Genomic DNA, 71,534 nt, shown 5'->3' with positions numbered 1-71,534 from the left:
AGTAGGGAAGACAGACATTAAAACAAACTACAGGAAGAAACAGAGAGTGCTAATAGCGGGGACTGGGGAGGTCGATGGGGGTGAGTACCTAAGTGCTTGAGGGATGCAGAAGCGCTGAATTGGCAGTTGGTGGGAGGGGATGTGGAGGGGAGAGAGATGAAGCAGGAGGAGGAGGAGGAGGAGGAGGAGGAGGTGTGATTTCAGAAGGACTTTGAAGATGCTGAGACCAAAGGTCTGCTGGATGTGAGGAAGGCAGTCTTTGCTTCAGAAATGCAGCCGTTTCCGGGGAGGAGGACAACAAGGGTGGTTAAATGTTTCCTGGAATAGTGTGCAGCGGTTTCAAGTGGTGGGGAGGAAGGATTGGTGAAAGGAGGAGGATGTAAGGAGCCCGTTTCCTGGGTAGACCCACTGGCCCCTGCAGCCCTCAGGAGTTCTACAGCTCTCAGCAAGTACAACTCATGGATATTTAGATTGAGAATCTGCATTTGGTTTTCATTCCACCCTCAGCCATGCAGTACTTCATTTATGGTATTTGTTAAGCTCTTACTATGTGCCAGGAACTGTACTAAGCACTGGGGTTCATACAAGCCAATCGTTTGGGATATAGTCTCCATTTAATAGATGAGGGAACTGAGGCACAGGGAAGTCAAACGACTAGCCCAAGGTCACTCAGCAGACAACTGGAAGAGCTGAGATTAGAATTCCGGTCCCTCTGACTCCCAACAGGCCTGTGTTCTATCCACTAGGCCACTTACGAACATATCCATTATTTATTTATACTAAAGTCTGTCTCCCCTTCTAGACTGTAAGCTCATTGTGAGTAGGGAATGTGCCTACCAACTCTGTTGTATTGTATTATTATTGTTATTATGGTATTTGTTAAACACTTACTATGTGTCAAGCTCTGTCCTGAATTCTGGGGTAGATACAAGTTAATCAGACTGGACAGAGTCCCTGTCCCACCTGGGACTCACAGTCTAAGTAGGAGAGAGTAGGATTTAATCCCCTTTTTGCACTTGAGGAAACTGAGGCTCAGAGAAGTTAAAAGACTTGCCCAAGGTCACACAACGAGAAGCAGCGTGGCTCAGTGGACAGAGCATGGGCTTTAGAGTCAGAGGTCATGGGTTCGAATGCAGACTCCACCGCTTGTCAGCTGTGTGACTGTGGGCAAGTCACTTAACTTCTCTGGGCCTCAGTTCCCTCATCTGTAAAATGGGGATGAAGACTGTGAGCCTCACGTGGGACAATCTGATTACTCTGTATCTACCCAGCGCTTAGAACAGTGCTCTGCACATAGTAAGTGCTTAACAATCAGCAGAGCTGGAATTAGAAACCAGGTCCTCTGACTCTAAGGCCCGTGCTCTTTCCACTAGGCCATGCTACTTCTCCGTACTCTCCGTACTCTGCCCTTAGTCCAATGCTCTGCACATAGTAATCACTCTGTGATTGATCAATTGATTGATTGATCTGTCACATCAACTAGCTATTTTGTGGCCTCCTACCGCCAATTCATAAAACCTGACAGGGACCCGCATGGGCATGGAGCCGTATCCTGACGAGCATCTAAGCAATCAGCATGGCTATTGGATAGAGCACAGATCTGGAAGCCAGAAGGACCTGGGTTCTAATCCCAGCTCCTCCGCTTGTCTGCTCTGTGACCTTGGGCAAGTCACTTCACTTCTTTGGGCCTCAGTCACCTCATTGGTAAAGTGGGGATTAAGATCGTGAACCCCATGTGGGACAGGGGATGTGTCCAATGTGATTATCTACGCCAGCGCTTAGAACAGTGCTTGACACATAGTGAGCACAACCAAAACCATCAAAAAACCCCCCACATAAGCAGGCTCACAGTACTCCCACGATTCAGCCTACTTTACATCCCAGGGCAATGCCCTAGAAGAACAGACTGCAGGAGTAAAGGGAGAAAGAAATTCTTACAGCTGCATTTGGGCTTGGTATATTTCTCCCCAGCCTTGGTAATTTCAGTGTCCTGCAGGCTCATTCTCCATTGTTGCACTGCCTCCTCACTGCAGAGAGGCCAATTCTCCGTCCTCTAAGCCACTGGGAGGAATTTCCCACGTTTGACATGTCGCTTTTACCTTTTACCTCACAACAACGATTACTACACTGATCCCAGCAGTTATCTTATCCTGCCTTGACTGCTGCATCAGCCTCTTCTCTAACCTCCCTGCCTCCTGTCTCTCCTCGCCCCATCCGTACTGTTTCTCTGCTTCTCAGATCTGTTTTCTAAAAAAAGCTCAGTTCACATCTCCCCACTCTTCAAGAACCTTCAGTGGTGGCCCATCCACCTCCCCATCAAGCACAAATTCCTTATCATTGACTTGAAATCATTCAATTAGCTTGCCCCTTCCTCTCTTATCTCACTGATTTCCTATTATAACCCAGTCCTCATGCTTTGGTCCTCTAGTGCCAACCTTAATCTCATCTTAATAATGTTGGTATTTGTTAAGCGCTATGTGCAGAGCACTATTCTAAGCACTGGGGTAGACACAGGGGAATCAGGTTGTCCCACGTGGGGCTCACAGTCTTAATCCCCATTTTACAGATGACGGAACTGAGGCACCGAGAAGTTAAGTGACTTGCCCACAGTCACGCAGCTGATAAGTGGCAGAGCCGGCATTCGAATCCATGATCTCTGACTCCAAAGCCCGTGCTCTTTCCACTGAGCCACGCTGCTTCTCATCTGTCTTGCCTCCGACCCCTCAACCATGATCTACCTCTGGTCTGAAACTTCCTCTCCCTTCAAATATGACGGACAACTATTCTCCCCCCTTTCAAAGTCTTATTAAAATCACATCTCCTCCAAGAAGCCTTCGGTGGGGATTCAGTACCAGCTCTCCCTCCTACACAGACTTTGAGCCCCACGTGGGTCAGAGACTGTGTCTGACCAGATTACCGTGTACCTTCCCCTTAGAACAGTGTTTGACAAGAATGTTTGTTAGTGTAGTCTGTCCCTCATTGGGTCAGCACTTATGAACATTTTGTAATTTATTTATACTGATGTTTGTCTCCCCCTCTAGACCGCAAGCTCTTTGGGAGCAGGAACGTTTCTGTTTACTGTTACAATGTTTTTTTTCCAAGATCTCGGTACAGTGCGCTGCACACAGTAAGGGCTCAGTAAATGCAATTGACTGGCTGACATAGGAAGCGCTTAACAAATACCACTATTTTTGTGGAATTCCCTCTAGACTAGTGTGACCCTGTCCCTTGCCTTCTCTTGCAAAGCAAAAAAAGACTGGAAAGGAATAATCTGGACATCGCCAACCCAGAAGGTGCGACTGGGCCTCGTTCTCGCCTGGCCCACGCCCTACCTCTGGCCTGGAACGCCTTCCCTCCTCACATTTGCCAAATTAGCTCACTTCCCCCTTCGAAGCCCTCCTGAAAGCTCACCTCCTCCAGGAGGCCTTCCCAGACTAAGCCCCTCTTTTCCTCTGCTCCTCCTCCCCTCCCCATCGCCCAAACTCCCTCCCTCTGCTCTACCCCCTTCTCCACCCCCCAGCACTTGTGTATGTATATGTACATATTTATTATTCTATTAATTTTGTAAATGAGGTGTATATATCCGTAACTCTATTTATTTATAGTGATGCTACTGATGCCCGTTTACTTGTTTTATGTCTGTCTCCCCCCTACTAGACTCTGAGCCCGTTGTGGGGTAGGGATTGTCTCTTTCTGTTGCTGAATTGTACTTTAGTACAGTGCTCTGCACACAGTAAGCGCTCAGTAAGTAAGATTGAATGAATTGGGTTCAGATTAGCTCAGTTATGCCATCTCAACAGTAACCTTGACGGAGCGAGGCAGGATAAGGGCCTGGAGCCCCGGTGGGCCGAGAGCTTATCTCGGAGCACCCCCTAGTGCCCTTCCATCAGCTGGCCTGGTGGTAATCCTCTTTCCATTTTCCTTTTAATCGTATTTATTGAGCGCTTACAGTGTGCAGAGCACTATACTAAGCGCTTGGGAGAGTACAATACAGCATTAGACACACTCCCTGCCCCCCACGAGTTTACAGTCTAGAGGGGGAGGCAGACGGTAATATAAGAAAATACGGACACCACATCAGCCACCCCTTTTCCATTCAATCGTATTTATCGAGCGCTCACCGAATGCAGAGACTGTCCTGAGGGCTTGGGAAAGTACAACACAACAGTAAACAATACCATTCCCTGCCCACAATGAGCTTTCAGTCTAGAAGGGGAGGCAGATGGTAATATAAGTAAATATGGGCGCCTCATCAGCCACCCCTTTTCATTCAATCGTGTTTATTGAGCGCTTACTGTGTGAAAAGCACTGTACTAAGCGCTTGGGAAAGTACGATAGAAAAATGAACAGTGCCATTCCCTGCCCACAATGAGTTTACAGTCTAGAGGCGGGGAGACGGACATCAATACAAATAAATACACCCCTCGGACATGAGTCTGAATTTAGGGACCGAAATAAAGTTGGATGTGCCAGTCAATCGATCATATTTATGGAATGCTGACTGTGTGCAGAGTAATGTACTAAGCGCCTGGGAGAGTACTACATAATAGGGTGGGAAGGCACGAGATCCCTGCCCATATCGAGCCTACAGTCCAGAGAAGAATTTAGCGTCAGATTCGGGAGCTGTTCTCAGTGTCATTTTTTCATCCTTCTACCTTTCGGGGATTGACGCTGAGAGAATATGTCTTCCCCCATTTCCTGTTGCTCCACCAGCACCAATAATCAATAATAATGATAATTGTGGGATCTATTAAACGTTTACTGGGTGTCTGGAACGTACTGAGCACACAGGTAAATACAAAACGATTAGGTCGCTTATGACTCACAATTTAAGTAAGAGGGAGAACAGGCATTGATTCCCCATTTTGCAGATGAGGGTACTGAGACACAGAGCTCAGTGAAGTGACTTGCTTAAGGTCACACAGCAGACCAGTGAAGGAGTTGGGATTAGAACCCAGGTCCTCTGAACCCCAGGTCCATGCTCTTTCCACTAGACCACACTAGAGGGAAGCAGCGTGGCTCAGTGGAAAGAGCCTGGGCTTCGGAGTCAGGGGTCATGAGTTCGACTCCCGGCTCTGCCACTTGTCAGCTGTGTGACTGTGGGCAAGTCACTTCACTTCTCTGGGCCTCAGTTACCTCATCTGTAAAATGGGGATTAACTGTGAGCCTCACGTGGGGCAACCTGATGACCCTGTATCTACCCCAGCGCTTACAACAGTGCTCTGCACATAGTAAGCGCTTAACAAATACCAACATTATTATTTCACCAGTAAACCTGGAAAGCTTCCAGTTAGGATGTGGGGAAAGTCTCTAGGGAGGGAGATTCGACCTTTCTCTACTGGTTGCAGCATGCTGTATTTAGGGTGGCCATTTGTCCAGTTTTATTTTAGGTAGCCCTCTTCTCATCTGTTTGGTGGGTCCCCTGTTCACTAATGATGCTGCACTTACTGTCTGGGATTTTTATTTTCAGCATCCAGCCTCCTTCTGCCACTGCTCATCTTGACGAGTCCCATATCTTGGAAGCGGCACCCTGGCTTTTCTTTTATGGTATTTGTTCAGCGCTTACTATGAGCCGGGCACTGTATTAAGCACCGGAGTAGATACAAGTTAATCAGGTTGGACAGAGTAGAGAAGCAGTATGACTTAGTGGAAAGCGCACAGGCTTGGGAGTCAGAGGTCATGGGTCCTAATCCAGGCTCCTCTTCTTGTCAGCTGTGTGACTTTGGGCAAATCACTTAACTTCTCTGTGCCTCAGTCACCTCATCTTTTAAAATGGGGATTAAAACTGTGAGCCCCGTGTGGGACAACCTGATAATCTTGTATCTATCCCAGTTCTTAGAAAAGTGCTTGGCACATAGGAAGTGCTTAACAAATACCACTATTATTATTATTATTATTATGTCCCACATGGAGCTCCCAGTCTAAATCCCCATTTTACAGATGAGGTAACTGAGGCCCGGGGCAGTTAAGTGACTTGCCCAAGGTCCTACAGTAGACACGTGGTAGAGCTAGGATCAGAACCCAGGTCCTCTGACTCCCAGGCCCTTGCTCTCTCCGCTAGGCAATTCTTCTTCTTGGTGACCGGGAGAGGACCACAATTCTGGAGCAGAGGGAGATGGTCAGAATCACAGTCAGTTCGATTGGATGTTCACTATGTGCAGAGCACTGTACTACGACCTTGGGAGAGTACACTAGAGTTAGTATACAGGATCCCTGCCCTTGAGGAGTAGAGACACACTCTAGATTCTACAAGTTTCCACAACGAACAGAAATGTGAGTCTTTACGATCCTCTCCTCTGATAATACGCAATCTTCACATCATTCATCATGTAATGTATGACTTTTCCTTCTGGGTTGGCAAAGGCACGCTGGCTATCTGCAAGACTGTAAACTCCTTGTGGGCAGGGAATGTATGCGTTATTATACTGTAGTCTCCCAAGCGCTTAATACAGGGCTTCGCACCCAGTAAGTGTTCGATAAATACGACTGAATGAATGAATGAATGAATAAATGAATAGTGTTGGTATTTGTCAAGCGCTTACTATGTGCAGAGCACTGTTCTAAGCGCTGGGGTAGACACAGGGGAATCAAGTTGTCCCACGTGGGGCTCACAGTCTTAATCCCCATTTTACAGATGAGGTCACTGAGGCCCAGAGAAGTGAAGTGACTTGCCCACAGTCACACAGCTGACAAGTGGCCGAGCCGGGATTCGAACCCATGACCTCTGACTCCAAAGCCCGTGCTCTTTCCACTGATCCACGCTGTGAAAGAGGTGCCGCTGGGGACCATGCCATCTTCCCTCTATTCCGCTTTCACCTTTGGGAGGGAAATGGAGAGTTGTCAAGTTAGGAATGGTGAGGCAAAGATCGGGTTTACAATCCTTGGTAGTCCCGCCAGAGGGATCTGGATCCTTTATTTGGGTTCATTCATTCATTCAATCAATCATATTTATTGAGCACCTACTGTGGGCAGATCACTGTACTAAATGCTTGGGAGAATACGATATAACAATAAACGGACACATTTCCGGCCCATCAAGAGCTTTCAGTCTAGAGTCTAATGGAATGGGTAGCCAAAGCGTCCTGGGGGCACAGGTCAGCGGGGAAACCCCTCCCCACATTTCCCTTGCAGCCTCTCGTGTGGACCCGCCCAGTAGAGTGGTGGTGAAGCCCCATGGCTTAGTGGAAAGAGCCCGGGCTTGACGACGTGGCTTCTAATTCCTGTTCTGCCACTTGTCTGCTGTGTGACCTTGGGCAAGCCACTTCACTTCTCTGTGCTTCACTAAGCAGCGTGGCTCGATGGAAAGAACCCGGGCTTGGGAGTCAGAGGTCCTGGGAGTCAAATCCCAGCTCTGCCGCTTGTCAGATGTGTGACTTTGAGCAAGTCACTTAACTTCTCTGTGCCTCAGTTTCCTCATCTGTAAAATGGGGATTAAGACTGTGAGCCCCACGTGGCACAGCCTGATCACCTTGTATCCTCCCCGGCGCTTAGAACAGTGCTTTCCACATAGTAAGCGCTTAACAAATGCCATCATTATTACTATTATTATTATTAAAATGAGGATTAAGACTGTGAGCCTCACGTGGGACAACCTGATCATCTTGTCTCTACCCTAGTGCTTAGAACTGTGCTTGGCACTTAGTAAGCGCTTAGCAAATATCATTATTATTATTATTTTTATTATTAACATGCCTGCCTCCATCCCACTCCTCCTCCCACTGAGATCACCACCAGTTCAGAGCACGGGGGTTGTCAGAGTAAGGCCAACTGGACTTGAGAAAAGTGCAGAGATGGGCACGTCCTCCCTCCAATCAGAACTCTGGGTCACTGTCTGTCAATCATATTTATCGAGCGCTTACTGTGTGCAGAGCACTGGACTAAGAACTTGGGAGAATACAATCTAATAATAATAATACCGTTGGTATTTGTTAAGCACTTACTATGTGCAGAGCACTGTTCTAAGCGCTGGGGTAGATAGAGGGTGATCGGGTTGCCCCACGTGAGCCTCACGGAGAATCCCCGTTTTACAGATGAAGTCACTGAGGCACAGAGACTTTAAGTGACTTTCCCACAGTCACACAGCTGACAAGAGGCAGAGCAGGGATTCGAACCTATGACCTCGGACTCCCAAGCCCGGGTTCTTTCCACCGAGCCGCGCTGCTTCTCCAATATATAACAGTGTAACAGACACGTTCCCTGCCCACAGTGAGCTTACCGTCTAGAGGGGGAGCAGGACATCAGTATAAATAAATCAGGATTCCAGCATGGATGTCTTGCTCCTTTCCAGCCTACTGCTCCCAAACGAACCGCGGGCCCAAGAGCAACGGCGGTGGAGGCAGGATCCTGACAAAATCAGGAGCCTCTGGCCCTCTGACACCTCACCCAGAGCAGCGTGGCCTCGTGGATAGACCACGGACCTGGAAGTCGGACGGTCGTGGGCTTCTAATCCCAGCTCTACCACTTGTCTGCTGCGTGGCCTTGGGGAAGTCGCTTCACTTTTCTCTGCCTCAATTACCTCATCTGTAAAATGGGGATTGAGACTGTGAGCACCCTGTGGGACAGGGACTGTGTCCAAACCTAATTTGCCTGAATCCACCTCGGCGCTTAATACATGCCTGGCACACAGTAAGCGCTTAACAGATACCACAATTATTATGAGGACCCCTGCTCCCCTGCTTTACAGCGGCTGAGATTTGTACGCACGGGGTGTGTGTGTGGCCCCTTGGGGTCACCCCTCAGCAGAGCCTCGTCCACCTTCGAGCCCCTGCGCATCGTCCTCCCGGCTAGGATCCGGCCTGCCGAAATCACCGGAGGTTTTGCCAGGCATGCTCGGAAACCTGAGCTGGTCACTGGGGACTTGCCTCCTCTTCCTCCTCCTACTCTTCCTCTGCCCTTTTCCCTCCCTCTGCTCCAAGCGTATGCAGCCATTTTGATTGGCCAAGGTGCAGTATTTAAGGAACTGCCCTTCCTGTCCCTCCCCCTGGCTCCCTGCTGCCTGGGATAAGCAGAGGCTGGGTCCCTGGGGCCTTGAGCTGTGGGGGGGGGAGGGGGGGCCGCCAGGGCTTTGGTCTCTGTGGTCCCCCTGGCCCTCCTAGTCCTCTTGGCAGCAGCCCCGAGAGCCCCCTCCTCTCCCTTTCCCAGGCCCCGGTAAGTTGCCGGACGAAAATAACCATTCTCAGACGTTTATTTTTAGGGTCTTCTGCCCAGCAGGGTGACTTACTTCTGAGAGAGGGAACAGAAGCCTAAAGCGGGGACCATCTGTGGAACACCCCCAACCCCCCTCCCACCAGGTCCCTGGGAGGGCAGGAGGCGGGGGCCGGAAAGCTCGGGGTCCCGTCTGACCCCGGCTCTGACCGAACCGGCTGCACCCATAGGGTGGACCCCATCATTCCTCTGGTCCAGCCCCCCATTCTGGGCCCTCTTCCCTAAAAGAGGGAGCCCGCTCCTTCCTAGACCAGGACTGGCTCAGCCTTCTCCTGAGTATAAGGCTGACAGTTAGAGGAAGGCTATGAGAAGCGGCGTGGCCTAGTAGAAAAAGCATGAGCCTGAGAATCAGAGGCCCTGGCTTTTTACTGGCTCTGCCACTTGTCCGCTGGGAGACCTTGGGCAATTCACTTAACTGCGCCTCAGTTTCTTCACCGTAAAAAGGGCGGTTGATGCCTCTTCCCCCATCTACTTAGATTGGGACCCCCATGTAGGGCAGGAACTGTATCTGGCCCGATTATCATGTATCTACCCCAGTGCTTAGTACTGCGTTTGGCATTTAGTAAACGCTCAACCATTCGCTCTTCTTCTTACAGGTATAACTTCTTCAGATGCTGGCGAGTCAATTCCGATCCAGAGAGACTCCACGGACGTACCCTCTCCAGAAAGTCCCATCTCCAGCCATAATGTCATTCTGGTATGTGTATCGATTGAGTTTTCTTGGTAAAGATACGGAAGTGGTTTCCACTGCCTTCTTCCAAGCAGTAAAACATTTGAATCTCAAGTATGGCAGATGATGGGAAAGGGTCTGAGCTGTAATCCTAGCCCTGGACACTAGATGGGAGCCCGGGCTAGCGCTTCAAAGCATCCCAAAAGGAAGGAATCCTGAACCTCAATTCCTGCTCTACCTTTTCTTCTCCTGCTTAAGAGTCTGTACTGGACTCCCAGCGTCTGGCCCTTTACCGGCCTTCAAGTCGCTGAAGAGACCAACCTGTCGCACTTTTTCCTAACAGGGAAGCGTGGCCGTGGGAGTCAGGAGACGCAGGTTCTAATCCCAGTCGGCCGTGGCCTGCTGGGTGACCTCAGGCTAAGCATTTAACCTCTCTGTGTCTGCTTCCCGTCTGAAAAATGAGGATTCAATGCCTGTTCCCCCTCCTACTTAGACCGTGAGCCCCATGTGGGACAGAGACTGTGTCTGTCTTGATTAACTTGTCTCTATCCCAGTAGTTAGACCAGGGCTCGACACATAGCAGCTGCTTAACAAATACAGTGATGTTGATGATGATGATGATGATGATGATGATGATGTGGAAGTGCTCTAGAAAGATTAAAGGTTTAGGTAAATTCAAGATACTATTTTCAAGGGATACGCGGGGGAGGGGAGAGCTCCTGGTTTTGACTCTGAGGTAATAAAACCCCCTTCCAGTCCTTCTGGGAATCTCGGTGGAGCCTCGTGCTTCTAACTACAGCTGGCCGCTCATAAAAGCAGTGTGGTCCAGTGCAGAGAGCACCGGATTGGCAGCCAGGAGAACCTGGTTATGGTTCTGGGTGACCTTGGACAAGTCAGTTAACCTCTCAGTGTCCCATTTTCCTCATCTATGAAGTGAGAATAAGAAGCTGCTATCCCTACTTTCTAGAATTACTGGTTCCCCCCGAGGAGAGGTCCAGACCAGCCCTGGCTCAATCAATCAATTAATCGATGCTATTTATTGAGCACTTACCATGTCCTGAGCACTGTACTAAGTGCTTGGGAGAGTACAATACAACAGAATCAGCAGATACATTCCCTGCCCATAACGAGCTGACAGTCTTGAGAGTCATCGCTGACCCAAGCATGAGGCAAATATAGGAGAACGAGACACTCCCAGAGGTTCAACCTGGTGTTCTGTGGCTAGTGGTGGTACTTATAATAATGATAACAATAATGAAGGTATTCTTACGTGCTTACTACGTGCCAAGCACTGTTCTAAGCACTGGGGTAGACACAAGGTAATCAGGTTGTCCCACGTGGGGCTCAAGGTCTTAATCCGCATTTTACAGGTGAGGTAACTGAGGCACAGAGAAGTTGAGTGACTTGCCCAGTCATGCAACTGACAAGTGGGGAAGCAGGGATTAGAATCCACGACCTCTGACTCCCAAGCCCGTGCTCTTTCCACTAAGCCATGCTCAACCCATCTAATTAAGGTATTTGTTATGCACTTACTAAGTGCCAAGCACTGTGCTAGGCATCGGGGTTGATGCCAGGTAATCGGATTGGTCCCGGTCCCTGTCCTCTATGGCGGCTCACGGTCCGAAGCCTGGTGGCGTTTGACCCAAGCTCCTAGGTAAAACCACCGAAGGACTGGTTTTATGTGGGTGGATGAGCTTCCTCTGTTCACCGATTTAAACGTCGGATCTCTTTTTAGTTAGTGTTTCCCTGCCCCCGATCAATGCTATTTTAGTTCTCCAATCTGGATCCATATCTGCTTGGCTTTTGACAAACCACCACTCTTCCCATCTTCAAAACCCTAACTAAAATCTGATCTCCTCCGAGGAGCCTTCCCTGACTAACCCCCTCACTTGCCCACCCTCTTCACCCTCCCTTCCTCATCACCTAAGCACGTAGGTCTACCCTTTAAGCATCCCATCACATTCACACAACTCTTATTTACATATGCTCCTTTTCCCCTATTTATAATTTATTTTAATGTCTGTCTCCCTCTGTAAACTGTAAGCTCTTTGAGCAGAGAGCAGGTCTATCAACTCTATTGTGTTGTATTCTCCCTAACATTTGAATAACATGGATTAATTAAGCACTCCCTATGCTACATGCTGGAGTAGATACAAGATAAGCAAGTAAGGAGCAGTCCCTGTCTCACACAGGATTTACCATCTACGAGGTAAGGAGAACAGGTATCTTATCTCCGTTCTGTAGATAAGGAATCAAAGTCAGTCAGTCAACTGTATTTATTGAGCCCTTACTTTGTGCAGAGCACTGTACTGTGCCCTTGGGAGAGTACGATATAACATTAGACACATTCCCTGCCCGCAGTGAGTTACGGTCTAGAGGGAGAAACAGATATTAATATAAGTAAAGGCCCAGAGAGGCTGAGCGACTTGCCCAAAGTCACACAGCCGCCCAGTGGCAAAGCCGGGACTAATAAGAATAATAATGATAATGGTATTTGTTAATCACTTACTATATTCCAGACACTGTTCTAAGCGCTGAGGTAAATATAAGATGATGCTGGGGGGCAGGGCAGTAGGCACTGGCCACGGAGCGGCAGTGTGGCCTAATGGAAAGACCGTAGGTCTGGGAGTCAGAGGACTTAGGTTTTAGTCCTGGCTCTGCCATTTTTTCTTTTTAATGGTATTTGTAAGTGCTTACTTTGTGCCAGACACTGTACTCAGCACTGGGGTAGATACAAGCTAATCAGGTTGGACACAGTCCCTGTCCCACAAAGGGCTCACAGTCTTAAATCCCCATTTTACAGACAGGGAACTGAGGCACAGAGAAGTTAAGTGACTCGTCCAAGCTCACACACAGCAGACAAGTAGGGGAGGCAGGATGAGAACCCATGACTTTCTGACACTCAGGCCTGTGCTCTAGCCACTAGACCGTGCTGCTTCTGGTCTCCTGACTCCATGTACTTCAGACCATGCTGTCTCCCTGGAGGCTTTCCTTCTGTTGGGCTTGCAATGAATTAGGACTGGTCAAGTTCTTCTCCATGTTATCCGTACACAGTGAGAAGGGAGAGACCGGAATCAGCCTCAGATCTGAATCTCAGGAATCAGCACAAGACAAAGCATCAGAGAAAGCCATCGGTGTGGGGGGCTCCCAGACCACCCCCACCGTTCTCCCGCCTCTGTGGTTGTCTGCGGACGCCTCTCTTGCCCGGTCTCTTCCTCACGGATCTCCGTGAGCCGGGATGGACAGCCCGTTCTCAGGAAGATGTCTCTCCTCTCTGCTCACATGGACCTGGGGCTATTTCTAAAGCCTCCTTTGAAAGCAGCCATCCCTCCTCCGGGCCTGGAAGAACGGCTGGCATTTGGGCTCAGCTCATTTGAGCAGCCCGAGTCACAGAGGCTTCTCTGAACCTGTAGGAAGCCACAAAGCGGAGCCTGGCAGTTCTGAAGGGCTGGAGGCCCCCGCAGCCCAATCAGGACGGGTCAGGGGCAGCTGGCTGGACTGTAGCCATCTTGGCCCAGTTAGTGGAGCTGGAGAACCGCATCCCCAATAATAATAATAATAACTGTGGTATTTGTTAAGCTCTTACTATGGGCCAGGCACTATACTAAGCGCTGGGGTGAATACAAACAAACCGGGTTGGACGGTCCCTGTCTCACATGGGACTCACAGTCTTAATCCCTGTTTTACAAATGAGGTGACTGAGATACAGAGAAGTTAAGTGACTTGCCCAAGGTCTCACAACAAACAAGTGGCGGAGCGGGGATTGGAACCCAGGTCCTTCTGACTCTCTGGGCTCTATCCATTAGGCCATGCCGATTCTTCCTGGTCTCCCCTTTTGGTTCAAAGCATATGTGCTCATTGGTGGGCCGCCCTTTGTATAAGGTATGGATCCCTTCTCCCACTTCCAGGAATCACTCTTCTCTTCTAGTGCCTAGAAGATGGGCAACTGAGGTGAAGTTGTGCATTCTAATGAAGGGAGGGTTGGGGCAGGACTCCTCAGGGTTGCTGGAGCCCTTTTTGATGCTTCCTGCGGGCAGGTTTTGGCCAGGGCGAAGGAGGAATCAGCAGCCAGTGGCTAACTCTGGTTCACTCTCTCTGGGTAGGCCACTATCAAATGTCCAAGTGCCCCGTGATAGTCCAATCCTCTCTTAATATCTCAAGTGTCCCTTCTGCTATGTAACGCCAGGCAAGTCATTTGACCTCTCTGGGCTTCAGTTTCCTCATGTAAATTGAGGATAATTATCACTGCTTCTCCCTATCTCACAAGGAGGGGGTGAGACCATCGATGGGAAAACCTTTTGGAAAATAAAAGCACTCTACAAATATTATCATGCATATCATTATTAGCATTAATGTTACTATTAACATTATTCCTGGGAATCCTTGCAAAGAAGTAAGGAGAGGCTCTGGAGTCGGGAGGTGGAGGGGGTAGGGAGAGGAGTCTGGTTCTAGGTAAGAAGCCTTTTTGTTGCCCAGTCTTTTTTGAGAGAAAGCTCAGGCAAGAAGCATGCTTGAAGCCGCTGTTCCAGGTCACTGGTTTTCCCTCCTGCTCCTGAAATCCAGAGGGTCCCTCAAGGAAAATAGCCGACGGGACCATCGCTGTCTCCTCTGGGAACCGTGAGGATGGGGAAGACAGGCGTCACTTTCCTGGGCTGTACTCATCTCCGGCCAGGCTTACAGACTAGAGTAAGGTAACCACGAGTCCCAGTTAGGAGAGATGGTCTTGAAATTGTGGGGCCTGACCCACCTTCTACTTTAGGTTCTTTGGGACACATTCAGGACCTTAAAGGGGAAAAAAAAAAGGGATCTTAGCCTCAGGCTAAAAACCCACAAACTGTGATCACAAAAGAATTCAATGAGGAGGTGCTCTGTTGTCTTCTTGACATCCTTTGAGATCATGATCTTTCCAGTACCTTTGAGAGGTCATCTTGGCCACCCCCTGCTTTCAAGCATAGCCCAGACATTATGAGTAAAGGGAGAAGGATGATGCCCCCAACACCACTCTATGTACTGTAGGCCTGGAAGTCAGAAGGTCATGGGTTCTAATCGCAGCTCTGTCGCTTGTCTGCTTGGTGACCTTAGGCAAGTCACTTCACTTCTCTCTGCCGCAGTTTCCTCATCTGTAAAATGGGGATTGAGACTGTGAGCTCCATGTGGGGCAGGGACCGTACCCACTGCGATTTGCTTTTATCCACCCCAGTGCATTGTAGGGTGCCTGGCACACAGTAAGTGCTTAATAAATTCCACAGTAATTATTATTATTATTAATAATTACTACCTCCATCTGGAAGACTTCCTTGATCCCATCTACTTTCCCTCCCCAAGTGCCCTCTGTGACCTTCCTCTTCCCCTCAACTCTTTCAGGTCTTTTCTAAGTTGTCTAGGTGTAGCCTATCGCTCTACCACTCATCTACTGTGTGACCTTGGGTAGGTCACTGGCCTAGTGGATTGAGCATGGGCCTGGGAGTCAGAGGATGTGTGTTCTAATCCCGACTCTGCCACGTGTCTGCTGTGTGACCTTGGGCAAGTCACTTCACTGGCCTCAATTTACAGCCTCTTCTGTAAAATGGGGATTTAGACTGTGAGCCCTATGTGGAACAGGAACTGTGTCCAACCTGATTACCTTGCACCCACCCCAGTGCTTAGAACAGTCCTTGGTATAGAATAAGTGCTTAACAAATACCACTAGTATTATTATTATTATTCACTTCTCTGTGCCTCTGTTCCTTCATCTGTAAAATGGGGATTAAGTCTGTGAGCCCCGTGTGGAACGGGGATTGTGTCCCACTTGATTTGCTTGTATCCACCCCAGTGAATAGTGCAGTGCCTGGCATGTAGCAAATGCTTAATGAATACCATAATTATTATCAGACTGGGAGCTCCTAGAGGTCAGGGGAAGGCATATCCTCTAAATCAGACTCCAGGTGCCTCGTTCAGTGTTGGGGATCAAGAAATCCTTGTAGGCTAACTGACATCCTGAGCCAAAGACGGACCACCCTCTCCGGGCCAAGATTCTGCTGCCCTAGTAAAGTGGAAGGTGGTGGGAGAGTCAAGATAGCCAGTGAGGATCATCCAGGGGGTTCACTGGCTTCTGACCCCCAATTGGGCCCACAGTCACCCCAGTCTCTGCCTTGCTTTGCCACTGAAGCTCTGACTCAAGAACTTTAAGTACTTGGAATGGTTCAGAAGCTTTGCAGTGTGTTTTCCTTTGTGCGTTCTGACATTTCAAAAGAATTGGCCATGACATTTTGACAGCCCTGTCTTCTTTTACCACGTGCTCCAAGCCTTTGTTATTAGAGAAAGCCATTAGCAGTGACAAGGAGATTTGGAATTTGGCTCAAGCCCACAAAATGGGATTTTTCTGCCACTAAAATGCAAGCTGCAGTTTTCGTCCTCAAAGAAAACCTGGGTCCACAGGGCTAGACTCAAACTGATGAATGAGGCCAGGTCACCAACAGATGCCCAGGTCCCTGAGGGTGACGGCAGTCTATGTGTCCCCCTTGTATACTCCACAGGGAGATCCTAGTCCGGTCTGACCCGGGAAGCAGAAGCCGGGAGAATCAGTGTGGCCTATAATAATAATAATGATGGCGATATTTGTTAAGCGCTTACTACACGCCAAGCACTGTTCTAAGCGCTGGGGTAGATACAAAGCAATCAGGTTGTCCCAAGTGGGGCTCGCAGTCTTAATCCCCATTTGCCAGATGAGGAACCTGAGGCACAGAGAAGTTAAGTGACTTGCCCGAAGTCACACGGCTGATAAGTAGCAGAGCCGGGATTAGAACCCACGACCTCTGACTACCAAGCCTGTGCTCTCTCCATTAAACCATGCTGCTTCTCAAGTGAAACGACAGGAAACCCAAGAGTCAGAGAGCCTGAGTTCTAATCCTGGCCCCACCACTTGTCTAATGTGTGACCTTGACAAGCCACTTAAATCTCTGTGCCTCAGTTACCTCATCTGTAAACTGGGGATTGAAACCCTGAACCTTATGTGGTTCAGAGGCAGTGTCCAACTCGATTCTCTTATATCTATCGTAGTACTTAGGACGATGCCTGCCACATAGTAAGCACTTAACGAATGCTATATTTAAAAAAAAAAATCAGGAGCCCATCTGGCTGTAGAGGTAGACTTGAGGAGAGGGTAAATTGGGCAGTAGAAATTGAATTTCAATTGTCCAGTGAATGTGTTTGCCCTCTGCTGAATTTGCCTAGCAACGCTGTGTATTGTACTCTCCCAAATGTTTAGTGCAGTGCCTAGAACAGAGTAAACACTCAATAAATACAATGAACCAATTGATTGATTAGAATCTAACTTTGTACCTTCTTACTTTGCTTTTGGGGGCTTTCTTGTCACAGATTTCCTTGAAACTACACAAGCAAGAACCCTGGGAGGAAGATGAAGGAAGACAGGTAGAATGGTCAATGATGGCTCTCTAAATGCCAGACAAAGAGATGTGTCATGACCCACAAGGCAAGCAGCCAACACAGTGATGCCCCTGGTGTCATTTATGGAAGAACATGGGTTTTGTGTGATCCTAGAAAGCTTCTCTGGGGGAGACCCCTGAACCCCTATTGCCCCAGAGCCTTTGCATCCCTTTCCCGGGTCAATGTGAAGTCTGGCGCCTGTCCAGCCACGGCTCTGATGGCTAGAGCAGTGGGGAGTTCAGCCCTGGAAATGCAAGAATGGGCAAGAAAGCGTGTGGTTCGATATTGGAATCGGATAGGAGATGGCCTGCTGGAAACCAGACTCCAGCATGAACCTGGATGACTGGCCACTCTAGCAACAATGAAACCCAAACCCTCCCTGTTGACCTTCCTCTTGCTGACCAAGACATGGGGCCAACCCTGGGATGCCCCAAGAGCATCTCAAACCCAGCCTCTGGGGATTGAAGTCTTCCGGTGAATTGGTGCAGGATCCGAAGGTCACAAAAAGCTCTCGAGAAGCCCTCACCCCTGGGCCCTCTTTCCCGGGAACATGCGTCTGAGGAATCTGCCCCGTCAGTTGGGCAGGCCTAGTTTGCCCAGCATTGATTCAGCATCCTGCACTCAGACTGGCTCGGGCCTCAGTTCATGTGGACTTCAGAGCAGCAGAGGGCTAAATGTCTAGCCTGGGGTTGAGAATGTTTAACCTCTGTTAACCCAGCATTGGGAAATCCCAGATGCAATGTTGGGCAGTTCCCCAGTCTGGATGCTTGGTTTGCCTTGGCCTGAGGAATCCCGATATTTGCGGGGCTGGGGGGACCCAGCTAAATGACTGCAAGCAAGAAGCCCCTGGGATCAAGAGGAGCACCTTCATTTCAACGGCTGCCGGGAAGAGAAAACAGCAGCTCCCTTAACCAACATGAGAGCGAGGAGAAGGCAGAGGCTCTAAGGCGGTCACCTTCACTGGGAAGGCCCCGGGTCTGCCAGAACAACCCCGCCCATCCTCCTCCAGCAAACCAGCCTCCGAACATTATGGAAGCTGAGTCACGGGTCCATATTCAGTTGTTCTCCATCCCACTTCTTTTGTCCCTTCTACTACTACTACTAGTAGTTCCCTCCGTAGAACAAAACACCCCAGCTGGAGTCCATTAGGTCCACAGGTCTTCCCCCTGCACCCACCTCCCCGCTCCACACGGTGTGATCGAAGACCATCTCGGCCTTGGTGGAGCTGGAGAAGTCAGTTGGAACCCAGGAAAGAAAAATGTGTTTAATGGAACAGTTGCAAGATATCATAGATGCCCAATCTGGAACTATAGATGGAGAGTCCTGAGAGAGAGAGAGAGAGAGAGAGAGAGAGAGAGAGAGAAACATGGGTCAGGGGTTGAATCCAAAATCCCCCCACCCCTCCATACCACAAAGCCTGGAAATTCCACGCTTTTCATTCCCTGGACTTCTCCCCAGAACAACCCCCATTGGTTTGATTCAGAGAATCTGTGCTGTCCACCCCCAAGACCACACTTGTCAGGATCCTGTCCATTTCCCCCTGCTGACTCTGTTTCTCCTCATTCTCTGTCTCCCGGTGGTAGAAGTAGTTAAAGTTGGAGACGATGACAGGCACGGGCAAGGCGATGGTCAGGACTCCGGCGATGGCGCACAGGGTCCCTACGATCTTCCCCCCCGGCGTGATGGGGCACATGTCCCCGTAGCCCACCGTGGTCATGGTGACCACGGCCCACCAGAAGCCGTCGGGGATGCTGGAGAAGTGGGACTCGGGCTCGTCCACCTCGGCGAAGTAGACGGCGCTGGAGAAGAGGATGACCCCGATGAAGAGGAAGAAGATGAGCAGGCCCAGCTCGCGCATGGAGGCCTTGAGCGTCTGGCCCAGGATCTGCAGGCCCTTGGAGTGGCGGGACAGTTTGAAGATGCGGAAGACCCGCACCAGGCGGATGACCCGCAGGATGGCCAGCGACATGGCCTGCTGGGAGCTGGGCTCGGACTCCCGGACCAGCTCCGTGACGAGGGTCACGAAGTACGGGACCACGGAGATGACGTCGATGACGTTCATGATGTTCCTGAAGAAGTCGGCCTTGCTGGGGCAGACGGCGAAGCGGAGGGTCAGCTCGAAGGTGAACCAGACGATGCAGGCGGATTCCACCATGAAGAAGGGGTCCGTGAACATCGAGGAGGGAGGGGCGCTCCCGCTCAGGTTGAGGCTGGGGTCCCTCGCCTCCCTCAGTTCCCTCTCTTCCCTGAACTCGGGCAGCGTCTCCAGACAGAAGATGGTGATGGAGATCACCACCACTAAGACGGAGACCACCGCCACCCCCCGAGCGGCCCCGGAGCTCTCCGGGTACTCAAAGAGCAGCCAGAATTGCCGGTGGAAGTCATTCTTGGGCAGCGGGGTCTCCGGGTCCTTGATGAACCCCTCGTCGTCCCTAAACTGGGTCAGGGCCTCCTGGCCCAGCTCGTAGAAGGAGATCTCATCGGCGAAGACGTCGAGGGGGACGTTGGCCGGCCGCCTGATCTTCCCGCCCGACTGGTAGTAATACAGGATCCCGTCGAAGCTGGGGCGGTTGCGGTCGAAGAAGTACTCGTTCCTCATGGAGTCGAAAAACCGCGTCCTCTTCTCGCGGTCCCCCAGGAGGGTCTCGGGGAACTGGCTGAGCGTCCTCAGTTGGGTCTCAAACCTCAACCCGGCGACGTTGATGATGACCCTCTGGTCCCCCTCTCTCAGGGCGGCCTGCTCCGGCCCAGGGGGGTCGCCGTAGTCGCCCGAGAGCTTGGAGGAGACCGTCTCGTGATGGGCGCTGTCGTTGATGACGATCCTCCAGTTGGAGAGCAGGTTCCCGCCACCAGTCGCCTCCTTCTGGCCGGTGACGTCGAAGTCGGCCGAGAAGCCGGGCTCCTCCCCGGCCTCCTCGGGATTGTCGAAGCTGACCAGGGCCACCTCCATCTCCTGCCAGCGGGACACGTCCATCCTAGGGGGATCAGGGCCGTGGCATGGAGAGTCCCGGCCGGCTCCGCGTCCGGCCGCTCTGCGGAGAAAGGGCAGCTTTAGCCAGACCCTCCGGCAAGAACACGGGGATCCCCGTCCCAGGGATTCTGTCCGTCTGTCCTCTAGACCGAAAGCTCAGTGTGGGCTGGGAACATATCCAACTCTGTTATACTGTGCTCGCCCGAGTGCTTTGTACAGGGCTCTGGATACACAGTGACTGTTCGGTAAATACGAATGATTGATTGATTCGTCCTCAAGGCAGGAAACGGAGCTGAGGCCACCACAGCTATAGCATAAACTATTTAGTTATAATGACTCCAGTGCCAACTTACTCAATGTACTTTACTGTCCCCTCTCTTGCCTCCAACTGCTTGCCCATGTCCTGCTTCTGACCTGGAATTCTCTGCCTCTCCTTATACACCAAACCACTGCTCTCCCCACCTTCAAGGTTTTATTAAAGTCACATCTCCCCCAAGAGGCCTTCCCAGATCGAGGTCTCTTTTCACCGACTCCCTCTCCCTCCTGGGGCATCTCTGCACTTGGGTCCGCGCCCTTTAAGCGCTTGCTATTCATCCCATCTTCAGGCCCACAGCACTGATGTACATATCCGTAATTCATTTATTTCTACTGATGTCTGTCTCCCCCTCTAGACGGTAAGCTTGTTGTGGGCCAGGAGTGTGTCTACTGACTGTGGTGTATGGTATTTTCCCAAGCGCTCGGTACAGTGTTCTGCACACAGTAAGTGCTCAATAAATACTATTGATCGACTGATTGATTGATCAGTGGTTAGCCGACACTGACGTGGCCCGTGGGGCCTCCGGAGGCCCAGGCCTGTCACTAGGTCCAGTTGAACTCCAACTGTCAGAGCCACCCTGGACAACTTCTGAGTTTTCCAGGCCACAGGTGTATTTATTTATTTATATCAATGCCTGTCTCCCCATCCAGACAGTAAGTTCACCGTGGGCAGTTTATATTGTTATGTTGTAATAGTAGGAATAATAATGGTACTTGTTAAGCGCTTACTATGTGTCAAGCACTATTCCAAGCCTGGGATAGATACAAATTAATCAGGTTGGACACCGTCCCTGTCCCACATGGGGCTCACGGTCTTAATCCTCCTTTTATAGATGAGATAACTGAGGCCCAGAGAAGTGAAGTGACTTCCCCAAGGTCACACAGCAGACATACACCAGAGCCAGGATTAGAACCCAAGTCCTTCTGAATCCCAGGTCTGGGCTCTCTCAATTAAGCCATGCTGCTTCTCTGAACTCTCCCAAGTGCTCTGAATAAAGTAAGTGCTGAATAAATACAACTGTCTGAGTATTCCAGGCTTCTCTTCTCTCCACCCTAGGAGGTAGCAGGAGCAGCTAGGGGAAGAAACCTGAATCCTGGAGGGACAAGTGAGTTCCCATTAGATTGTAAGTTCCCTGAGGGAGGAATTATGTCCCCTTACTCTCCTGAACTCTTCTAAGCATCTAGTGCTCCACATTCAGAAAGTGCCTGATAGATTGTGGGTGTCAGGGCTTTCTGACCTTTGTCTTGAGACAAATGGAATCCACGGGGTTCCCTGGAATGGTGATATGGAACAAGGGGATTTTGGTAGCTCCAGCTCTGCCTGCAGTTGGGTGTTTGCTTTCCTGTCTTCCCGGCGGACACGTAGTTGAGCTGGGTGGAGGTTCGAGGTCTCAGCCCTCCCAGTTTGTCGCTCCTTCCTCTAAATTATAAGGGTTTGAGGTCTTCAGGCTGGGAAGTAGCGGGCAAAGAGGGAATCATGAAGCGGGTGGGCTGGCTGGGAATTGCTGTTCCCCGGAAGCAGCGTGGCTTATTGGAAAGAGCATGGGCTTGGGAGACAGAGGTCATGGTTTCTAATCCACTTGTCAGCTATGGGACTTCAAGCAAGTCACTTAACTTCTCTGTGCCTCAGTTACCTCATCTGTAAAATGGGGATTAAGACTGTGAGCCCCATGTGGGACAACCTGATTACCTTGTATCTAACCCAGCGCTTAGAACAGTGCTTGGCACATAGTCAGCACTCAACAAATACCATCATTATTATCTCTCGGCACTAGAAAGAGGAGGCACTCTTTGTAGCCTGAGTGTGATATTGCTAAGATAGCTACTGAACACTTCCTCGATGCCAATCACTGGGCTGCCATAGGTACAAGATAATCAGATGTCACCTTAGAAACAGTGTGGTCCAGGGGATGAAACACAGGCCTGGGAGTCAGAGGACCTGGATTCTAGCTCCGGCCCTGCCGATCGCCTGCTGCGTGACCTTGGGCAAAACACTTAATTTTGCAGTGTCTCAGTTTCCTCGTCTGTGAAATGGAGTTTCAAAACTCCTTCCTACTTAGGCCGTGATCGCCATGTGGAAGAGAGACTGGGTCTGATTCGACTATCTTGTATCTACCACACTGCTTGGCACATGATAAGCATGTAACAAATACCCTATTAATTATTATTTGGATCTTAGAGAGGGATGGCTGCTCTCCCCTCAAGACCGAGGTGACCTCCCTCGACCGCGCCTCAGGAGTGTCTCCAGAGTGGGGCAGGTGCATATCAGGATCCCTGCCCAGTATCCTTCGGGGTTAATCGGCAATCTTCAGTCATAAATATTTAAATGTCTCTGGTTGGGATAAAATGTAACATTAAGCTTTGTTTTGCTTAGTGTCGCTGGAATTTCAGCCTCCTTTTAGAAGTCCTTTCTCCACTTCGTCAACAGGCCAACTTCAGGTTGCTTAGCAACCGACATAATATTGCCACTCGTAAGGATACAATAATATTGCGGCTCCTACACAGCATTAGAATTCCCAGAACCGCGTGTTTTTTTTTTATATATAATTGTTATGAAAGTCAAAGATGTATGTGTCCAGTCTCAGGATCTCAATAGTTCCCAGAGATACATGCCTCCGAACAAGGAGGAGCGGGAGTCCAGCTTGGATGAATGCTAGGCAGGAAGGTGATGGGGAGGATGTAAGGAAATGGGTGGGAACGGGAGGGGATTTTGTGTGCCATAAGGAGCGTACACAGTAGAGGGAGCTAGCAGTGTGAATTGAGGGGAACTAGCTGCCTTAAAGAAATAATAATAATAATAATAATAATTAATAGTAACGTTGGTATTTATTAAGCACTTACTCTGTGCAGAGCACTGTTCTAAGTGCTGGGGTAGATACAGGGTCATCAGGTTGTCCCACGGGAGGCTCACAGTTAATCCCCATTTTGCAGATGAGGTCACTGAGGCACAGAGAAGTTAAGTGACTTGCCCACAGTCAACACAGCTGACAAGTGGCAGAGCCGAGAGCCGAACACATGTCCTCTGACTCCGAAGCCCAGGCTCTTTTCCACTGAGCCACGCTGCTTCCCACTTGGTATTTGTTAAGCACTTACTATATGCAGAGCACTGTTCTAAGCACTGGGGTAGATACAGGGTAATCAGGTTGTCCCACATGAGGCTCCCAGTCTTAATCCCCATTTTACAGATGAGGGAACTGAGGCACAGAGAAGTGAAGCGACTTGCCCACAATCACGCAGCTGACAAGGGGCAGAACGGGAATTCAACCCATGACCTCTGACTCCCAAGCCCAGGCTCTTTCCACTGAGCCACGCTGCTTCTATTCATTAGCACTTACTATGGGCTAAGCAATGTATTAAGTGCTGGGGTCGATGCAAGATAATCAGGTCACATTTGGCTTCGCTGCCTAAGTAAGAGGGAGAACGGGTACCAAATCCCCATGTTACAGTTGAGGGAACTGAAGCCCAGAGGAGTAATAATAATGTTGGTATTTGTTAAGCGCTTACTATGTGCAGAGCACTGTTCTAAGCGCTGGGGTGGATACAGGGTAATTCGGTTGTCCCACGTGAGGCTCACAGTCTTCACCCCCATTTTACAGATGGGGTAACTGAGGCACAGAGAAGCGAAGTGACTTGCCCAAAGTAGCCGGGAGTCGAACCCGTGACCTCCGACTCCGAAGCCCGGGCTCTTTCCACTGAGCCACGCTGCTTCCCAAGAAGTGAAGTGACTCTCCCAAGCTCACACCGCGGGCAAGTGGTGGAGCCGGGACTAGAAGCCAAGTCTTCTGACTCCCGGGTCTGTGTCCGGTTATTATTGTCAGTTCTTGTTATGATTAGTATTTGACCTCACTGCACATGCTGGCATCCCAACCCGGCCTGAGCTGAGCAAGGTGGGATCCCGGGTTCAAGTTCTGGGCAGACAGGCCGGGATCAGAAGCAGGGGATTCACACTGGGAACCTCTCCCCGGGAGCAGAGCTGTGAAAGGGAGCTAGAAGAGCTCAGAGGACAGAGGAGGGAGAAGATACGCTTCCTGCCCTCGAGGGGCTGATCAGTCATAAATACACACAGCATGTATAGATCCAAGAAGCAGCAGGGCCTAGGGAAAAGAACACAGGCCTGAGTCTGAAGTCCGAGGACCTAGGTTCTAATCCCCACTCTGCAATTTGCCTCCGGCGTGACCTTGGATGAGTAATGTCGCTTCTCATTTCCTCATCTTAAAATGGGGATTCAATACCTGTTCTATCTCCTTCTGTGACTGTGAGCCCCACGTGGAACAAGGAATGGTACTGAGCTGGTTATCTTGCATCTACCCCCTGCTTAATACAATGCTTGGCACATAGTAAGCACTTAGCAAATACCACAGCTATTATTATTATCATCATCCAACATCTGAAAAACTGGCTAGCTCAAACCTACCCTGTGCTTAATACGGTGCCCGGCACATAGAAAGCACTCAGCCGATATCACGGTTACTGTTGTCATCATTACTAGCCGATATCTAAAAAGAATGCAGCCCTCTATACTGTAAGCTAGTCGTGGGCAGGGAATGTGTCTGTTGTATTATTATATGGTACTCCCAAGTGCTTAGTACGGTGCTCTGCACAGAGTAAGCACTCTATAAATAGAGAAGCAGCGCGGCTCAGTGGAAAGAGCGTGGGCTTGGGAGTCAGAGGTCACCGGTTCTAATCTGTCTCTATCTGTTACCGATTTGTACATTCCAAGCGCTTAGTACAGTGCTCTGCACATAGTAAGCGCTCAATAAATACTATTGAATGAACGAATAATCCCGGCTCCGCCGCCAGTCAGCTGCGTGACCTCGGGCAAGTCACTTAACTTCTCTGTGCCTCAGTTACCTCATCTGTCAAATGTGGATTAAAAAAAAAAATCACGAGCCCCCCCCATGAGACAACCTTGTATCCCCCAGCGCTCAGAACAGTGCTTTGCACATAGTAAGCGCTTGACAAATACCACAGTTTATAAATACGAATGACACAGAATGAAGGGGATTCCTGTTGCACCCAGAGCCAGGAAGGTTGGGTCACCTGAAGGAGAAGTTGTGGGTTGTATGTTGGAGGGCTGATGGGGGTGGTGCCCGGAGGGAGACCGGTCGAGGACTCTGCATTCCTCGAGAACTCTCCTTCATTCATTCGGTCACGTTTATTGAGCACCTCCCGTGTGCTGATGGTGACGGGACACCCTCGGCTCCTTGGAAGAGAGGCCGACGGCACGGGGTGGGGGGTTGGGGGAAGCAGCCGACCCCTACGCGGAGGGAGGTTAGCCGCTCCTGGCTCCTGATGGGGCTGCAGCTCCGGCGGGGAGAGAGATGGAATGGGAGAAAGGCCGGGGGCATCGGGCCAAGAAACACACTCCGATTGGGCGAGCCGGCCGGGAGGTCAGGCTGGGGCGGACCGGCTGGACGGCAGCTCGGAAATTCCAACGGGGGCCACGCTCGCTCCTCGGGGGAAGGCTGGCCTCGGCCCGGCTGCCGGCCCCTGGTGGCTGCCCAGCTGGGCCACCGTGCCGCTGGGAGTGTGACCGTGCGGGTATGCGTCGACTGGCACCAGAAGGCCAGTGTATACGAGCTTGTTCTTGTGTGTGTGTGTGAATGTGTGCGAATGTGTGTAGGAGCGTCAATTTGTGTGCGAGTGTCAGCGTGCGTGAGCGTGTGTTATTGCGGTGCGTATCTGTGTCAGGGTGAATGTAGGTGTCAATGTTCATTCATTCATTCTTCCGTTCAATTCGATCGTATTTATCGAGCACTTACTGTGTGCGGAGCACTGTACTACGCACTTGGGAGAGTACGGTACAACAAGAAACATGTGTATGTTTGTGTGTGTGCGTGTGCTCGTTGTGGGCAGGGAATATGGCTGTTGTTCATTCATTCATTCGATCGTGTTTATTGAGTGCTTACTGTGTGCAGATCACCGTAGTAAGGGCTTGGGAGAGTACAATACGACGGTAAGCAGGCTAATTCCCTGCCCACAATGAGCTTACAGTCTAGGGTGGGGAGATTGTATGGGGAGACTGAGGTATTATACTGTACTCTCCCAAGCTCTTCATATAGACCTTTGCACACAGTGAGTGCTCAGTGAATACCATTGAATTAAATTCAATATTAGTCTGCTGACCTGATGGGTCAGTACTTTCACCCTTTACCCCAGAGTCAGAAGTAAAGAAGCATTTTAAGGACAAGAGGAAAAGAGGAAGGACAAAAATCCCCTGCCCCCAAGTGATGTGGGGGACATGGCAGACCAGCCAGGCTCACCGCTGGTCCGGCCCCGTGGCACTCCTTTGACCAGAGCAGAGATTTACGCCCACGGATCCCTCTGCCGAGAACAGAACAGGCTAACCGGGGCAGAGGTGACGATCTGACTTGTGATGCTATTTGTTAAGTGACAGACCAGCAGCTAGATGGATAGAGACCATAACAGCGATAACGGAAGAACCATCAGAAAGGTTGTGGATTATGGCAGAGGACAGGAAGTCCTGGGGAAAGTATATCCATGGAGTCGCTACGAGTCGGAAACGGCTCGATGGCACTTCATAGTAATAATAATTTGTTAAGTGCTTAGTAGGTGCCAGACACTGTACTGAGCACTGGGGTAATGATATTAATAATAACGATGGACTGTGTTAAGCGCTTACTATGTGGCAAGCACCGTTTTAAGCACCGAGGAGGTAAAAGCTAATCAGGTTGGACAGAGTCTATGTCCCACAGCATTAATCCCTATTTTGGAGATCGGGTATATGACGCCCAGAGAGGTTAAGTGACTTGCCCAGGGTCACACACCCGACAAGTGGCGGAGCCGGAACTATAACCCAGGTCCTTCTGCCTCCCAGCCATGTGCACTATCCACTAGGCCGAGCTGCTTCTCTGCAGATACCAGCTAATCAGGTTAGACACAGTTATGTCCCACGTGGGGCTCATAGCCTTAATTCCCATTTTACAGGTGAGGTAACGGAGGCACAGAAAAGTCAGGTGACTTGCCCAAGGTCACACAGTAGGTAAACGTTGGAGTCAGGATTAGAATCCAGGTCCTTTGAATTCCAGGCCCTTGCTCAACCCTTGAGGCCTCGTTGCTCCTCCTGGTCCTCCTCCTGCCATCCTCCCCAGGCCCAGGAAGAAGCCCTGGGGTAGGAGGTGGGGAGGTGGGCTCGGACCTCTCGGGGCAGCAGAGTCAGGTGGCCCCAGCAGTTTTATGTGACTGGGAAGCCGACAGAGAGGCCGACCCCGGCTCCCACACACTTGCCTTGATTCTCTGCGTTGCTGAGTTTGAAACCCAGTGTCGGTCATTGACAGTCAATCAGATTTATTGATGTTGTGAGCAGAGCACTGTTCTAAGTGCTTGGGAGAGAGCAATATAACAGTATCACAGACACATTGCCTCCCCACAACTAACTTACAGTCTACAGTTTATAGTGTCCTTTCTTGGGGGTCAGGCAGAGGACTAAGACCCAGGACCCCGGGTTTTAATCTGCGTTTTACCACTGGATAACCCCAGGTAGATCTCTTTTCCTATCTGGGTCTCCATTTCCTGTAAAATGGGCAAAATTCTCACCACTCTTTGCCTATATTGTAAAGGTACCTGAGTTCTCATTACTCACCCGGGCTTATTACTTAAAGTCTAACTCACAAGGGAAAACCTCTTCCTTCTTTTTCCTATAGGTAATTTATTTTAGTGTCTGCCTCCCCTGTTAGACTGTAAACTCCTCAAGGGCAGAGATCGTGTCCATTAATTCTATGGTACTTTCCCAGTAGTTAGCACGGTACTCTGCCCTCGGTAAGCACTCGGTGAAAACTACTAACTGATTGGCACAGGGGTAACATGTCGATCTCAAATAGTAGAGGAAGACACAAGGGAGGCTAAGGAGAGATTGATGTGCTTGGAGTCTACCTAGTCCCCCTGGCTCTGTGAGGCTTGGTCTTTTCTTATGCCGTCGAGTCGTTTCCGACCCATAGCGACACCACGGACACGTCTGTCCCAGAGTGCCCCGCTCTCCATCTGCAACTGTTCTGGTAGTGGATCCATAGAGTTCGCTTGGTAAAAATCCCGAGGTGGTTTAACCGTGGCCTCCTTCCGCGCAGTAAACTCGAGTCTCCGCCCTCGACTCTCTCCCGTGCCGCTGCTGCCCAGCATGGGTGAGTTTTGACTTGCAGCAGATTGCTACACTCGCTAGCCACTGCCCAAGCTAGGAATGGAATGGATTGACTCTTGACTCTCCCTCCCGTAGCTGAGATCGGTAGAGCACTGGAAACTCTTTAGGTGCGACCCTGAGGTGGGGGGGAGGTTCGGTAGTCTGAAATGATTTAGGCACCAGAAAGGAGAGGGACAAGTGAGCTTCTATGAAGCAATATGACCTAAGGGGAAGAGCATAGGCCTGGGAATCAGGAGACCCGGGTTCTAATCCTACCTCCTCCTCTTACCTACTGTGTGACCTTGGGCAAGTGTTTAACTTCTCTGGGTTTCAGTTTCCTAATCATTCAAGTGATAGCATTTTTTGAGTGCTTCCTCGGTGCACAGCACTGTACTATTTCACAGAGTAAAATACAACAGAGTTCGTTGACATTCATTCATTCAATCGTATTTATTGAGCACTTACTGTGTGGAGAGCACTTTACTAAGCGTTTGGAATGTACAATTTGGCAACAGATAGAGACAATCCCTGCCTCGCTTACCGTCTTTGGAAGGTACATGAAAATAAATTATGGAAATGTACATGAGTGCTGTGGAGATGAGGATGGGGTGAATATTAAATGCTTAAAGAGCATAGATCCAAGTGCGTAGGCGACAGCAGAAAGGAGAGGGAGTAGAGAAAATGAGGGATAAGTTGGGGAAGGCCTCTTGAAGGAGATTTGACATCAATAAGAGTTGGAAGGTGGGAAAGTGGTGCTCTCTAGTATATGAAGGGAGAGGGAGTTCTAGGTCAAAAGGAAGATGTGAGCAAAGGGTCAACAGCGAGATCAAGGTAAAGTTAGTAAGTTGGCACTGGAGGAGATTTTAGTGTGAGGCCTGGGCTGTAGGAGGAAATCAGTGAGGTAAGATAGCAGAGGGCAAGCTGAATGAGTGCTTTAAAAGTTGATGGTAAAGAGCTTCTGTTTGATGTGGAGGTGGATGGACAACCCCTGGAGGAATTGAGGAGTGGGGAGATGTGAACCAACAGCTTTTTAAAAAACTGATCTGGGCAGCGGAGTGAAGTAAGGACTGGAGTGGGAAGAGACAGGAGGCAGGGAGGCCGATGCACTAGTCAAGGGGGGATAGGATGATTGCTTGGATCGGAGTAGGAGAAGTTTGGATCTCATTTGTAAAATGGGGATTAAATACCTGTTCTTCCTCCCTTTTAGACCGTGAGCCTCCTGCAGCATAGGGACCGTGTCTGATCTGATCATCCTGTAGCTGACCCAGAGCTTAGTAAAGTGCTTGGCATTTAACACATATCACAAGTATTCTAATTATCATTATTCCGTTACAATGCATATTGGGTCAGCCAATCGTATTTACGGAGCATTTACCGTATGAAGGGCACTGTACTAACCACTTAGGAGAGTAGAATGTAACAATATAACAGACACATTCCCAGCCCACAGTGAGCTTACGGTCTAGAGGGAGAGGCAGACATTAATATAAATAAGTAAATGGCGGATATATACCCAAGTGCTGTGAGGCTGGGCTGGGGGATGAATAAAGGGAGCAAGTCAGGGTGACGCAGAAGGGAGGGTCAGGTGCATCTTTACCACAGGTAATGATAATAATAATAATGATATTTGGATTTTTTTTGTTTTTTGTTTTTTAATGGTATTTGTTAAGCGCTTACTATGTGCCAAGCACTGTTCTAAGGGCTGGAGTAGATACGAAGTAATCAAGTTGCCCCACATGGGGCTCACAGTCCTAATCCCCATTTTACAGATGAGGTAACTGAGGCACAGGGAAGTTAAGTGACTTGCCCGAAGTCACACAGCTGATAAGTGGCGGAGCTGGAATGCGAACCCACAACCTCTGACTCCCAAGCCGGCTCTTTCCACTAAGGCAACTAGCAATAGTATTTTTTAAGCACTTACTGTGTGCAGAGAACTCTACTAAGTGGTGGAAGAAAGATCTGGGGGGCTTCTTCTGCAAAGGATGATAGAAAAGGAGGGTAGACTTTGGGCTTTAGCGTCAGCCATTTGAACCCTGCAAATAACCAACCATTGTACAGTCCATGCCCCGTTTCTTTCTCTGAGCTCTCTCGGTGGTCTTCACGGCATCTGTGAATCCCCAAGGGCATCTATCTCATCCTATTGGGTGGGCAGCTCTCTCCCGGAGGGCAGTTAAGCCAGTCCTCTAGGTGGACCCCAGGGCCCAGGATGGGGTCCCTGACTGGCAATTGATTGACAGCCAGACATCAATTTTGCTTCCCATCAGTCCCTGCTCCCCCTGCCTTCTCAAACTCCTTCCTCTCTGGGGGGCCCCAAGGTTTGATGTGGGGTACAAGAAGAGCTGAGAGGTTCCAGGTGCCTGGGTTTCATGCCACTGCCCTCGGTGGAGGAGACCAGGCCCAGAAGACCCTCCTTCAGTCCTGCCCCCGCCTCTGGGGGGCGGGGGCCCAGGGAGATGATCGGCCCACTTGGAGGCTTTGCCCCACCCCATTATTGAGACCGGAGTTGAGTGCTTAGAAGGTGCCTGGCATATAGTAGCCTCTTAACAAATACCATTATTATTATTATTTTCATTATTATCACAATAAAGCAGACCCAATTCCGGTTGAGTCTGAGCTCTCCCCAGTACTCACCCTGGCTGTACCAGTTGTCTGCTGTATGACCTTAGGCAAGTCACTTCACTTCTCTGTGCCTCAGGTACCTCATCTGTAAAATGGGGATTAAGTCTGTGAGCCCAGTGTGGGACGTGAACTTTGTCCAACCTGATTAGCTTGTATCTACCCCAGTACTTAGAACAGTTCCTGGCACATAGCAAGCACTTAACAAATACCACAAACGAACAAACAGACATGAGTGGCCAGTCCCCAGGCACCCGGAGAGGGAAAATGAGTCATCACAACTCTCCAGAAAGAAGAGGGGCCCAGAGGCATTTACCTTTGACTTCTTGCTTCCACCTGGAAGGGTTCTCTTCAGACGTCCTTCCGTCCCTCTTCTCCAACACAGAAGGCTGGAGGCCCAGACCACCTTCTCGTCTCGGAAGAGTGTGGGAGAACCAGGAAGGGTTCGTCCTGGATAAGGCTAGGATTCAGAAACCTTATCCTCCTGTGAAATGGGATCCTTCATCGTGAACACCGGCTTTGGAGGAACCACCAGGTATGGGAAGCAGCCTGGTACCCGAGTGGCTGAGGGCCCGGGGTCGTCTCCTCAGGACCGAAGAGGTAAATTAGGAGAAACAGGCATCAGTAGTAGTCATCGCAGCAGCAGGGGTTATGGCAGTTTTAGCAGCAGCATTTATTGAATTCCCGCTCACTATTGTTATTATTATTATTATAATGATGATGATATTTGTTAAGTGCTCACTCCTTGTCAAGAATTGTTCTAAGCATTGGGGAAGGTAAAAGTTTATCAGGACACAGTTCTTGTTCCACCTGGGGTTCACAGCCTAAGAAGGAGGAAGAACAAATATCGAATCCCCATTTTTTACAGTTGAGGAAACCGAGACACTGAGAAATGAAGGGACTTGCCCAAAGTCACTCAGCCGGTAAGTGGTGGAGCCGGGATTGGAACCCATGTCCTCTGACTCCCAGGCCTGTGCGTTTCCCATTAGGCCACGCTGCTTACCACTTAACTGTTTAATCTAACAATAAATGGTATTTCTTGAGAGAGGAAAGGGAGGGAGGAGCCGCCCTGTAGAATGTAAGTTTGTTGTGGGTAGGGAATGTGTCTGCCATCTCTGTTGTATTGTACTCTCTCCCAAGCACTTAGTAGAGTGCTCTGCACATAAGTACTCAGTAAAATCCACTGAATGATTGATTGATTGATTAGAAAATAAGCCCCCAATCCATCCCCTCCTCCATCCTCCTAGCCACATCTAAAAGCATAACTCCTCCAAGAAGCCTTCCCTGACTAATTTGTCATCTCCCTGTCCTTTTCTCCCTTCCTTCTGTCACTTGCGCATTTTATTCCTCACCCTCTAAACACTGCAGTACTCACATATGACCACCCTTCCTTTTCCTCCTCCCCTGCCCCGCCACAGCACTTAATCACTCAGTGATATTTATTGAGCATTTCCTGTGTGTAGAACACTGTACTAAGCATACTAAGCACTGGGGTAGATACAAGACATTCAGGTTGCACACAGTCGCTGCCCCACACGGGGCTCAGAGTCTTAATCCTCATTTTATAGATGAGGTAACAGGCACAGAGAAGTTAACTGATTTGCCCAAGGTCATGAAGAAGTCAAATGGCAGAACTGAGATTAGAACCCAGGTCCTTCTGACTTCAAGGCCCAGCTCTCTCCACTAGGCCTCCTTAGTAGAGCGTTCTGCAAAAAATAAGTGCTCAATAATTCCTGTTGATGATGGCCTGGGTACCATCCTCCCCATCGCATCCCCACGGGCTGGATGGTTCCTCTCTTTAATGAGGGGGCAGTAAGGAGCAGCAGGTCTGGTCCAATCTCCCTGTTCTATACAGAAAAAAATTGTGGAATTTGTTTAGCGCTTACTATGTGCCAGGCACCGTGTTAAGCGCTGGGGTGGATACAAGCCAATTGGGTTGGACAGAGTCCCTGTCCCACATGGGGCTGACAGTCTCAATCACCATTTTACAGATGAGGTAACTGAGGCGTAGAGGAAGAGAAATGACATTTTGAGGTCACACAGCAGACAAGTGGCAGAGCTGGGGACCAGAACCTAAGACCTTCTGACTCCCAAGCCCATGCTCTATACCCTCTGCCATACTGCTTCTCTGGTTCTCCGCAAGCCAGGCCAAGCCATTTCAGATCGCCATCTGCTCCATCCCAGCCCCAGGAGAATGGCCTGGGACGAGCTGCTTGCAATAACTGACGGGGGCCACCGGGCTGGGATCGGGTCGCACTGAGGATAACTAGGCCGGTCTCTCACTGACATCCGAGACAATTCAGTTCCACGGTGTCTGCCGGGATCCAGGCACAAAGGGTCTCTCATCAATAGCTAAAGAGCCCATTAATAAAAGATATGCCGGGCTCCTCCTTGCCTCCCACCGTGCTCCGCCTTCTCTTCCCCTCAGCACCTGCTCCTCATCCCTCTCCCCTCTGTGGGCTCTCCTTCCTCTCTGGGGCTTTGGGGTGGGGGAACAAGGGTCAATTGTAGGGCACAGGAAGTGCTAGGGGTCCTAGATGCCTGGGGTGGTCAGTCTCAGAGAGTAACATTCTAGCCACTCCCAATCAATCAATCGATTGATCAATTGTATTCATTGAGTGCTTAGTGCGTGCAGAACACTATACTAAGCACTTGGAACAGTATCATTCAAAAGAGTTGGAAGGCATGTCTCCTGCCCACAATGAGCTTACAGTCTAGATGGGGAAACAGCCATTAATATAAATTAATACATTACAGAGGTGGACATTAGTGCTGTGGGGGTGAAGGAGGACTGAATAGTGCAACCCAAGTGCAAGGGAGATGCAGAAGGAAGAAGAAAAGGCCTCCTGAGAAACCAAGATTGCTCCAGGGAAATCCCAGTGATCCAGATCCAGATCTTAACCTCTGTACTGACCCCTAAACTGACCCAACCCCTGGGAGCAGGGCTGGGAGGATGAAGGGAAGCCTGTCTTGCTCCTAGTTACATCCCTCCCATCATCCTTGGTCTTGACTTTATGGACAACTCCAAGATCATCACGAGAGCCACATTCCTAGAATGTGAGTCCTGTGTGGGACCCGGACCCTGCCCGACCTGATTATCTTATAACTATCCCAGTGCTTAGTGCAGTGCTTAACAAAACTATGACTATTATTATTACTTTCATTATTGGTCATTATTGGTAGTATTCCTGGGACTGGCTAATGTTTGGTCCCTGTCTTCTGTCCACTGGGTCTCCTCCCTCCTTAACTGAGAGGGAAATGGGATCTGGAAGAAAGATTAGTTCATGAAGGATGGAGTGCAGAAGGATGGATGCCCCAGGTCGAGGCAGCTGCTCCAAGTTGATGGGCTCAGTCATGTGAGCTCCAGTGGTCTGAGCTGACTGGCTTGGAGTTCCTCCCCTCAGCACCTCGACACTTGTCTAATGTACAGATATCGGGGATTCAGAGGACCTGGGTTCTAATCCTGGCTCTGCCACATGTCTGCCGTGTGACCTTGGGCATGTCACTTCACTTTTCTGGGCCTGACTTACCTCATCTGGAAAGTGGGGATCAAGACCGTGAGCCCCATGTGGGGCAGAGACTGTGTCCAACCTGATTTCTATCCCAGCATTTAAAGCAGTGCTTGGCACATAATAAGTGCTTAACCAATACCACGATTTATTTTTATTTAGGGACCAAGGAGGAGAGGTCCCACAGAAACCTGATCAGAGGGTTGTCCTGATCCTCCATCCCGACTGGCCCATCTGTCCCAAATGCACAGGTTTTCACCTGCCTGGAGGCAGGGCGCTCGACCAGGTGACCTTTTGAGGTCCCATTCCTTTTGAGGACTCTGGGAGTTGAATACTCCCAAGGGCTGGAATCTGGCAGGCCTTGTGTCCAGATCCTGCCTCTGCCTCACTTCTAACCTTGGGCCGAGGAGGCCCTGTCTGAGCCCTGGCCCTGCCTGAGCCCAGGCCCCGGAGTAAGTAATTCCTTGACCAAGCTATCGGATCTGCCTGATCTCCTCTCCTCCTCTCCCCTAATCTTCTCTCCGTTCAGTGACCCCGGCAGTGGACCGAGAAGGGGCAGAAGGGGCCTCTGATCTTCCCTGCTTGACACTGAGGCATTAAAAATGCATCCTCACCTAACTGAGAGAGGCAGAGTTCAGAGAGATTCAGAAAACTAAAGCAGCAGAGAGAGGTGACGGATGGGGGAGAGGGGTGTCACTCCCTCAGCCATCCTGGCCATCACATGTATTCCTCTCTAGTTCTTATTTACTTCACTGTTTCTCTAATTCCTTATTTTTCCTTTTATCACTTGCATCTACGCTATTAATGTTTGGTCCAATATTTGTTTGGCGATTTCTGTCTGTTTGGTTTTTTTAAAATATGATATTTGTTAATCATTTACTCTGTGCCAGGGACTGTACTAAACGCTAGCATAGATTACAAACTAATCAGATTGGACATAGTCCGTGTCCCACGTGGAGCTCACAGTCTTAATGCCATTTTACCAACGAGGTAACTGAGGCACAGAAAAGTCAAGTGACTTGCCCAAGGTCACACAACAGACAAGTGTCGGAGCTGGAATTAAAAACCAGGCTCTCTGACTCCCAGGGCTAGGATCTCTCTACTAGGCCACACTGATTCTCATTTTCCTCCTCCATTTGATTGTAAGCTCTTCGAGGGCAGGACCATGTCTTTTCTGCTGTTTGCTCCGAAGCATCTAACTCAGTGCTCTGTCTCAGCTAAGTGCTCAATAAATCCCTGACGATATTGATGTTCAGAGAATCAGAGGAAAAAGCACACACTCAGAGGTAGAGTCCTAGAATCAGAGAGACAGTATCTGCCGGCCTACTGTGTGACCTTGGGCAAGTCACTTAACATCTCTTGGCCTCAGTTTCTTCTTTTTTTATGAAATCGGTTAAGCTACTACACGCCAGGCACTGTATTAAGCTCCAGGATAGATACAAGTTAATCATGTTGGACACGGTGCATCCCACAAGAGGCTCACAGTCTTAATCTCCATTTACAGATGAGGTGACTGAGGCCCAGGGAAATCAAGTGACTCACCCAAGGTCACACAACAGATAAATGGCAGAGCTGGGATTAGAACCCAGATCCTTCTGACTCCCACGCCCAAGCTCTATCCTCTAGGCCATACTGCTTTCCCATCTGCTTTCATTGTGTGTAAAATGAGGATTCAAAACCTGTTCTCCTTCCAAGTGGGCCTGGGATTGTGTCTAAACTGTCCATCGTGTATCTATCTCAATACTTAGTACAGTGTTTGACACAGAAGTAAGCCCTAAACAAATACCACTATTATCATTATTTTTATTTTTGAGGTTTGGGCAGAGTTGGGTACCACGGTAAGGCCAGGAAATGTTCTCTGGCTCTCCAGGCAGGATGTCCAGGGGCAAGTGCCATCCTGTTCAGAAATATTCAACTAGTCCCGAGGCTGAGGTCTCTTCAGTGTCCATCCAGACCCGCTCACGCCGGCTTCGGAAAACCACAGACTGGGGGGTTGGAGCTGGGGGACTGTGAGGAGAGGTCCGAACAGGGTGGGTGAGGGTGGTTGCTGCGCTTCCAACGCCGAGGAGAGATGGTAGCCTCAGCCTTAAGGGCCGGCAGGAAGTTCGTGAGGCAGAAGCCTAGGCGCCTGGTGGGGCAGAGCTGGGAAAGAGCCACGGCGGAGTCTTCTCTTGATCACGACTCTCCTGCCTGCTCCGCTCTGAGTCTCTGGGTTGTGATCTGGATACCTCCTCCAGAGCAGTGGGAACTGTGGCCTCCCTCCCCTGGTCTTCTGGAAGCACTGGGCCCCAGGCAACTGGGATGGCTGGACAATGAGCTGCTGCCCCAAGTCCCCTCCCTCTTGCTTGGCCCCAGTGCCCCTAGGCAAGGAGGCCGTTGCTGTTTCTGGCAGGAAAAGGGAATTCCAGCAGGGTGACAGAGGAAGGTGGTTGTGCTTAGGTCCATCTGGCAGCCAGGAGAGATTTGCATAAAAACAAAGGCAGAAACGCCAACATGAAATATTTGATTGGGAGCCGCTTTCCAAAGTGGCTTCTCCACCCTCCCCTCACCCACCTCCACCTCATCCCCACCGCAGCCTCCCTTCCCCCTTTGTTCATTAGGGTTTCTGATTTAAGAGGTTAGTTCTGGCATCGCTATATTCACAGAGAGGTGAGCTTAGCTTGAGGCACTCGGATCCATTGCAAGAATTGCATTAGCTTGTTAATTTCAGGGAATTATCGACGCTAATCAAAGTCAGTTTGGAGGAGCCAAATTGAAACGGTCAGACCTGGGCAGGAGCAAACCTGTCTTCTGGACTTTCTCCTCTTGTGGATGGAGCTGATGTCAGGGTGGGCTGGACGGGGGAGTGGGTGGGAGAGAGACTGAGCGGGGAAGATGGAGAGGGGAGGGAGGCCCAAGGGAGAGGATCAAAGGCATTCAAGAGAGGAAGGTCCTCTCCTAGCTTCTTCTATGCTCCTTCTTTCATGGCACCTGAGGCTGAGATGAACCGGAACCAGTCGTCCTCGGAGGTCTCAGACTGGGTACGTCTCACACTTTGGGTCAGGACCCTGCTAGGTCATTGGGCAGGTTCAAGTTTAAATATTGTCACTGTTTTCCTCTTGCATGCAAACCAAATTGCTCTGGAGGAAGGGGCCGGAGGATCGGGGGGGGGGGGGGTGAATAGAGAAACAGAAAAACTGGGAAAACATCAAAAAAAGACAGAGACAGAGACAAAAAAGACCCAAGAGATCCAGAAAGGCAGAGTGAGAGAGATTGTGTGTGTGTGTGTGTGTGTGTGTGTGTGTGAGAAAGAGAGAGAGAGAGAGGAGGAAAAGAAAGAGACAGAGACCGAGAGAAGGTGAACCATTTTCCTGGGCCTCGGAGTGCAGCAATTATCCAGCCCGAGTCAATCAATTTCCTCTGTGCTGAGCACATTCCCCGCATCCTGCCACTTAAATGAAGTTAAACGAAGTTTTTAATTAAACCTCCTCCCTGTTCTGGGCGAGCCCTGTGGAGGAGGGAGGCAGCTGCAGGATTCCTGCTCCCACAGTTGGGGAGGGCGAGGCAGCTTCTCTTTGGAGCTGTGAGAGGCCAGTCTGGGCCCCTTGCCAGCTGGGGTTTGTGTATGGGCAGGGGGAAGTTCCCAAGCTGGAGCTGGGTCCCTCTCACAGGTCCACAGGGCAGGCACAAGCAAACAGAGGGAGGAGTTGAAGTCTCAGAATTTTTTTTCCTCACAAAGGGACATACTCCTAACCTGACCGACTCGGTGAATATTCATTCATGAATTGGAGCAAATGGCAGTGTGTCATTTGAGCCATTCCTCTGCCTGAAAGCCAGCCCCTGCCCTCGGGTATCCTAGTCCCCCTGGGCCTCAGTTTGGCCACAACCAGATCCTAAAATGGCAGGATTACCAGGAGGCAGGGAAATAGACTTGGATCTCTGTTTCGGAAGCCTCGATGGGCTTCATCACCACAGAGAGGGTTTGTTCAGAAGGGCAATGGTGAGTCTGAACGTCAGAGATGCTTGGCTAGATTCTTATTCCCAGCAAAGTGACTCCCCCAGGATCCCATCTAGCCCGATCTGGCCAGGGAGGGAATGGGCAGGGGTGGGCCGGGGGGGCAGGAAGGCGGTTCAGTGCACTATGCCACTTCTCTGTGCCTCAGTTACCTCATATGAAAACTGGAGATCAAGACTGTGAGCCCCCTGTGGGACAGGGACTGTGTCCAACCTAATTAACTTGTATCTAACCCAGTGCTCAGAACAGTGCTTGGCAAATAGTAAGTGCTTAACAAATATCATAAATCTGTACAGGAAGCATTCACGGAGGATGATGGTGATGGGCCCGGAAGGAAGAAGGAAAAGAGCACTTTGAGGAAGGCAGGAGCAGGCACCTTCTGAATCAGGGAGGAAAGCTCATCTAACATTGGGTGGGTGTCCCACATGCCATACAATCAATAAATCAAGCCATCGATCGAGAAATTGATCAATAATATTTAATGAGTGCCTTCTAGGAGGCAGAACACTGTAAAAGCGGTGGAGTTACCCTCGAGGAGCTTACAGTGCAGCGGGGGCACGGAGGAAGGGTCTGTCAAGGTGTAATTTGGATCTGAAAGGCTGGAATTCTGAAGGGGGAGGAATATTTAAAGGGGTTTGGAATGACTGTGGTTTTCTAGGTAAGCCCGGATTTCCTGGGCTCCCTATGCAGCATCAGAATAGAAGTCTTCCTGGGAAGGAGGTGGGATGGAAGTGGCACTAATTCACTCTCGGAGTCCTGGATGAAGTTTGGGAATAATCTGCATGATGCCGTGATTTTCATCCCGATGGACCATGAGGAGGGAGGAGGGCAACAGGAGCAGGCTGTGAATTCCCCTACTTGTTCAATCCTACTTTGCCCCTTGCAGTTAGAAGCAGCCTTTCCTGAGACAATCTGGAGACGATCTGTCGGCATCGGCTTTGAGAAAGATCCGCCATTAGGGCACAGGCAACCTTAGAACCTTTAGGGGAGAGTGTGGACCGTGGTGAAGTTGTCCTAAGTCAACTTTTGAGGAGTGAGGGAGGGTAGTAGGAGCGGAGGAATGGAAGGGTTGGGAGAATGGCTTTCTTGAGGAGTGGCAGATTTGCCCAAGCAGCCACTCCAGGTCATAGAGACCTATATAAATGGAGGAGCCCTACTAGTCATTTTGTCCATTTCCCCCTTGCAAAAAAGGGGTTGACCCTCGTTAGAGCCATATCCTTAAAGAATGTCAACATTTTCCAGTTCGGAGGTAGTGCAGGGCCAAGTCTCTTCTTTTAGCACATTTAATAGATATGCTCTTTACTCTTAACTAAAGACAAGGTCTCCCTCCCAAATATCTTCAAGTGTATTATTCATCCTATGGAATATTAAAGAAAGATTTCCAAACTCTTCTCAAGCGGGAACCTCCCTCCCTCCCTCCCTCCCTCCCTCCCTCCCTCCCTCCCTCCCTCCCTCCCTCCCTCCCTCCTTCCCTCCCTTCTTCCTTCCTTCCTTCCTTCCTTCCTTCCTTCCTTCCTTCCTTCCTTCCTTCCTTCCTTCCTTCCTTCCTTCCTTCCTTCCTTCCTTCCTTCCTTCCTTCCTTCCTTCCTTCCTTCCTTCCTTCCTTCCTTCCTTCCTTCCTTCCTTCCTTCCTTCCTTCCTTCCTTCCTTCCTCTCTTTCTTTGCCTGAGTACCCACTGAAAGTGGTGATTAAGGTGTTGGATCACTTTGCAGAATGTCCAGGACACAGATGCCTACAGCCTGGTTGCCCTACTTAGCTTAGCTCAGAGATCTTCACACAGTAAGCACTCGATAAATCCCATTGATTAATTATTTGATTGATTGATTGATTGATTGAGGGGCTTGTCATATAGGACTTGATTCCATCCTGGGTTGACGAACCGCAAAGCTCTGTCCGTGGTGCTGAGGATTTTATTTTGTGGTATTTGATAAATCCTTAGTACGTGCCAGGCATTGTACTTGTACTAAACTCTGGGTTAGATAAAGTTACTCAGGTTGGACACAGTCCCTGTCTCGCCTGGGACTAAAAGTCTTAATCCCCATTTTACAGATGCGGTAACTGAGGCAAAGAGCAATTAAGTGACTTTCCCAAGGTCACACAGCAGACAAGAGACAGTGCTGGGATTCGAATGTGGGTTTTTCTGACTCTCAGGCTTGTGCTCTATCCACTAGGCTTGCTTTTCTGCACAGAACTGGTGTCTCCAGGATCCGATGCTCTACTTTAGGGGGAAGAGGGCAGACGGGGTCAGGTGGCAGGGTCAGGCTGCAGGGTCACACTACCTCAGAGGACATCTGGCCATTTGCTCGAGGCTAATGAAGTAGTCTACCCTTTACTGGGGGAAGGGAGAAAGGCAGAGACCAAGTGCTGAGCCCTAATTTGTTGTCCCCTGCCTCGATCTCCCCTGTCTTGCCGCCGACCCCTGGCCCACGTCCTACCTCTGGCCTGGAAAGCCCTCCCTCCTCGAAGCCACCAAATAATCACTCTTCCCCTCTTCAAAGCTTTACCGAAAGCACACCACCTCCAAGATGCCTACCCAGACTAAGCCCCCTTTTGCTCAGCTCCATCTCCTTTCCGCATCACCTCGACTCGCTCCCTTTGTTCTCCACCCCGCCCGCAGTACTTACGTATTTATGTATATATCTATAATTCGATTTATTTATATTGATGTCTGTTTACTTGTTTCAGTGTCTGTCTCTCCCTCTCTAGGCTGTAAGCCTGTTGTGGGCAGGGATCGTCTCTCCTTATTGCTGCATAGGGAGGTAGCGTGGCTCAGTGGAAAGAGCCCGGGCTTGGGAGTCAGAGGTCATGGGTTCAAATCCCGACTCAGCCACTTGTCAGCTGTGTGACTTTGGGCAAGTCACTTCACTTCTCGAGGCCTTGGTTACCCCATATGTAAAATGGGTATTAAGACTGTGAGCCCCACCTGGGACAACCTGATCACCTTGTATCCTCTCCAGTGCTTAGAGCAGTGCTTTGCACATAGTAGGTGCTTAACAGATGTCATCATCATAATTATTACTTTCCAAGCACTTAGTACAGTGCTCTGCACACAGTAAGTGCTCAATAGATACTACTGAATGAATGAATGAATCAGTCAATCAATCAGTCATATTTATTGAGCTCTTACTGGCACTTGGGAGAGTTCAATACAACAGAGTGGGTTGATGAATTCCTTGCCCACAACGAGTTTACAGTCTAGAGGGGGAAAAGACATTAAAATTAAATAAATAAATTACATAAATGCACATAACTTCTGTGGGGCTGAAAGTGGGGTGAATACCAGGTGCCCAAAAGAAACTCAAGTCTTACTCATCAATCCATTAATCATTTAATCAATCACTTACAGGTATTTATTGAGCACTTACTCTGTGCAGAGCATTGCGTTAAATGCTTGAAAGAGTTCAACGCAGGGCAAAGATTTGACCCCAGCTGCTCAACTCAGTAAGTCTGGTTTCATGGGAACTTTCCCAGTTTCCTGAGCAGAAGTAACCTCACCTTAGGCCAGTTTCTCCAGTGTGGGAGGCGGTCTCTCAAACCTCAGCACTCCCCTGGACTTGCAAAGTACAGCAGCGGGACACACTGGGGTCTAGGTTGCTCAGAGGGGAAGAGGGGAGTGTTCGGGTGGACGTTTGTTCTCAACGAGCCACTGAAATATATGGGCTATGAGACTTTTAAAACCATTAGATTGTAAGCTCCTTGTGGTCAGGGTTTGGTGTCTTGCTTCCGCCGCATTCTTCGAGCGCTTAGTATAGTCTTTTAAATTCACTGTGTGTATAATAAGAACCTTCAGTTGATTGCTTGATCGAGGGATAACTGAACCCACATAGCTATTTTCATTCACTCGTTTATTCACTTAAACATATTTCCTGAGCACTCACTGTGTGCAAAGCACTGTACTAAGTGCTTGGGAGGGTACAATGCAACAGTAAAAAGACACATTCCCTGTCTACAACGAGCTTATGATCTACAAACGGCTCCCATCCAAAGGCTAACTGTAGCCACTGAGCTTGCTCGGTTCTGATTTTTCAGTTCGATTATTGCTGGTCAATAGTATCATCACCGAACTGACCACTCGGAGGCTAAGATGGAGATTTCAGCTCAAGGTCTGCACCAAGGAAGAGCCAGGGTCAAAGAGGAAAGGAGGGAGGAAGCGGGAAAAGAAAAGTACCCAACATGAGTACATTTGCTCTGATTGTAGTCTATCTAACCCAGTGTTTAGTCCAGCGCTTAGCCTAGTAAGTGCTTAACAAGTACCACAGATCATCATTATTATTACTACTACTAATAATAATCGTATTTTTTTAAGCACTTACTACGTGGCAAGCGCTGTTCTAAGTGCCGAGATAGATACAAGTTAATCAGGTTGGATGTAGTCCCTGTCTCATCTGGGGCTCACAGTCTTAATCCCCATTTTACAGATAAAATAACCGAGGCACAGAGAAGTAAAGTGTCTTGCCCAAGGTCACACATGGACAAGTTGCAGAGGCAAGATTAGAACCCAGGTCCTCCTGGATCCCAGGCCCGTGCTTTATCCGCTACGCCACGCTGCTTCCCGGTGGCTTTAACCTGGAACTTATCCTGGGAACCGGAATAAGCCTGGTTCGTAGTAATAATAGTAGTCATAGTAATATTAATACTTAATGTATCTGTGCTTCAGTTCCCTCATCTGCAGGATGAGGATTAAGACCGTGAGCCCCACGTGGGACGTGGACCGCGTCCAACCAGATTAGCTTGTATCTATCCTGCTGCTTGGTACGGTGTCTGGCACACAGTAAACGCTTAATAAATACCATTGAACCGCACCCCCAACCTCCGCAAAACCCACACTCTTTCCCAGATATCTGCAGCCTCCTAAGTCCCTGCTGCGCTCACTATCCTACACCTGTCTTCCCACTGATCGACAATCAGGGGCTCTAAAGTTTAGGCTGTTGCAGTCTGAACAGGGTCGGTCTTCCCACGGGACCCCGCCTGTGGGAGGGCCCGTGCTCAGTTTGAACCTAGCTGGGCTATTTGGATGGGCCTGGAAGCCACGGGACCCACGACCTAACCGAAACCCGCGTAGGACTCGGTGGCCTTAAGATTAAGAGCCCTCCCTCCCATCCCTGGTAAACTATCCACTCCTCCATGCTGCTTCTGTAAACGACGAGCTGAACGACGCGCTCACCGTGGCTCCCTCCCTGAGGTGTCCCAGGGAAAACTCGAGAAGGCAGCCCGGCCTAGTGGAAAGAGGACGGGCTTGGGACCCAGGAGTCCTAAATTCTCATCTTGGCTCCGGGACCTACCTCCCATGTAACTCGGAGTAAGTCATTTTGAACTTCTGTGGGCTTCAGTTTCCTCATCTGTAAAATGGGGATAAAATACCCATCTACCCTCTTAGACCGGGAGTCCCGGGTGGGAGAGGGACCGTGTCTGACCTGATGATCTTTTAACTAGTCCAGTGCTCAGTAGAGTACTTAGCACAGCAGCTGAGTACTAAGTACTAGTACTAAGTACTTAGAGAAGCAGCGTGGCTCAGTGGAAAGAGCCCGGGCTTGGGAGTCAGAGGTCATGAGTTCGAATCTCATTTTTATTGAGTTTTATTGCCATTGTTCTCGTCTGTCCGTCTCCCCCGATTAGACCGTAAGCCCGTCAAACGGCAGGGACTGTCTCTATCTGTTGCCGACTTGGTCATCCCAAGCGCTTAGTACAGTGCTCTGCACATAGTAAGCGCTCAATAAATACTATTGAATGAATGAATGAATGAATGAATGAATCCCGCCTCTGCCACTTGTCAGCTGTGTGACTGTGGGCAAGTCTCAGTTACCTCATCTGTAAAATGGGGATTAAGACTGTGAGCCCCACGTGGGACAACCTGATTCTACCCCAGCGCTTAGAACAGTGCTCGGCACAGAGGAAGCGCTTAACAGATACCAACATTATTATTATTAAGTCACTTCTCTTCTCTGGGCCTCAGTGACCTCATCTGTAAAATGGGGATTAACTGTGAGCCTCACGTGGGACAACCTGATGACCCTGTATCTAGCCAGCGCTTAGAACAGCGCTCTGCACATAGTAAGCGCTTAACAAATGCCACCATTATTGTCACCACCGAGTAAGCACTTAACAAATGTCACATTTAATGATTCTCGCGTGTCCCCTCTTGGCTCCCCGGGCTCGTGCTGCCCCCGTGTGGGGAGCCTAGAAAGTCACAGCCTGCCATTCCACCTGGGGCAGTGCCCGCTGGCCCAAGGCCAAGGAAGCCAAGCCTCCACCTGGAGGCTCTCTCTGTGCCCAGATGAACCAAGGGGTGCCTCACCAGTAGGCCGATGGATGGGTCCAGTGGCCCACCTGGCATCCCAAGAATCCCCCAGATGCCTCCATCCTCGCTGGCTTCTTCCAGCTCCGTGCGTTCCTTCTTGTCTCTGCTGCACGGCTGGGATCAGGACCGGCAGTAGAGAAGAACCAGGGAAGAGACAACGGGGCAAGGTTAGTGAAGAATGTCCCGGCGCTACTCTGCTTCGAGGCCGAGCTCTGAGGGCTCCTTGCAAATACTCTCCCACCGGGATACACGTTGGAGGGAAACGTTAGTGCCAACGAGTCTGAGACCTCCTGGACCGTTCCCAGTGGAGCCTACCCATTGGTCCTGTTCGTTCTGCTCAAGTGCCATCTGCTAGTCAGCTGCCTCTTGGCCTCCTGGTCATCCCGCTACCTGAGGACCGTCCCTCCCGTCTTCGCTGAACCCATCCCTTGTCCTTCTCGGCGTTGCTGCCGGTCCCCTCCGGGCAGTGCCCACGTGGTTTCATCCCAGTGGGAACTGACCTGCCTCCCACTCCAGGCCGGTCGGGGAGTTGGGGGAGGCTGTGGTGGATGGTTCTTTCCTCCCATGATCCTTTGTGCTTTAGCCAAGGTGCGGGCCTCTTGTGGACCTGCAGAAACGATTCCTCCGACACTGGTCTGAATTTCCCCCCACACGTACACGGCCAGGAGTCTAATGTTGCCAACGTGATCTCAGTCCCCTCCCGCTTCCTCCTAGCTTTCCAGGGGTAATAATAATGATAATAATGAAGGTATTTGTTAAGCGCTTACTATACAGCAGGCACTGTACTAAGCGCTGGGGTGGCTACAAGCAAGTCGGTCTGGACACGGTCCCTGTCCCATGTGGGGCTCACAGTCTCAATCCCCATTTTACCGATGAGGTAACTGAGGCACAGAGAATTGAAATGACTTGACCAAGGTCACAGAGCTGACGGCGGCGGAGTTGGAATTAGAACCCACGACCTTCTGACTCCCTGGCCCATGCTCTATTCGCTACTCCAAACTAATACCTGGTTCGGCTCTGATACCAATCAACCAATCCCCCTTCCCTCTTGGTCAGTCAGTCAATCGTATTTATTGAGCGCTTATTGTGTGCAGAGCACTGTACTAAGAGCTTGGGAGAGTACAGTACAACAATACAACAGACACCTTCCCTGCCCACATCAAGCTTTCAGTCTAGAGGGCAGCTCTACCCTGTCTCTGGCCTAGGTCATTCCAGCCGCACCGCCAAACGACTCCCAGGGACTCGCTGAAGTATGAGCCACATCACTTGAGCATTAGGGTCTCTGGATAGGTCTCATTTGGATGGGTGCCCTCCTCCGTGCTCATTCATGGGGCCCTTCCATTTGTCAGACCTGGAGCAAGGAGGGCTGGAGGGAGCACTGTTTTCATCTGAGACCTGCCCTGGGTAAATCTGTTCTCCTTGCCCTTGGCCTGAGCTGCCTCATCTGACTCCAAATAATAATAATAATAATAATGATAATAACTATGACACTTGTTAAGTGCTTACTACGTGTCAAGCATTGTACTAAGCGCTGGGATAGCTACAAGATGATCAAGCCCCAAATGGGGCTCACAGTCTAAGTAGGAGGGCGAACAGGTATCATTGGTGTCATCCTTGACTCGGTTCTCTCATTCACCCCACACATCTAATCCGTCGCCGAGATCTGCCGGTCTCACCTTTATAATATCGCCAAGATCCGCCCTTTCCTCCCCACCCAAACGGCTATCTTACTGCTACGGGTTCTCATAATATCCCGGCCGGATTATTGTGTCAGCCTGCTCTCTGACCTCCCTTCCTCCTCTCTCGCCCCGCTCCAGTCTATTCTTCATTCCGTTGCCCGGCTCATCTTCCTGCAGAAACGCTCTGGGCATGACACTCCCCTTCTTAAAAGCCTCCAGTGGTGGCCTATCAACCGCCACACGAAACAAAAACTTCTCACTCTAGGCTTCAAGGCTCTCCATCACCTTGCCCCCTCCTACCTCTCCTCCCTTCTCTCTTTTTACCGCCCACCCCGCACGCTCCGCTCCTCTGCCGCCCACCTCCTCACCCTCCCCCGTTCTCGCCTATCCCGCCGTCGACCCCTGGCCCACGTCCTCCCGCTGTCCTGGAATGGCCTCCCTCCTCACCTCCGCCAAACTAACTCTCTTCCTCTCTTCAAAGTCCTACTGAGAGCTCACATTCTCCAAGAGGCCTTCCCAGGCTGAGCTTCCCCTTTTCCCTCTGCTCCTTCTCTGCTCCCCCCTTCACCTCCCCTCACCTAAGCCCCCTTTTACCCCCCTTTCCCTCTGCTCCTCCCCCCTCCCTTCTCCTCCCCTCAGCACTGTGCTCGTCCGCTCGTTTGTATATATTTTTATTACCCTATTTATTTTGTTAATGAGAGGTACATCCCCTTGATTCTATTTATTGCTATTGTTTTTGTCTGTCTGTCTCCCCCGGTTAGACTGTAAGCCCGTCAATGGGCAGGGATTGTCTCTATCTGTTGCCGATTTGTACATTCCAGGTGCTTAGTACAGTGCTCTGCACATAGTAAGTGCTCAATAAATACTACTGAATGAATGACCAGGTATCAAATACCCATTTTATGGGTGAGAAAGTTGAGGCACAGAGAAGTGAAGTGTCTTGCCCAGATCTCACAGCAGGCAAGTGGTGGAGCCTGGATTAGTACCCAGGTCCTCTGCCTCAGGGCCAAGCTCTTTCCACTAGACCCTGGCTGTTCTCGATTTTCAGAACCGTTTCCTGTGTGCACAGTTTCTGGTCGGTACAGTTTCCCGGGTGCATTCTTTGCCGTGTGGGCTTGCAACTTTGTTTTCTGACTTCCTGCTTTGGCCGTTCGGATGGTAAGCTCCACGCTGGCCTGTATATCTTTATCTTGGTTCCTCCCGCCTCTCTGTCAGAGCCCGTCCCAAGAGCCACTCGATAAATTAGGGCAGTGATCCCAGTGCCATTTGCCCTCCCCAAGGGGAACAAGTGGGGAAATAATCACCCCTGGTAGTTAGCAGGAGGAAGACGAGGCAGGAGGAAAACAGGGATGGGTGGAAAGTGATAGCTAAAATCGGAAATGTAATTTAACGTCTGTCTCCCCACTAGGTTGTGAGTTTCTTGAAGGCAGAATGGACACAATACGTGCTCAACAAATCGGTAAATCAGTGGTATTTATAGAGCACTTACTATGTGTGGACTACTATAGAAAGCACTTGGGAGAGTACAAGACAAAAGAATTTGCAGTCACGTTCCCTGCCCTTACCGAGATTTAATGATTGATTGTCAGCTTTCCTCTGAGTGAGGCAGCTCTCAGCAGGGCCGCCTGATTCCATCTCCATCCTGATTCCACCTCGGGCAGGAAAGACCGGACATAGGACACTCTTGACCCACCTGGAGAAGTCCTGTAAGAGGCTCACTGTCTGCTTTCTTGAGAAAAACAGCAATTATGTAAGATCATGCACTTATGAGAGAATTCTTTTTTTGCTCCTGAACCGTCCAACTGGGCTCGCCTACCCCTAGCACAAGTTCACCCGATAATAATCCCAATAATTGTGGTTTTGTTAAGCACTTACTGTGCACTATACACTTTGCTAAAGATAAGATATTCAGCTCCAACAGTCTCTGTCCCAAACGGGGCTAATGATAACCGAGGGTATTTGTTAAACGCTCTAGACCGAAGCTCGTTGTGGGCAGGGAATGTATCTGCCAACTCTGTATTCTCTCAAGTGTTTAGTATTCATTCATTCATTCATTCATTCATTCATATTTATTGATCACCTACTGTGCGCAAAGCACTGTTCTAAGTGTTTGAGAGAGTACAGTATAACAACAGACACATTTCTGCTCACGAGAAGCTCAGCACATAGTAAGCGCTTAACAAATACCAACATTGTTATTATTATTATTATTAAACAAATAAATAGATAAATAAATAAATGATTTCAGTGCTCTGCTCATGGTAAGCACTCAATTAATACCACTGATTGAATGCTAAGCACTGTACTGCGCACTGCAATAGATTATTTATTATTATTGTATGAGATGATCAGGTCAGCCACAGTCTTGTCCCACATGGGGCTTGCAGTCTAACTAGGTGGGAGAATAAGTATTAAATTCCCATTTTACAGATGCGGAAACTGAAACACAGGCCCTTTGCATTATAGCTCCTTATAACCCCAGGGCCTGCGGAAGCAGGGACTTGCTGATGGTGTGGTGGGCACGTCTTTAGCCAGTGGTCCAGTTGCCAAAAGGGATGAAAGGAGAGTGGTGCCCTGGACTCCATCAGGAAGGCCTGGGCACCGCCACCCTGTGCCCAGTGATGGACCCGGACCTGGGAGTGGTTCAACGATAGTAATCGTCTGCTGGAGGTCAACTCCTTTGCCCATCTCTGCCCCGAGCCCTGGAAACCATGCTGGACACCCCCAGATGATGAAGGGGAGTCGGATTCCAACCTCCACATGCGGACGCCTTCCGGCCCCCCAGGAGAACGGGGGCCAGCGCAGATAAAGCCACCGGCCCAGGAGAGAGCTCACCTCACCAATAACGATGAAAGACCCAGGAACCCTCTCTCCTGCATGCTGGAGATAGGAGGCTTTTATCCATCTGACGTCTGCATTCTCACAGGTGCGTGTCCCTCTACCTTTCCTCTCTCCACTCCACCCCCTGCCCCAGTCTGGCACAGGAGCGTGTTACTTGGGGATCTTGGGAGTTTTTTGTTTTTAGAGAAAGCTTTTCAAAATCCACTTTTATCCCCGCTGGCGGCAGCGGAGTTGAGACCGGGCCTTGAAAATGATCGGCTGATGAGAGGCTTGGTTGCCGTCACTGCTGCGGTCAAAGATATCCCAAGCTGTTCCTCCTGCAGACGGCTCTCGTTTGGCTGCTGCAGCGGCTTCTCCCTTCTTGCGTCTGCATCGCTCCGGCTCTGCGGGAGAGGAGTGACCCCTTACTGCCCCTTCGGCAGAAAGCAGAGGAAGCTCCCAGTGGCTAGCAGACAGGTCATGTGACCGGTCACGACGGTCCCCTAGGAATTCACTGCCCTTTCCTGCCTTGTTTGTCATTTGAATTTGTAGGTAAAAGTCAATTTCTAACTGAAATAGCGTTAACTGATGCCTGTCTACTTGTTCTGTTCTGTTGTCTGTCTCCCGCTTCTGGACCGTGAGCCCGTTGTTGGGTAGAGATGATCTCTATCTGTTGCCGAACTGTACTTTCCAAGCACTTAGTACAGTGCTCTGCACACAGTAAGCCCTCAACAAATACAATCGAATGAATGAAAGAATTAATGGTAAGCGCTTACTATGTACCCAGTCCTGGACTAAGCGTTAGGACAGATACAACGTATTCAGATTGGACACGGTCCCTGTCCCACATGGGGTTCACAGTTTAAGAGGGAGGGAGAACAGGCATCTGATCCCCATTTTGCAGGTGAGGAAGCCGAGGCACAGTGACCTGTCCGAAGACACGCAGCCGCCAAGTGGCAGAGTCAGCGGCCACTTGCCGACTTGTTGACGAGAAGCCGCACGGCCTAAGTCGATGGAGTACGGGCCCGGGAGTCAAAAGCTTCTGAGTTCTAATCATGGGTCTGCCATTTGTCTGTTGTGTGACCTGGGGCAAGTCACTTCACTTCTCTCGTGCCTCAGTTATCTCATCTATAAAACGGTCATTAAGACTGGGACACCCATGGGGACAGGGACTGTGTCCAATCTGATTTGCTTGTATCTACCCCAGTGCTAGTACAGTGCCTGGAATATAATAAGCACTTAACAAATATCATAATAATAATTATTAATAATAATAATGATAATCAGGATAGGAACCCGGATACTCTGATTCTCAGGCCTGAACTCTTCCCTCCAGGCCATTCCGCTTTCCAGAAGAGCATGCCAAACAGATCCCTCATTTGCTTCTGGAGAGTAAAATCCTGGTTTACAATTTATGGCATCTTTTAAAGATCTGAGTCGCATAACCCTTGATCGAGGGACAAGCATAACAATAACAAGAACAACAGTGATAATAATTATAATAAGAAGAATGATATTATTGGTTAAGCACTTACTCTGTGACAAGCACTGGGTTAGAGACAATACGATCAGATCAGATCGTCTCTGTCCCACAAGGGGCTCACAGTCTAAGGTGAAGAAGAGACAATAAATCCCCGCTGCAGAGATGAGAAACCTGAAGCACCAAGAATTTAAGTGACTTATCCAAGGTCACGGAATAGGCAAGTGGCAGAGCTGGAACCAGAAGGAAGATCTTCCTTTACACATCTCTAAGTCAGTGGGGTTGTTGGGGAGACGGGTTACAGTGGGAATAATTCTTGTTGCCAGTGAGAGTCCCTCTGTGGTAGCATGACTCCGCCCCCGGATTTGTTTTCACCGAGATGCAAGCATCAAATAACCAAGAATCAGCAAAAACAGACAACGGAGAACTTCAAAAATGCAACATCAGTGTTCTCAACACTATGAATGACTTGCAAACTGGACACTGGACCGGCATCCTTCTTCTGAGCCCAACTGACTTTAGGGTTAGGGCTAGCATCAGGGCCTATTGGAAAGCGCACGGGCCTGGGAGTCAGGAGATCTGAGTTCTAATCCCAGCTCGGCCACTTTCCTGCTGCATGACCTAGGCCTAGTCACTTAACTTCTTTGTGCCTCATGTCCTCATATGAAAAACGGGAATGAGATGCCTTTTCTCCCTCTCCCTTAGACTCAGGAGCCCCATGTGGGTCAGGGTTGTGTCCATTCCACTCTAACTGTATTGTAGGTATTCCAGTGCTCCGAATGGGGTACTAGTCACTTTAACAAATACAGTTCCTATTAATAATAGCACTGGGGCCGGAATTAAGCTATGGGACCTACCAATTACTAGGGGGTGGGGTGGGCAATGCTAATTATCTAAAAATAATAAAATGAGTATAGACAATCTATCTCCCTGAAAAGCGAAGCATCACCCAAATTCTACAGGTAAAGTCTCGGGAGGGAGATATGCTAGAAGCTAGTTGTGGGCAAGGAAAGTCCCTGCTTATTGTTGCATTGTAATCTTTTAAACGCTTAGTACAGTGCTCTATACTCAGTAAGCGTTTTATAAATAGGATCGAATAATTGAATGAATTACAACTCCAGTGCTGATGAAGAGGAGGAGAAACCTTCCTTCTTGGAGTTTTCTCTGTAAATACTGAGAATTCGTCTTGCAAAACGAGAGACTCGTGGCTCTTCCTAATATGTCCCTATCCTTCTTAGAGTGTTTTCAAAAGTCAGGGTTCGTTTTATACAAGAGTGTAGTTTCTGGCAATCACCATTTGTCATAAGGTAAGATTTAAATTTAATGGGAGTATTTATCGAGCCGCCACTGAGCATGAGGCCTAAACTAAACCCTCGGGAGACAACGACAGACCCCGGACATGTGCTCCTTGCTCTCAGGGAGTTCAAAGTCTAAAGATTATTTTTTTACCTGTTCTGAAGGATTTTAGGCTATTTTTCAAAAATTCTTTGTAAATGGCTAATTCTTGCTCCATTTTCAGAAAAAGGTTTTGGTGGTCAGAGTCAGGATTCTATCCTTTACCCATAAAAATAAGATGGTTTCCTCTAGCCAGAATTGGAGTATGGTCTAGTAGAAAAAGCACAGGGCTGGGAGTCAGAGGACCTGGCTTCTAATCCTGACTCTGCCACTTGCTTGCTGTGTGATCTTGGGCAAGTTACTTGATTTCTCTGAGCCTGCTTCTTAATTTGAAAATTGGGATTAAGTACCCGTTTTCCCTCCTACTTAGACTTAGACCCATATGGGACAGGATCTGAGGCTAAATTATCAGCTCACCGTGGGCAGGGAATGTATCTGCCAACTCTATTATATGGTATTTTCCCAAGTGATTTAGTACAGTGCTTTGTACATAGGAAGAACTTAATAAATAGCATTGTTGATGATGTCTGATCAGCATCCACCTCAGTACTTGGTACAGTGCTCGGCACATAGGAAGCACTTAACAAACCCCAGCATCAAATAGCCATGGAACAATAATCACCAGGTGGTAGTTCTAATATATGAGGAGTTTGGAGGAAGCAGAGAAGCAGCGTGGCTCAGTGGAAAGAGCCCGGGCTTTGGAGTCAGAGGTCATGGGTTCGAATCCCGGCTCGGCCACTTGTCAGCTGTGCGACTTTGGGCAAGTCACTTAACTTCTCGGTGCCTCAGTTCCCTCATCTGTAAAATGGGGATTAAGACTGTGAGCCCCACGTGGGACAACCTGATTCCCCTGTGTCTACCCCAGCGCTCAGAACAGTGCTCGGCACATAGTAAGCGCTAACAAATACCAACATCATCATCATCATCAGTTCCTCACCTCATGCTCTCTTTCCACTCAGTCACATGATAAAGCGGGTGTTCTTTAGGAGATCGGAAGGACCCGAGCACAAAGGAATGAATTTAACTGTGCAAAAAATTCTGGGCCCTGAGCTTGGGGATTTTCCCTTCCACTCAATCTTGTCTCCTGTCCTGGACTCCAGTTCACTGATAGAGGGACTCACCTCCCAGAGCTATGCACTACTCTCCATTCCCAAGATGCTTCTGGGCTTGGGAATTGAGGTGGGGGGACGAAGATTTGCTTTCCTTCCTGGCCTTCAGCACTGCTTTTTCAGCACATGGTTTTGAGTAAAGTGACGAGCCTGCCAGCAGTTCTGCAAGGCAGAAGAAGAGATGACATGAAGGGAGGGAGTCCCTTCAGCCAGTAGGTCCCAATAACACCCCCTTCCTCCCATCACCTTCCCCTGTTCTCCATTTCAAAAAACACAACTGTCTGACTGTAGCAGACGCTTCCAATGTGTCCCACAGAGATAGAGACCCACAAAAGTCAGGCAAAATGAAGGAGAAAAGGAAGAAGTCATTAAATCGATTTTAGGTCCACCACTTAGAAATCTGGAAAGAGGTGGTGAGGGGATGGGCAGTATTTTGTCAGGGTTCAGCACCTATGGAAGTGTCTGGGAGCCATCAGCTTCCAGTAGCATGAGCCTTGAAGTCAGAAGGATCTGGGTTTTTATCCTGGCTCTGCCACTTGTTTGCTGTGTGACCTTAGGTGAGTCACTTAACTTCTCTGTGCCCCAGTTGTCTCATCTGCAAAACGGGGATTAAGACTGTGAGCCCCATGTGGGACAGGTACAGTGTCCAACTCGATTGACTTGTATCTACCCCAGCGCTTAGTACAGTGCCTGGTACATAGTATGTGCTTAACAAATACCATTTTTATTATTATTATCCTTATTAATAATGTTGCTTATAAGACAGAAGAGGGGGCCACCCTGATTGATAATGCTTCTGATGAAAAAATCCAATCTTGCTGGCCTGCCTCTTCCTGGGAAGCTGAGAAGCTTCTGAGCAGCAGCGTGGCTCAGTGGAAAGAGCCCGGGCTTGGGAGTCAGAGGTCATGGGTTCGAATCCCGACTCTACCACTTGTCGGCTGTGTGACTGTGGGCAAGTCACTTAACTTCTCTGTACCTCAGTTAACTCATCTGAAAAATGGGGATTAAGATTGTGAGCCCCATGTGGGACAACCTGATTACGCTGTATCTACCCCAGTGCTTAGAACAGTGCTGCACATAGTAAGCACTTAACCAATGCCAACATTATTATTATTATTCCTTCTCACTTAGGGGGTGGGTGCAGGTGGAAATATGGGATAGGAGAGGAGATGGGATCTGGGATCTGAGATGTTTTCTAGACTCTAAGCTTATTATGAGTAGGAAACATGTCTACCAACTCTGCTATATTACATTCTCCCAAGTGCTTAGTACAGTGGTCTGTAGACAGTAAGTGCTCAATGAATACAACTGATTGATTGATTGAACACAAATGTCTGTCTGTAACAGATGCTTCCAATGGGTCCCACAGAGATAGAGATTCATGAAAGTCAGGCAACAAGGAAGAGAAAAGGAAGAATTCAGTAAACTGACTTTAGATCCGCCACTTAGAAATCTGAGACGTGGATTGTAGCAAGAGGTGGTGAGAGGACGGGCAGTACTCTGTCAGGGTTTAGCATCTATGGAGGCATCTGGAAGCCATTAGCTTCCAATTCTAGTTCAGATCATAAGATAGAAGTTGGGGGCATCAAGGGCACCCTGGTTGGGAACCCTTCTGATGTAGAGATCCCATTCTGCTGGCTTGCCTCTTCCTTCCCAGTTGTGGGGTGGGTGCAGGTGGAAATCTGAGATAGGAGAGGATAGAGTCCCTCTAGACCGCAAACTCTTTTGGGGCAGGGAATGTGTCTGCTAATTCCACTGTATTGCACTCTCCCCAGTGCTTAGTACAGTGCTGTGCCTTAGTGAGCGCTCAATAAATACCACTGATTCTTCATTTGTTTATTTTTTACTAGGTGTCACAGACCGTTCTAAGCATTGGGGTAGATACAAGTCGGTGAGGTTGGACTCCTTGTCCTGCATAAAGTTCACAGTCTAAGTAGGAGGGAGACTAAGAGAACTGAGAAATTAAGTGACTTGCCCAAGTTTACACAGAAAGCAATGGAAAGAGCTGAGATTAGAACCCAGGTCCTCTGACTCCCAGCACTGTGCTCTTCCACTAGGCTATGCTGCTTCTCATTATTGGGTGATATGGGATCTGGGCTATGAGACGTTCTCTGGTCTATAAAGTTTGCTCTGTAATATTGTGTAATATTGTCCTCTCCCGTGTGCTTAGTACAGTGCTCTGCGCACCAGGGCCCAATAAATACACTGATTGATCGATTCAGTAGCTTTTTTCACTTGAAGAATATTGACTAAAGGAACAGATGAAATCTTTCCTGGATGGTCTGGGCTGGTAGATTGCATTGACTGCTATAAGTATAGGGGTGGGGGCGTCATTGAAGAATGCCTCCTCCTGGGCTTTTCCACTGTGGCTGTCTTCCAGGAGGAGCTCCCCACATTCAAAAATCCCAGAGGGGAAGGAGAAGACAGGTGAACGATGATTGGTTGACCCCTTCCTGAAAACTGGTTTCCACCAGGCTGACCTGAAAGTGAAAATCCCCCTCCCCATCTCCTCCTTCTCCTAATCCTTTCTTTCTCTCTCTTTCTTGCTTTACCCCAAATTCACATCTATTCCTCTCTTGCTCCTCTCTCTCCCTCTCCTTATCCCCCTTTCCTTCTTTCTTCCTGTCCTCCTTCTCTATTTTGCTCTTCCTCTCTCTCCCTATTGATTTCTGACTCTTCTTTTTTTCCTCTTCTTCTCCCTCATGGTTTGGACTTGCTAATAGGCTCTGGAGGGACTCCAGAAAGAAATGACATCTCAAAGAAAAGGCTAAGGAGCCCTGACTTAGGTGTTTGTTTGCCGGGAATTATTATTGTAATTGTTATCATCATTATCGTTACCAAGATCTTAGGAGAGAGTCTTATAAGCTTGGTGCTATTCCCCTCTAGCCCTCTGACAAGATCGGGTTCTGGACAGGCAGGGATGAGTTAAGAGTCCCTGGGTAAGCGGCTGCTGGAGACTGGCACCTGCCCCCCATCTCAACTGGGATGAGGGAGGGGAGAAAACTCCCAGAAAATGGAAGATATCCCCTTCGCCCCATTTCTCACTTCCCGCATCACATCTTTAAATTCTATATTATAAATTGTGAATTCATTTTTATTAATGATTCTCTACCCCTCTAAACTGTAAACTTATTATGGGCAGGGAATATGTCTGCCACCTCTGTTATACTGTATTCTCCCAAGCGCTTATGGTGTAGTGGATAGAGTACGGGCCTGAGAATCAGGAGGTCGTGGGTTCTAAGCCCGGCTCCACCACTTGTCTGCTGTGTGACCTTGGGCAAATCACTTACCTTCTCTGTGTCTCAGTTACCTCATCTGTAAAATGGGGATTGAGACTGTGAGCCCCACATGGGACAGAGACCGCATCCAATCCGATTTGCTTGTACCTACCCTAGCACTGAGTAGAGTGCCTAGTACATAGTAAGCACTTAACACTTATCATAATTATTATTATTTTTACTGTGCACAGAATAAATGTTCAGTAAATATAATTGACTGATTGATTTTTCCAGCAGCCTCTGGAGTGACCAGCTCCATCAGTCAGGCTGTAAAATCAAAGGGGCTCAGAATCTTCACCAGGAAAGTGTTCTGCCTTGAGGGTTCAAGAGGAGGAGATTGACTTGGACTATTGAAGGCCCATCTCCTCCAAGAAGCCTTCCCTAACTAAGCCCTCCTCTCCTCTCTTCCCACTCCCTGCTGTGCCGCTCTTTCTTGCCCCTTCATTCACCCTCCCTTCCATCCCCTGTGTATAGCTGTAATTTATTTATCTCCTTAATCTCTTTAGTTATTTATTACTTAGATTAATGTCTGTCTCCCTCTCTAGACTGTAAGCTCGTTGTGGGCAGGAGTGTGTCTGTTTGATGTTGTATTGAACTCTCCCAAGCGCTTAGTACGGTGCTTTGCATACAGTAAGCACTCAATAAAAAGAAGTGAATGAATGAATGACAGAAGCCACTTAGCCTCTGGTGGTCATATCAGTCAACCAATCAATCAATCAATGCAGAGCAGTGTACTGAGTGCTTGGGAGAGTACAGTACATTGGGACCGAATCCCCAAGGGTCCCAGTTAAGTCACGGCCCAGCCCCCAACCTCGAGCAGACCCTCCTAGCTCTCTGGGACCACTAAGATCTCCAGGACTGGTCCATCAATCATGGCTTCCTAGAGAACGCCGTTCCATCCCCAGATAGCCAAGGCCTCTCCAGGGCCTCTGCCTAAGGGATCCTCGCTGCTAAAACAGCAGCCTCGGCCAAGATGAAAGTAAAGCTTGTCAATAATTCATGCCCCAGCCCTTCCCTCCTGGTTGGCTGTAAATATTTAAATGCCGCAGCAGTGTCTCCGGCTGAAGCTGCGCAGAGGCCCCTGGGAGGAGCTCTCTCTGAAAGCAGAAGCTGCAGCTTTCCGGCTCCTCTCTCTCTCTGGGTGGGGGGATGGGGGAGGCTGGAGGTGGGCCGCCCAGACGGGGTTTCTGGAAGGGGAGATCGACTGCCCGAGAGCCTGCGCCCAGCATTTGTTCACTAATGGATTGCCCTTGGTCACCCGAGCGGAATTCAAAGCTCTGTCCGGGTCATGCCACAGACACCCCTGCCGGTCTGGGCAGAGCTGATGGCATGGACCAAGGTGCCTCGTGGAGGAGGAAGAGGAGGGACCTTCTGGGAGTGGGGCACATTTGGCTGAGGAAGAGGCCCGGATATGCCTCTTAATGGACAATTCATCCCTCCTGGGAATCTGCCGTTGTCTAGAAGCAGTGTGGTCTAGTGGATAGAACACGGGCTTGAGAGTCAGAGGACTTGGATTCTAATCCCAGCTCCACCACTTCTCTGCTGTGTGACCTTGGGCAGGTCGTTTTGCTTAATCTGTGCCTCTGTTATCTCATCTATAAAATGGGGATCCAGACTGACGGGGACTGTGTTCTACCTGATTTGCTTAGTTTAGTAGAATGCCTGGAACATAGTAAGCGCTTAACAAATACCACACCATATATCACACCCGGCTCACCATGCTGCATCCTCATAAGCCCTCAGAGACTTTACGAGTATGGGGTGGAAAGAAGAGGAGCCCATGCCTAACCTGAGCTTGGGTAATTTTGCTTGGCCCAGTCTGGCTCAGACAGTCAATCGTATTTATCGAGCATTTACTATCTGCAGAGCACTGTTCTAAGCTCTTGGGAGAGTCCAAGGTAATGTAACAGACACGTTCCCTACCCACAGTGAGCTTACAGTCTAGAGGGGGAGACAGATATTAGTATAAAGAAATAAATTGCAGATATGGACATAAGTGCTGTGGGGCTGGAAGGGGGGATGAATAAAGGAAGCGAGTCAGGGCGATACAGAAGGGAGTGGGAGAAGAGGCTTAGTCCGGAAAGGAGTCTTGGAGGAGCTGTGCCTTCAGTAAGGCTCTGAAGAAGGGGCGAGTAATAGTCTGTTGGATATGAAGAGGGAGGGCATTCCAGGCCAGAGGCAGGATGTGGGCGAAAGGTTGGCAGCGAGATAGGACTGAAGTACAGGACTCACAGTTGACCTTCAGCTCTTGCAGGGTTTTCTAAGTTACCACTCTCAGAGACTCCTTCCCACCTCTTCTGACCTCCATTGGTGAGGAACAGGGAATCAGAATAAAGTGAGAAACCTTGGACGTGTCTTTTTACTTCTCTGTGCCTCAGTTCCCTCATCTGTAAAATAGGATTAAGACTGTGAGCCCTATGTGGAACAGGGGCTGCGTCCAACCCAATTAGCTTGTATCTATCAGTGCTTAGAACAGTGCCTGGCACATAGTAAGTGCTTAAGAAAAGCCACAATTATTATTATTAATTATTAAACGGGTGCCCTACTGCAGGTTCGGTGTGCGCAGGAGGAAAGAGATGCAGCAGGCAGCTTAACCATAGAGAACAAGTGGACATGAAATAGCTCCTTCTCTCTGAGAGGCACCACTTGTCCTCAGTGTTGGACCCAAGATATTCTCAAAGTATCTCCTTCTCCTTCTAAAGCCAGAGGTCCAAGGGGCAAGGCTTCCAGACAGCCTCCATTCGATTAGACTGTGAGCCCGTCATTGGGCAGGGATCGTCTCTTAACTGTTGCCGAACTGTACATTCCAAGGGCTTAGTACAGTGCTCTGCACATAGTAAGCGCTCAATAAATACTATTGAAAGAGTGAATAGCTAGATTAATGGACCACCTAGGGGCGGGTAATAGGTTTTCCCCTACTCTGGGTTGTGATGATGTGGTTAACAGAGGAGGAGAGTATGGAGAACAGGGAGCACTGGCAATGGGAGGGAAGGACCGCAGAAGAAGCAGGGGGTTCACACTTTGGAGTTCGCAGCTACTGAAAAGAGCACGGGCCCGGGAGTCACAGGAAATAGGTTCTAATTCTGGCTCTGCTGCTTGCCTGCTGTGTCACCTTGGGCAAGTCACTTAATTAATCAATCGGTGATACCTATTGAATGCTTACTGTGTGCAGAACTCTGCACTAAAGCTCTTCTGAGAGTTCGATACAACAGAGTTGGTAGACATGTTCCCTGCCCACAACAGGCTTAGAGTCTGAAGGGATGAACTTACAATCAAGAGGGAATTCCACTGTACCTCAGACATCTCATCTGTAAAATGGGTATTAAGGGTGTGAGTTCAATGTGGGACAGGGACTGTATCCTACCTGATTTTCTTGTAACCACTCCAGCACTTAGTACTGTGTCTGGCACAAAGTAAGTGCTTAACAAATATCTTTTAAAAAAGCTATGATTCAATTTTAGGTGGGTCCTGGAAGTGACAGTCCAGAATGGGTCCAGATAATAGGATGTTATCTCTGGTTCAGAGGTTTCTCTGGGGGTCAGTCCTGATCCCAAGTGATCCCCGGTGCAGATGTCTTGGCCCTGGTCCCGTGCCCCAGGTTCATTCTAAAGTGGCCCCAACTTTTGACATGGTCTTAAAGCTTAAGAAAGTATGTTTGACCCTTTCCCTCTTATCAGTAGAACCACAACCCGGGGAGTGGAGAGAGGGTACTAGTAAGGAAAGCGGGACAGGCTGCCTCTTCCTCCCTGAGAAGCTGCGTGGCTCAGTGGGAAGAGCGTGGGCTTTGGAGTCAGAGGTCATGGGTTCGAATCCCAGCTCTGCCACTTGTCAGCTGTGTGACTTTGGGCAAGTCACTTAACTTCTCGGTGCCTCAGTTACCTCATCTGTAAAATGGGGATTGAGACTGTGAGCCCCACCTGGGGCAACCTGATTGCCCTGTGTCTACCCCAGCGCTTAGAACAGTGCTTGGCACATAGTAAGCGCTTAACAAATACCAACATTATTATTATTACCTCCCTCTAGACTGTAAGCTCGATGTGGAAAAGAAATGTATCTGCTTATTGTTACATCGTACTCTCGAAAGGACTTAATGCAGTGCTCTGCAAACATTAAGTGCTCAGTAAGTAGGATTGACTGACTGCCTGGCCCCCTCCTACATCACCTCCCTACTCTTCTACTGTAACCCAGCCCACACATTTTGCTCTTCTAATGCCAACCTTCTCACTGTACCTTGATCTCGTCTGACTTGCCGTCGACCTCTCTCCCACGTCTTGTCTCTGGCCTGGAAAGCCCTCCCTTCTCATCTCTGATAGACAATGACTCTCCCCTTCTTCAAAGCCTTACTGAAGGTACATCTCCTCCAAGAGGCCTTCCCTGACCAAGCTGTCCCTTCTTCTTCTCCCACTCCCTTCTGCATTGCCTGACTCGCTCCCTTTATTCATCCTCCCCCCAGTCCCGCAGCACTTATGTCCATATCTGTAATTTATTTATTTATATTAATATCTGTCTCCTAGACTGTAAGTTCATTGTGGGCAAAGACTATGTCTGTTATATTGTTGTGTTGTACTCCCCTGCGAGTGCTTAGTACAGTGCTCTGCATAAAGTAAGTGCTCAGTAAATACAATTGACTGACTGACTGATTGACTTTCTGTGGTAACGTCACTTCTCTTCTTTTCTCTGTAGTGGGACCAGGCCTGGCTAAGGACTCTGGATAGGGACAAGGGAGCAGAGTTGGCTGAAGAAGTGAACTGATAAAGGTCAGACTGGAGAATAAGGTAGAATAAAAGGGAGTGGTGATGGGGAGAGGAGCCGGTCTTCATGGGTTGGTCTGGTTTGACTCTTTCTTGATTACCCCTCAACTCCTAGCCTGGAAACACCCCTGAGAGTTCCTTTTCCCGAGTATCCCACCCCATCGGAAGCTCAGAATCCAGAGACACGACATCCCCACAGCCTAGAGATGGGAGCAAATAGTGGATCACGGACAGAGCAGGGAAAAGAATGCAGATTCCTAATCCAAGAAATCCAGTTCCTTCCTTAAATGCCACTACAGTTAGGGAGCAAATAGTGCAGCAGGGGCAGAGCGGGGAACAGAATGCAGATTCCTGATTGAGGAAATCCAGTTCACTTGTTAAATGCCATGACAGTGAAAGGAGGAAGGAAACTAGTCAAAGGACAGATGGGATCAGCTGTGGGTGCCTGGACTCTTTCCCACCTGTTGGGATTGGAAGCCTTTAGGAAATGGAGGTGCTGGGTGAGACCAGAAGTAGTTCTTTGTAGGCAGTATAAACTTGACAGAGCAGAGTGTGACCCTGGTCAGTTTGTAATAGACAGTAAGGTGCTAAATACTGAGAGGGTGACTGATTTGGCAATGAAGACATCCACATGGCAACTGAAGTTGACTGGAAAAGAATCTGCAGATGGGTGAGTGAAGAAATATTCCTAGCTGTTCAAAACAGAGAGTGGATACTGCTCGATTAGGAACAATTTATTCAAGGGTTGGACTCTAATGAATTATGGAATTTAACTATTGTAACTTGATGACATGACAAGACAGTGTATTAAGCACTTACTGTGTGCCATGCACTGTACTAAGCCCTGGGGTGGATACAAGCAAATTAGCTTGGACACAGTCCCTATCTCATGTGGGGCTCCCAGTCTCATTCCTCATTTTACAGATGAGGTAACTGAGGCAAACAGAAGTGAAGTGATTTGCCCAAGGTCACACTGCAGGCAAGTGGCAGAGTTGGGATTAAAACCCATCAGATTCTGACTCCCAGGCCTGGGCTCTATTCACTGTGCCATGCTGCTTCTCTTGTTCCTGAAAGTCCAAAAATGAGTCTCCAAAGGTTATTAATAATAATGATAAGAAAAATAGTGAATGTGGTCTTCTCCAAGCACTTACTATGTGCTTTGTACTTAGGATAAATAAGATGGCGTCCCTTTCCCACACAGCTTAAAAAGGGGAAGGGACAGGAAACAGGTATTTGATCTCCATTTTGCAGATGAGGCCATTGAGACACAAGTTGCAATTTTTAAAAAATTGATATCTGTTAAGCTCTAGGCACTGTACAAAGCAGTGGGGTAGATACAAGATAATCAGGTTGGGCACAGTCCCTGTCCCACATGTGGTAACCCAGGGACAGAAAAGTTAAGTTTCTTGCCCCAAGGTCACACAGCAGACAAATGGTGGAGTGGAAATTAGAACCCAGGCCCTCTGACTCCCAGACCTGGACTCTTTCCACTAGGTCTCGCTGCTGATTCTTGAAGAGTCTCTCTCATTGTTCAATTGCTTGAATCTATCAGAGACTGGAAAAGAGAGGAAAAAGAGGCTTCAGGATTTCTGTTTCCCCAAGTCTGATGAGATGTTGGAAAGATGCAAATTGAATGGAAAAAGTGAAACACCCATCCAACGATGCTGACAAATGTAAACTAAAATTGTTGGAATGAAACCTGTAGCATATAGGGAAAAACACTTGATAGGATGAGTGGGATTCGGAGAAAGTCATGAAATATAAACAGTAAGCTCACTGTGGGCAGGGAATGTGTTTTATATTCATTCATTCAATAGTATTTATTGAGCGCTTACTATGTGCAGAGCACTGTACTAAGCGCTTGGGATGAACACGTCGGCAACAGATAGAGACAGTCCCTGCCGTTTGACGGGCTTACAGTCTAATCGGGGGAGACGGACAGACAAGAACAATGGCACTAAACAGCGTCAAGGGGAAGAACATCTCGTAAAAACAATGGCAACTAAATAGAATCAAGGCGATGTACAATTTATATTGTTATATTGTACTCTCCCAAGAGCTTAGTATGGTGTTCTGCTCACAGTAAGTGTTCAGTAAATACAGATGACTGACTGACATCAAGGTACTAAGCTCATTTTGGTTAGGAAATGTCTACCGACTCTTGTAGTCTCCCAAGTGCTTAATGCAGTGATCTGCACACAGTAAGCACTCAATAAATACCAGTAATCGATTGTTTTGATGTTAATTGCTAAAGTTAAGTCCTCCCATATGAAACTGATGGGACACAACAGTAGAAAAGGTTGGGTAAATTGGTTACAAAGATGATCCAGGCTGGGCCATGCTAAGCCAGAATACAGGTGAAAATAAAAATGAAATGATCGTGAAAATATCGAGAGAGAAGAAAATGAAGGATTAACTGCTTGAGATACATTCGCTAGCATCAAGACAGCTCAAAAAACTAACTGAAGCAATTTAAAGCCTCTAAAATAAATGCTAATGGCAGACTATAAAAATGTGTCAATATTTATTATAAAGGAAAAGCTGTGTAGGGGGAGTGCAACTTTAAGGGAGGACTATTTTAGTGGATACAGGAAATACTGAAACATACCAGAGCTCTGGTCAGAGCCAAAGGAATAGAGTTTGCCTCTGGCTCCTCCATAGAGTTCAATCCTTTAAGTAAAGAGGGGTTTTTTTTCATTATTTATTTTATTAAACCTGCAGGAGCTGGTTTGTTTCTCAGCGAAGACGCAACACCGCCCCTCATCTCCCTTCCCCCAACCACGGCTGCCAAGTCTCCATTTTCTTGATCTTTAAAAAACTTCTCACAAAAATAGAAGAGGGGGGAGGGAAGGAAAGAGAAAAATCCGCTGAGTATGCAGGCCCTAATGAAAAATTAAAGCTAATTGTTCATTTTAAAATCTCCTTCTCCAATAAGCAAGATTTACTGGTGACATTGGGGCTGACGTTGAGGGGTTGGGAGGGGTCTGGCTCTTCAAGATGGGTCCCAGAGCAAGAGAGGGGTAGTGAGCCTCTGGGCCCTGGGCATCCAGGTTGGCAGTGGTTGGCACCCAGAGTTGGCACAGAGAAAAGGGTGAGAACGGGGGGGTTCTATCCCCAGGGAGAGAGAAAGGTGGGCACGGGTGGGAGAACTGGGATCCAGGAGGCCTGAGAAAATTCTTGTCCCAGTAGTGGTGGGCAGGTGATTGGCAGATCCTGGATTCAGGGCAGAGCCAAGCAGAGGTGGACTGTCTTCTCAGAGCAAGGTTTCATGCCAAGCCACCGGGCAGGGGACCAGTTTCTGCTCCCCTTGAACCGAGGGACCCTGAACCATCTTCCAATGGGGACTGCCTGGGGGAATTTGGAAACTACTGACTCTCCCTCCCCTGGATCTGCCAGGTCTTCCCCTGCTCCATTCTTCTCATTCAGTCAACCAATCGATCATCAATCATATTTACTGAGTGCTTACTGTGTGCAGAGCACTGTACTAGGCACTTGGGTGAGTACAGTATAACAATATAAAAGAGTTAGCAAATTGTCTGCCCACAGTGTTCTCCTTCCTCCTCATTCCTTCATTCAGTCATATTTATTGAGCACTTACTATGTGCAGAACACTGTACTAAGCACTTGGGAAAGTACAATACAGCAATAAAGAGAGAAAATCCCTGCCCATAACGAGCTCAGTCTTCACTTTTCTCTTATTAGGCTGGTGAAGAGGGGAGTCCTGGATTGGGAGGTAACAAAGCCTAATGGAAAGAGCATGGGCCCAGGAGTCAGAGGACCTGGGGTCTAATCCCAATTCTGCCACTTGTGTGCTGGGTGAGCTTGGACAAGTCACTTAACTTCTCTGTGTCTCAGTTTCCCCATCTGTAAAACGGGACAGTGTCCAACCTGATTACCTTGTATCTATCTCACTGCGTAGTACAGTGCTCGGCACATAGCAAGCATTTAAGAAATGCTGCTGTTATTATTATTGTGCTGGAAAGCTGGTGGGATTCTTTGGGAAGGCTTCCTGGAGAAGGTGGGCCCTAGGACACTGGCCAGCCCTTCCCCCCCCCCCCTTTTCCATGACATTGAAGAGAAGCCCCTCCCCCCCGATTAGCTCACCCCCCCACAGCCAGGATGAGATTAGTGGTCCTGAAGGGCGTTCATATGTGGTCGGGCCGTGGGTGGGGAGGGGTGGAAGTGAAATCTGACAGCCAGTCACTGCTGCTTGTCCTTCTCACAGGAACCTTTATTGAAGCACGTCTCCTCCAAGAAGCCTTCCCCACCTAACCCCTCATTTCCTCTTCTCCTATTCCTTCTGTGTCTCCCTGGCACTTGGATTTGCACCCTTTATTCACCCCCTCCCAGTCCTCAGCACTTATGTGCATATCCGTCATTTACTTATTTATATTAATGCCTATCTTCACTCATTCACCAAATCGTTTTTATTGACCGCTCACTGTGTGCAAAGCACCGCACTAAGTGCTTGGGAGAATACAATACAACAGTATTCTCTAGACTATAAGCTCCTTGCGGGCAGCAAACATGTCTACCAACTCAGATATATTATACTCTCCCATTTGCTTAGTACAGTGCTCTACACGCAGTAAGCACAGGCTAGTGGATAGAGCACAGTCCTGGGACTCAGAAGGACCTGGGTTCTAATCCCACTTCTGCCACTTGTCTGCTGGGTGACCTTGAGCAATTCACTTAACTTCTCTGTGCCTCAGTTACTCATCTGTAAAATGGGGATTAAGACCATGAGCCCCACGAGGGTCAGGGACTGTGTCCAACCCGATTAGCTTGTATCTACCTCAGCACTTAGAACTGTGCTTGACACATAAAAAGCACTTAGCAAATACCTTTATTGTTGTTATTATTATCATTATTAATAATAATTGTTGAAATGATTGAAATCAGACCCTATGCCCTCTGGCCAAATTCAACCATGCCCATTTGCCTCATGGGCCAGAAGTGAGAGGGTCCAATCATGAATGTTCTCAGCCTCCAAACCAGGAGGAATCACCCCCACCCTCCCCTACCCCTTCCTCCTCCCACACTGGCCCCCTTACCTCCCTGGGAGATCCGTCACCTGGCAACTTTTCCCCAAATCTCCAGTTGCGGTGCCTTTCCAGCCCAAGGATCAGACATGTTGTGCAGATAAGTGGCTCCAGGGGGTGGGGAGAGATCTGTCATCATTGCTCAGGCAGATCCGATTGAACACGGCAATGTCCCTGCTTACTGGAGGAAAAGGAACTTTCACTGCAGTTTCTCTTCTGGTGTCTATAAATGGGAAACTCCTCCCTCACTCCTTCACCTCTCTCCCCAGGCCAACAAAGCCAGCAAACTCTCAGGGCTGTTGGCTTGATGATTAAACCCTGGGCTGGAGGGGGTCCCGGCGCCGACTCAGGGGACCCCCTCTCCCCCACCCACCCAACGTCAGGCTGGCGGGGGGCGCGGCACAGTGTAGCGGGTCGTGTGTTGCCGCCTTCTCTTCTCTGAAACCTCCGGAGAGACGCCACCTTGGCCCCCAACACCCAGAACTGAGTCTGCCGAGGCCCGCCGTGGGGCTGGTCGGGAAGCTGCTCAACAGGAAGGAGCTGCAGGGGCCCGAAGAAATAAGGTTCTTTCTCCTAGAGAAGGGGAGTTTGGAGGTGAAGGTGCTGGTGGACGGGGAGGGGACTGTAAGGATGTTGACTTTTGACGGGTCAGCGTTGGGTATAAGTGGAGGGATGAAGGTGAGAGGAGAAGTGATTGAGTCTGGGTTTCCTGGTGTTGGCTTCGGCCTGTCTAGCTGGTTCAAGGGGACATGCTATCATCCCCAAACCTAGATTGGCTCAGTCTGTCCCTCTCTCAGCAGTTAGTGTTGGGGTGAGGGAGAGGGTACCAGTAGTAAAAACAGTAAAAGTACTACTAATAATAATGGTGGTATTTGTTAAGTGCTCACTATGTGCAAAGCACTGTTCTAAGCGCTGGGGGGATACTAGGTGATCAGGTTGTCCCAAGTGGAGCTCACAGTTTTTCATCCCTATTTTAAAGATGAGGTCACTGAGGCACAGAGAAGTTAAGGGACTTCCTCAAAGTCACACAGCTGGCAAGCGGCGGAGTGGGATTAGAACCCACAACCTCCGACTCCCAAGCCTAGGAAAGCAGCATGGTCTAGTGGATAAAGCACAGGTCTGGGAGTCAGAAGGACCTGGGTTCTAATCCCCGCTCGGCCACTTGACTGCTCTGTCACTTGGACAAGTCACTTAACTTCTCTGTGCCTCACTTCCCTCAACTGTAAAATGGAGATTAAGACCGTGAGCCCTACTGTGGGGCAGGGACTGCGTCCGACCTCATTATTTTGTATCTACCCCAGTGCTTAGAACAGGGCCAGTCACAGAGTAATGCTAACAAATGCCACAACTACTGTTCATAATATTAGTGGTATTTGTCAAGCACTTAATATGTGCCAAGCACTGTACTAAGGACTGGGATAGATACTAGTAGTACTAATAGTAGGAATATTGATTCATTCAATCGTATTTATTGAGCACTTACTATGTGCAGAGCACTGTTCTAAGTGCTCGGAAAGTGCAATTCAGCAACAAAGAGAGATAATCCCTCCCCACAACAAACTCACAGTCTAGAAGGGGGGAAGCAGACATCAAAAGAAGTAAACAGGCAAATCAGTAGTATTGATTAAGTGCCCATTCGATTACCCTTTACTAAGTTCTTGGGAAGTTCAGAAGTAAGAAGTGAAACATTCCTTGCTCATAAATGGGTTTATACTCTAATGCAGGAGAGAAACATACATATTTACAGCTAGATTGGTCAGAACAAATAAACTGGGTTGAGGTAGGTGCATGAATGCTACAGAAGGGGTAAATACGTTGCAAGTGGAAGAGATGGCTGAGGGGGTGATATGACTCAGAGTGATGGGAAATTGATAGGGAATGGCTTGTTGGAGGAGGAGGAAGGATTTCTAGGAAGGATTTCGATGGCAGAGGGTAGCATTTTGCATGGGGGAAGGGGAAGGTGCTCAGGAGGGAGGCGGCACAAAAGCCCGAGAGACCAAGTGATAGTCCCATCCCTCAACCCAAGGTTCATGGGATTGTAAGCTCATTGTGGCTAGGGAATGTGCCTACTGACTCTGTTATATTGTACTCTCCCAAGCTCTTAGTACTGTGCTTTGCCCACAATAAGTGCCCAATAGGTATGATTAATTGATGTCCCCATCGCCCCATGGGAAGAAATTAGGCCCTGTGAAAAGTGCCCGGGCCTGGGAATCAGAGACCATGGGTTTTAATCCTGGATCCTCCACTTACCTGCTGTGTGACCTTGGGTAAGTCACTTTACTTTTCTGTGCCTCACTTCCTGCATCTGCAAAATGGTGATTCAATACCTGTTCTCCCTCCATGTGGGACATGATTATCTTGTATCTACCCTAGCACTTAGTGCAGACTTGGCATACAGTAAACACTTAGATATAATAATTACTCTTATTACAATTATTATGAAGTAGAGACACCCATGGCTGGGGATATGAAGAAGCATAACTACCTTATTTGCCCCTCCTGCATTCACTCTTATCCTCTGCACACAATACGTAACTATGGTGTGTTCAATTAGCAGTTGTTCTTTTCCCCCATTAGACTGCAAGCTCCTCAAGGGCAGGAATTCTATCTTATATTTCCTCTGTAGGTCCTCCAAGTGCCTGGCTTATTGTTCTGCATAAAGGAGGCTAATACATCCCTATGACGATGGGGTTGATCTGACAGAGAGGAGCAGGGAAGGCATTCTGGTGTTTAAGCACTTACTATGTACCAGGCACTATACTAAGGGCTGGTAGGAGGGATGGCAGACACTGATCTGGGAGAAGGCGATAGGATACTGAAGAGCCCGCAGCTGGTAGGCTGACTTGCAAGTGGGTAGTCCGTACAAGCAAGTCCATAGAGGATAGGGATGGGCTCCTCCCAGGGAGAATAATGTTCTGAGAAGTCAGAGCTGGACCCGGTGCCAAGAATGAGGCTTTCCAGCCTCTGAATCCCAGCCGCGCTGACCGTCCCAAAGGAGCCTGGGTACCACGGAGGCATGAGGCTGGACCAGGTGACCCCTTGGAGTGCTTGTCAACTCTGGGATTCCAGGATTAATACTCTGAATCCAAAGTAGCGGCAATCAGAAGAATCAGATAGATTCTCCCATTTCTTCTGCCCCACCCCCATTCATAACTACACACTTTACCAAAGAGCAGGGAACTGTGGGAGACCCTGCTTGAAACCCCGCCACCGGCCATCCTGGGAGAGGTCGCAGTGTGACCACAGAGGACTAAAGATCAGATCATCAGCGGAGCCGGCCCAAGATGCCAGATGAATTACTGGCAGGAGAATGGATGGGAGGGGATCATTAGGAAGAAAGATGGTGCCTTGTCGAGCGACATAATCTGGAGAAAGATGAGACCAAAGGGAATTTCACCAGCTAGGACCGAAAAAAGCCAGATCGAGCCAATGCCCATAAAGTGTCAGGGACGATATTCTGAAGGGAGAGGTCAAGGATGGTGGTGGAAGGAGAACAGGGCCGCTGATCAATGCCGACATCATAAATTTATAAGAGTGGCGGTGTAGGGATGATACAAGTCACCAGGGGCAGCAGAAGAAAGGAAGCGGGGCGGAGGCATCTAGGAGAGGGAATTGGACGGCAGTTTGGAAAAGAGCCGGGGTGACGGGGGTGGGGAGAGGAAGGCTGGGCAGCAGGATGGAGCCTGCGGGATTGTATTTCTCCTCGGTCGATCCGAGCGGGCCCCAGGGAGGCGTCACGTCACCGTTCCCGGGCATTATGTCCTTAAAAAGAAACCAGATTTGGCAGGAGATCGGAATCACTCACCCGCACAGCGGCTCGGTTGACTCGGAGAGAAATAACCAAGAACCATTTGTTTGCATAACGACAAAGAGCAGGTTTGGGTTCTTTCCTAAATAACAAAAGGGGACGATGAGCTGCATTGCAGGTCTCCGCTCTGATAACTCAGGGGTCCCAGAGTCCCTGCTCCTCCCGCTTGCCTGGGTCGTGGACTGTCCCTGGAAGGTCTTTAGGGATGACCACCTAAAGTATCAGCTACAGCGAGGCACATAGCTCCCCCATCCCCACCTCCGTGAACCTGCTGCCCCTCTTACCTTCTAGGAGGGTCCTGGGGACCCTTTGGGGGACTTGGCTGGGAGTGTTGTTGTTAACGGTAATAACGACACGCGCCTCATCATCACCATCATCGTTACCGTCACTGATCCTTCAGCGTCAATCACATCTCCACCTTCATCTCCGTGTCTTCCCCATCCCCCGCAGATGCAGGTGAGGGGCTATGCGTGGGAGGGAGAGTGGATGGAGGGTGAAGAGCAGAGTGGGAACTTCAGACAAGTCCCGGCTTCATGGGGCAAATGCTCCAGTTACTGGTTGTCCTTCCCCTCACCCCACCAGAAGTCCAACCGCAGGATATAGTATGGAGATAATAATCATAATTAAGGTATTTGTTAAATGCTTACTATGAGCCACTGGGATGGATACAAGCAAATCGGATTGAACTCAGTCCCTGTCCCATGTGCAGCTCACAGTCTCAATCTCCATTTGACAGATGAGGTAACTGACGCCCAGAGAACTGAAGTGACTTGTTCAAGGTCACACAGCAGAGAAGTGGCAGAGCCATGATTAGAACCCAGTGACCTTCTGACTCCCAGGCCCGTGCTCTATTCTCCATGCCGTGTTGCTTCTGAGATCTATCCCAGACCCAGGTCTCCTATGCTGGGTCTTCTTTTCCTTGAACTAGAGGGGGGCAGGCCCTCCCCAAATCCATCCTCTCCCACAAAGCAGAAGATGGAGCAATGGAGGAACCCGATCTGTTTCCACCGCCGCCCCCCCCACAATAGTGAGGGT

The 71,534-nt window shown here is 49.2% G+C and overlaps 1 protein-coding gene and 1 long non-coding RNA gene across 2 annotated transcripts; both read right to left on the bottom strand.

Moving 5' to 3' along the window:
- Nucleotides 1-18,732: 18,732 nt before the first annotated feature.
- Nucleotides 18,733-20,273, bottom strand: KCNA10 (potassium voltage-gated channel subfamily A member 10). Its single transcript, XM_001508087.2, has one exon. The coding sequence runs from the start codon at nt 20,271-20,273 to the stop codon at nt 18,735-18,737; it is 1,539 nt and encodes a 512-aa protein (XP_001508137.1). The 3' UTR covers nt 18,733-18,734.
- Nucleotides 20,274-36,630: 16,357 nt separating this feature from the next.
- LOC103171154 lies at nt 36,631-48,718 on the bottom strand. The gene is made up of 2 exons (XR_005660203.1): nt 48,382-48,718; nt 36,631-37,289 (listed from the first exon to the last, which is right to left on the bottom strand). It is a non-coding gene; the product is annotated as an uncharacterized LOC103171154 (long non-coding RNA).
- Nucleotides 48,719-71,534: the final 22,816 nt, after the last annotated feature.

The sequence above is a fragment of the Ornithorhynchus anatinus genome, chromosome 7 (genome assembly GCF_004115215.2).
Source record: "Ornithorhynchus anatinus isolate Pmale09 chromosome 7, mOrnAna1.pri.v4, whole genome shotgun sequence".
NCBI lineage: Eukaryota > Metazoa > Chordata > Mammalia > Monotremata > Ornithorhynchidae > Ornithorhynchus > Ornithorhynchus anatinus.
Note: the sequence above shows the minus strand (reverse complement) of the source record. Positions and strands in the feature narration are given on the sequence as shown.

What these genes read in the sequence shown, in the direction of transcription:
- KCNA10 (XM_001508087.2), bottom strand. Translation starts at nt 20,273, where the DNA reads ATGGACGTGTCCCGCTGGCAGGAGATGGAGGTGGCCCTGGTCAGCTTC.